The sequence below is a fragment of the Lactuca serriola genome, chromosome 3 (assembly GCF_051521515.1).
Source record: "Lactuca serriola cultivar US96UC23 chromosome 3, Lser_US96UC23_V15, whole genome shotgun sequence".
Classification (NCBI taxonomy): Eukaryota; Viridiplantae; Streptophyta; class Magnoliopsida; order Asterales; family Asteraceae; genus Lactuca; species Lactuca serriola.
In genome coordinates this window covers 194,096,599-194,168,687 of record NC_136410.1, presented here as the reverse complement: position 1 = coordinate 194,168,687, position 72,089 = coordinate 194,096,599, and positions in this window count along the sequence as shown.

The window sequence follows — 72,089 nt, the reverse complement described above, 5'->3', positions numbered from 1 at the left end:
CAAAGCATTTTCTAGGGAAGACATCAAAGTAAAAGGAAAGATAAAATCAGTTCCTAAACTTCAAAATGAGAAATCATCAACTAACCCTAGGATACAAATGCAATCTAACAAGTAAAGCAATACACTAAAATTTAAACAAGATCATACTAAAATCAAGGTGTATACCATTAAAAGGAAAGATCAAACCACTTTGATAAAAAGAACATATTTGGTTGATATTTCTACTACAATTCCTTTTCCTCTGAAAAACTCACCAGGACCCAAGAGACTTTGGGTTCCTAAATCTACTTAAATTTGCAGGTAATCAGTGACGAGCAGTTCGATGATGAATGGTATATCGACAGTGGCTGCTCACGTCACATGACAGGGAGGAAGGAATAGTTGAGGGAGTTTCGGTCCCTGAAAGATGGTGGGTCTGTCAAGTCTGGAAATAATTCCTATGGTAAAATCAAGGGATATGGCATGATAACCAATGGAGAATTCTCGATTCGAAAAGTGGCTTTTGTAGAAGGATTACAACATAACCTCATCAGTTTATCTCAACTAGTCGTAGGAACAGGTCTAAAAGTGTCATTTGATGATGAAGGATCTGAAATAATTGAAAAACAATCCAAGAAGGTTCTCTTGAAATTAGAGCGAAAGGGAGAGATGTATTCATTAAATCTCAAACTGATACGGGGTAAACGAGCAATATGTTTGCTATCAAAGGCAAATACATATGAAAGCTGGTTATGGAATCGAAGATTATTACACCTTAATTTCAAAGACATTAATAAATTGGTGCTTAGTGATCATGTTCAAGGACTCCCTCCTCTCAAGTTCGACAAGGAACATCTATGTGCAACCTATGAGATGGGTAAACAAAGCAGAAAGAGCCATCCTACAAGGATCAATACAAAGATTGTTGAAGCTCTTGAACTATTGCACATTGACTTGTGTGGACCTTCGTCCTTAGAAAGCATCGGTGGTAGTAAGTACATACTTGTCATAGTAGGTGATTTTTCTCATTTCACCTAGGTTTTCTTTCTTAAACAGAAATCTGAAGCAACTCCCAAGTTGAAGACATTTATTAAGCAGGTGGAAGTGCAACTGAAAAAGACTGTGAGAAATGTCCGGAGTGACAATGGGTTGGAGTTCAAGAATAACGACTTTGAGGAGTTTCTAGTTGATAAGGGGATCACTCACAACTTTTCATCCCCGTATACACCACAACAGAATGGTATCATTGAAAGGCAAAACCGCTCCTTATGTGAGGCCGCAAGAACCATGCTTTGTTTTGCTTCACTTCCTTTATACTTTTGGGCTGATGCTGTTGCAACTGCATGTTATACTCAAAACCGATCCTTTCTTAATAAACAATTCTCAATCACTCCTTATGAGATTTTAAATAATTGAAATCCCAATGTCAAATTCTTCCATGTGTTCGGTTCAAGGTGTTTCATCCTCAACTCCAAGGAGAACCGAAACAAATTTGATGTTAAAGCAGATGAGGGCTTATTTCTTGGTTATTCACTCTCCTCAAAAGCTTACAGAGTTTTGAATAAACAATCTAAAAGGATTGAAGAAACATATTATGTCACCTTTGATGAAAATTACATAAAGAAAGTTCGAAGGAACGAAAGTCACTTAGGGGAAATTTTTCCTACATCAGGACAAGTCTCGGTTCCTATATCCAACTTGTTCAAGGAATACATTCGGTTATACAATGAACCGGAGAAAGCGGCACACTCAAAGGCAAAAGTAGAAGATAACAAAATTGATAATCTCCAAAAGATTATTGATGATGCGGTAAAGGAAATGACAAGTGACATTCCCAAATCTACAGGTGATCAATCCTCTACTGACTCTCAAATCAACGACTCAACATTCAAGGGGGAGAATTCATCTGCACCAAGTGCAAACAAGGTATCTTTCGAGGGGGAGAATTCTATACCGTACCCATCTAATAAAGGGACATTTGAGGGGGAGAATCCAACTCTCTCAGAGGAAGCAAACTTCGATGCTACCACTCGTTTCACTTCGCCAGTCGAGGGGGAGAAAGATCAGGAAACCGACGAAGGCGAGAGTGATCAATCAGAATTTGAAGAAGAAGTGAATGCTAAATTGGATCCCACAAATGACCCAAATTATCCTCCATTAGTGAAATGGACCAAGGATCATCCTAAAGAGAAAATTATTGGTGAATATTCTAAGAACGTTCTTACTCGTTCTCAGATAAAAGCAAAACACACTACATTATTCTCGAAAGTTGAGTTATGTATGTTTAACTCGTTCATCTCCAAAATCGAACCGAAAACAATAAATGTTGCACTTGATCATTCTGATTAGGTTCAAGAAATGCAAGATGAGCTCCATGAGTTTGAACGTAACTGAGTTTGGAGATTAATTCCCACACCAAAGGATGCTTCTTTAGTTGGCTTGAAATGGATCTTTAGAAACAAATTGGACAAAGAAGGGAACGTTATTCGAAACAAGGCTCGGTTGGTGGTAAAAGGATATTGCCAAGAGGAAGGGATAGATTATGAGGAAACTTTCACTCTTGTGGCAAGGTTGGAATCAGTTAGAATCTTCTAGCATACGTTGCCCATAAAAACTTTGAAGTCTTCCAAATGGACGTCAAATGTGCTTTCTTAAATGGAGAACTAGAAGAAATAGTGTATGGTGAACAACCTCCCAGATTCATGAACGAGAAATATCCTGATCATTGCTATGTGTTGGATAAAGTAGTTTATGGTTTAAAGCAAGCACCGTGAACCTGGTATGAAACCCTAACTCGTTTTCTTAAAATGACAAAATTTAAGCAAGGTTCGGTTTACCCTACCTTCTTTCAAAAGAAAGAAGGCGAACATCTAATGATAGTTCAAATTTATGTTGATGATATCATCTTTAGCTCTACGAATCCTAGCTTAACAGCTGAATTCAGAAAGTTAATGGAGACTAAATTTGAAATGAGCGCACTGGGTCCAATTAATTTTTTCCTTGGTTTAAATATTAGAAAGGGTCCAGAAGGCATCTTTATCAACCAGGAGGCATACACAAAGAGTCTGTTAACTAAATTTGGCATGACAGGTGACTCTAAAGTAAAGGTTCCTATGGCATTTGGTACTAAGTTAACACCGTCTCTGGAGAAACCTGCTGTTGACATTACGCTTTATCGACAAATGATAGGGTCCCTAATGTATCTAACAGCTAGTAGACCATGCATTATGTTTTCTGTTTGCCATTGTGCTAGGTTTCAAGCTAATCCAAGAGAGCCTCACATGGTGGCTATAAAGAACATCTTCTGTTATCTAAAGCGAACTTCATCTCTCGATCTCTGGTATCCTGCCAAATCAGGATTCTTCATTCAAGCTTTTTCTGATGTTGATCTTGGAGGGTGTGGACTAGACCGAAAGAGCACTACAGGTGGATGCCAATTTCTTGACGAAAAACTTGTTAGCTGGCAGTCTAGAAAGCAAACCTGTGTGTCACTTTCTACAGTAGAAGCCGAATACATAGTTGCAGCTTGTTCTACTTCTCAAGTTATATGGATTCAAAGTCAACTAAGAGATTACGGACTGAACATGAAGAAGATTCCTATATATTGTGATTCAGAAAGTGCAATAAGAATTTGTCACAATCCAGTGCAACATTCCAAAACTAAGCATATTGCACTTAGATATCATTTTATCAAGGATCATGTCGAAGAAGGGAACGTGGAAGTACATTTTGTTTGATCTACTGATCAACTTGCCGACATATTCACTAAGGCATTACCTGAAGCACTCTGTAACAAAATCTTACAAGGCTTGGGTATGATGGAAGCAGATTCGGTACCGAACACTCAAATATCTCAGTAAAATTAGACAAGCGAAATGGAGCGATCGCTCGGTCTATTTCGACTCCTTGACTTTTGGGAACCGATATGAACCGAACGCTCGGTCTATTTCGGCTATAAATTTTTTGGGAACCAAAATGAACCGAATGCTCGGTCTATTTCGGCTTTGAAATTTTTAAGAACCAAAATGAACCGAAGGCTCGGTCTATTTCGCTTCATTCAATTAAGATAAGGTTTCGGTTGTATGCTGTGTAAATTTCTTCTCTTCTCTTAAATATGGTCAATGCTTATCTGCTTTTTGTTTTTATTTTTTTTTCAGAAAACTTTAAAAATCCAAAAATATTTTCTATTTCCGTTTTTATTTTTTTATTTTTTTTTATTTTTTAAGAAAATTCAATCCTTCAAAATATTTTACGTTTTGCTTGTTCTGTTTGTGTGGTGTGTTTGTTTGTTCTTACTTCTATTTAGGTCCCAAGGGTACAAGAACCACAGAATTTGGAGTTATGACAGGTACAATCATTTCTGTACAAACTAGTTAAGGGTCCCTAGAAGCATGCTGCTGCATGTTGACCAAAGCCTCTACAACTTTGAGCAGGCCTTGTTGATTCGATCTATACCTATCATTTCTTTCCCATCAGGCTGTTAAAATTAACTCGGTCTAGAGCTACCTTACTCTTCTCATATGAGTTAAGAGTTTTTCTGCTTGGTCCTGTTTTTCTTTAGCAGAAGGTACTTTCGGTTCTTTCACCACCTCCTTTATATTCTCCATCTACTTTCGGCTCATGAATGTAACCCTTGAGACTCTCGGTTCTTATCACTGAGGTTTATGGTTACCAAAAGTCTGTGTTTATGATCTTATTTATGTATACCACATGTTGAGTGAAACTCAAAATTCAACTCCAATAATGAATTGATGGTGAATTATTAAATTTAAGAACTTACTGGTTACCCAATGAAATCCTTTTTATTTTTGCGTGGTCATTATGAAATTGTCTAAAACCAAGGCATTTCTTCCCAAAAAGATCCTGTTTATTTTTTTTGGATTTCTACTACTTCATTTGTCACTCCAACTTACATCCCACCTACTTGTTCAATAGCCTACATTGGTCTCACAAGTACTTCCTCCAACGTTTCGTCTTATGTTAAGACTCAATGTTTGGTTGAAGATAAGCTACCCATAGCCTAACAATTAAAAGAAGCCTTTCAATGTTTCTCTACAAACACTTGATCGTATTTTTTGGGAATCCACACAAGCACTTCAAGTCTATTTTGCCCTTGAAGGAAGCGATTCTTGCCTAGAATCGCCTGCTTTCTGTCTTTTCTTAAGACATCACGCACATCTCATACACAATTGCTTTATTTCTTTATCGTTTGTCACTCTATTGCACGAAAATTTTATTTTCCACAACTCTAGTTGTTGTTGGTTCGAGCTTGGGTTTAAACAGGGGAATTCATGTTTCTTGAAGTCACAATGAAGTTGAAAAGACGATTAAGGATAAGAATTTGGCGCATGAATTTGAACGGTCCCTATCCGCACGCATGCTGACGTATTTCTAGGAGTACCCAACCTGTCACATAGCACTTTTTCAGGAGACGTTTTAGTGATCACGTCATTATCGTCACAATTTTTTTCTCTCTCCTAGCAACGGTATATAAAGGGTTTCGACGATTCTTTGTCTGTTACCAGTCACAAAGTTTCTCTACTATAGCGGCGATTTGAACTGTTCATCTTCCTTCTTTGATCAACAATGGCGACTTCCTCTGTATAAGATCAGACTGCTTTTTTGGCATTTCTTTCCATTAAGCCAAATCAAAACATGATCATTGAACTCAATTTGTTCCTCTATGATTCCTATATGCTACAAGTTGTGGAGTGTTTGAAGTATTCTCCGTTGGTTCATGCCCTAACTGTGACAATAGTCAATTTCGGGTCAGGTCAAAGTCAAACTAAGTCAACGAGTAAAACCGTCCGAATCAATTAAACCTTGTATATTAGGGTTTATGTTATGTAATTACTGTTCAACTCACTATTTTAATGAGAAAGCATCATTTGGAAACTCGTGTGTTTAATTTTCCTTAGCGTTGATACTGCTAAACCATGAACCAAATCGATAAAACACTATTTCACACTCATTGGGAGTGTGTAATACACTAAAACATGGCTTCACGGGTTTACAGACCTTGCGTTGTGAAGTCGGATACTTAAAAAGGTCATAAATGGAACCACTCTTAAATCTCTTTCACTTTTTCTCTCCATATTAGAAATCTCTCCCAAATCTCTCTCCATATGAGGAATCTCTTCAAAATTGTAAAGTCTCTCCCAAATCTCTCTCCATATGAGGAATCTCTTCAAAATTGTAAAGTCTCTCCCAAATCTCTCTCCATATGAGGAATCTCTCCAAGATTGTAAAATCTCTCCCAAATCTCTCTCCATATGAGGAATCTCTCCAAGATTGTAAAATCTCTCCCAAACCTCTCTCCATATGTGGAATCTCTCCAAGATTGTAAAATCTCTCCTAAATCTCTCTAATATGAGGAATCTGTCCAAGATTGTGAAATCTCTCCAAAATCTCTTCCGAAACCTCTCTTGAAATTTTTATAATCAATTGGGGCATCCCGATACTTGGCTTGATGAGGAACCACTCAAAGAAGGGAAATATCTTGGAAAATGACCCTTTAGGACCGAAGCCTTTCCATAGGGGCCAAGTCCTCCTTGGATCGAGGTACTAAGAAGCCAAACCGGAGTCCACTTGGCTAACCAGTCAGCGAACCGCAGCAAGCGAGCCGCGGTCAGCGAACCGCAGCCAGCGAGCCGCAGCCACCGACCGCAACAGACTTCGCTCCGGATCCTCCTGACGAACCCAACCGCAGAGCCACTTGGACCGTAGCCCCTTCCTCTTCGGATCCGCATCAGCAGCCGATGTCACTCCGGATTTTGAACTGCTGATGACCAAGCCCTCGCCTGACTTCGAATTTCTTCATTTTTCACCCGGTTTTCGATCATTACTCCGTTTTAAACCCGTTTTTAATTATTTTAACGGGGGACTTTCACCCAAACTCATATTATGACATATGAGTTTTAAGGAAATATTTATTTAGGAATAAAATCTATTAAGTGAGATCATGAGGTGGAGTGTGAATCTTACCATAATATTTGACACAAACAACCACCCCATACCCATTCCCATGACCAGCCATTGTACTCCCCACCATACCTGGTCATTCAAGAGTACTTTCCCCACCATTTGACCAGCCCCACTCATGGTCAAAGGCTAAAGACTTTTACCTCTCCTCACCTTTCTCTCATTTCTCTCATTTCCACACAAAGAACAAACACCTTTTCTCTCAAACTTTCTCCTTCAAATTCGAGATTCAAGGCTGATCATCAAGTTCTGTTACACCCTTCGTAAGTATAATTCATCCTCCTTGTGATAATCACACTTCCCTTTACTCATATCATAGATTGCTTACACAAATTCCATCACTTTGGTGTTAGATTCTCGAAAATCTCTAGGCATCTTCAAGTGTTCTTGAGTTGAACACTTCTCACCTCCAATACTCATCTACTGAAACCACTCAAGGTGAGTTCATACCCCCTTTATTTTCATGTTTTCTTAAGATTTGAAGGGGGGGATACAAGTTAAAACAACAAGAACACAAATAAACTCTTCCAACAGCTTTCATCAGAAAAGTCGAACTCCATTCACGGACATTTTTGGACAACTTAAACATTTTATTTTTCAAAACTGTTTTAGGTGCGAATAGCACGCGTTCTTAGCTTTAAAATGACTACTTGTACATCTCCATACGATTTGTCTACAATTTATGGTGATTTTTACAAAACTGCCTATCATTGTAGCTACGAATCCGGACCAGTCTGTGAATATGAGCATTTTTACATAAGTTAGAGGCATCCAAAAATCATAATAAAATTTACGGATTTAGTTTTTGACTTTATATGATTTTTTTTATGAATTTTCTAAATCAGTGCTGAAAGGCTAAAACTAAATAACAGCCTATAACTTTTATAACACTTTGTATTATGCGGAGCAAAGTGTATAACGATAAGTTCTAAATACTGAATGCATTTCCTTGTTACTTTATCATTGTAAACTGAAAATTTGTCATTCATGATAAGATTTCATCATTTATTTCGAATACATATAATAAACTACAACAAGCATAGTTTATGGGATTTTACCGCATGACAAATGCTTTACTCTAGAAACAAATGGGTTTTCATACACGGCCTAATAAGCTATAAAAGTAATAGTTGAAGGATTTCATATCACTAATTAATTCATAAAAGGTTATTTTACTCCCTCTACGAGAAAAGGGTTTAATAACAAATCATTTGTAAACTAGTTAACTTAGGTTGTGAGACAATCTCTACCCATACGTTCGAGTACGGGATTCAAATTCCTGTAAGTTATAACCAGAATCTCTTGTAGGGAGAGCATAATAATTGTGTATAGATCTATATTGGGGTTGACATCCCACACCTCGCTGCTAGCTACAGCCGGACCGGCAGGTCTGCGGGTGACAAGAGTCATACGATCAGGGCGTCTGAAAGACGTTGTGCAGGTTACCTCTAGTCATAGTATGGTTATAGCAGCTCACATAAATAGTTAATAATATCTCAAGTTTACATGGAAAATTTCTACTTTAAAAAGGGGGTTTTACTTCTAAATTAACGAGTTTATGTCGATTTAAACTTGCATGAATCACTATAAGTATGACGAATCACTTGTACACTTTGGTCTTTGGGTTTTAAGACTACATATACATATTAAAGAAAACACTAGATTTTCTGGAGACTTACTCTATCGCTTTTACAAGGACACGGTTTATTTCTCAAACAAAACTCTTATGAACTCACCAACCTTTGTGTTCACACTTTTTCAAACAATTTGTATTCTCAGGAAATCAATAAACAGGAAATCAAGTGCATTTTGAGGATGGGACGTTAAGGCGTCAAACATTTCATATTTTGTCAACATATTGTAATTGATTTTGAAACATGTAATTCATACAATGATGTAACTCTTTCAATTATATATATGTTCGTTGTGTTTACTTTCATCACTATTGCCATTGTTGTTATGATACTATACATGAACTCCTCCACCCCCGGACGTTTCCGCCATCCTTCGTTTGGGGGTGAGACACTAACTCAATATGAAGTTGTTCCTATGTCTCTCTTGTCCCAAGTTTACTCTACTGTAACCTTCGACAAGAACAAAGAGCGCATCTTCTTTCAAATCCACTCCAAAAAGGCCTCTATTTCCAAAGGGAGGTTTTGTTCTTTACTACATCTTGCGGTGGATTCCTCTGTTATCTCACCTGATTTCATCACAACTGCACAACTATTCTCAATGCTTTATGAAATGGGTTATACAGATGTACTGACCACCATTACAAAGGTCATGAAGTCGTGTCTTTTGTCTCAATGGAACAGGCTTCTTACTCTTTTGATTAAAAGCTTGGCAGAGCGTAGTGCTGGATCTGATGGCACCAGTAAATGATTTCTGACAATACTCTATGGTCTTTACAACAGTTTAAATCTTGATTATGGGTCTATAATTTGGTCTCAGGTTGTGCAGAGCCTCAATACTTCCACTCGTCATTCCGAGATTTCATGTGGATGGTTTTGGACCATTATCACGAGGACAGCTATTGATACTTTGGAAATTCCGGTGATGAAGGATGTCCTTATTGTTGGAATAGTGTCTAAGGCTGCAACTATATTAGGAAAGTATTTGACCCGATTGAGCATGGTCCTTTTGGGTTGCCTTCACCATAGCAACTTGACATGATGATTTGTATTGAGAGAAAAAATATTATTAATATATTATGAGAATAATGTAAGGAATAATAATATTATTATTTCATTAATATAAGTCATAAATTAATTAGGAATTAATTTGGTGACTTAAAGAGATTAATTAAATAGAAGGGCATAAACTGTCAATTGTACGATAGTTGTACTTTGGGCTATAATCTCTTAAGGATAAGGGTTGGACGAATTTAGGGTTTAGAAGAGCCTAGAATTCGTCCAAGGGCTTATCATAAAGGGATTGGATTGCTTAGGGCTTAAGTTATCCAATTAGGGTTTAAGGGTGAAACCCTAGGAGCCTCACTAGTATAAATAGACCCTAAGGGCTAAGGAAAATCGGCACTCTTGTCTCTAAAGAAACCCTGGCCGATTTCTTCCTCCTCTCACCTCTCTCTATAATCATCCTCCTGCTAGTTGGTGTTTGTAAGCCATTAGAGGAGTGACACTTGTGACTCTAAAGCTCCAAGGACAAGAAGATTCAAGCAAGTGATTCAAGGTAATCATCTAAATCTGATTTCTTATGTTATTATACTAGAATTATCATTAGAAGTCTTGGATTCAATACATGTTCAATTAGAGAAACCTAGATCTGAGCATTAGGGTTTGTATGTGCACATAGGAATGTTCATATGGCTAAAACCCATTAGTGGTATCAGAGCCATGATTGGTTTCTATTGAATTGATGCATTGGTTGCTTGTTTGTTGCTTGCAAATTCGAATTTTCTCATTCTGCCTGATGAACTCGACAAGTTCCATAGTGGACTCGGTGAGTAGGCCTCAGCTCGGTGAGTCCATTGTGGTACTCGGCGAGTTCGAGCGTCAGAAAAAGCTAATTTCGGGATTTCTTGCTGTTTATCTTTTGGGAACTTACCTTAACCTTAATAGGTCAATATAAATCTGATTTTAATATATATTTGAGTATATTCTTGATCTAATTGAAGATATTTATCAATTAATTGAATATTAATTTCCTTATGTGATAATTGATTAATTATTTAATTAAATTGGTAAATTGTTTTGCAAGAAATAATTAAATAAATCAAATATGGATAATTATGTGATTAAATGTTAAGTTAGATTATTTGTTATTTGATTCCCCATGTTTTGAAAAGTTTAAAACTTTTCCTCACGTTTTGAAATTTATGTTTTGTGATTAAAAGTTTAATTTAGACAATTTAAATTTCAAACCCTAGAATTTTACAAGTTTAAAATTCAACCCTATACAAATATAATATTACAAGATTAATATATATATATATATATATATATATATATGTATGTATGTATAATTAAAATGCTAGTCTTACCGTTAGTAGGCCTCATTCACGAAGGCAGTCTATAAGGTGGGTATAAGGTTGCGGCCTATAAAATGGCGCTTAATAGGTGTACACTCACAACCACCGCTTGCTTGATCGGTGGAGGGTCGTTAGCCGAACGGGTAGGATAGGGCAACCTCATCTCCTCATTAAAAGTATAATATGAAATACAAAGTAACTACATGTTTTTCAAAAATTCCCAATCCTAGTTACTTTAGGAAAAGTGAATTGATGCAATCCCATGAAATTACACTTTGAAACCTTGTTAAGAAGTTAGTGGAGCGTGTGTGGTTTACCGGCACACTAATTGGTTCTAAGCATAGGTGGCAAAGGGTGATGCATTGTTTATCATAGTTCGATGGAGCTTGTGTGGTTTATCGGCACATCGAATAGGTGATTGTTATAATGAAGGCATCGTGTGAATTTGCATGGTAATTCACACCCACTTTGTGATCCTCGGTATCCCAGTCACAAACGAGAGGGGCATATCGAGATTTAAACATGTCATTGAAAAGTTCAATGAATCTCATCGAAACCTAGGAATTCTCAATACATTTAGAACTTGAAGTTATGTTTTCATGGTGGAGAATTAGTGAATCGTCATTCACTTACCTTCAAAATTGTTTGCATGTTAGATTACAACATCCCTTTTCTAATATGTAAATATTGTTGTTGGATCCTAGCCCTATTTTTTCTTATTGGGTGATAATTAGGGATTCAAATTCTAATCTATCTCTGTCCTTTCTATTTGTAGATGTCGAACGCAAACAACACTGCTGCTAGCTCGTTCACATTGATGAGCCTTTGCCAAAAGGTGACTTTCGATCGGACGAACTGTAGCGAATGGATAAGATACATTCGAACGATCGCTCGCTACGAGGATAAGGAGTATGTCCTCGATGAGAAGCTCGAGAAGATCAACCCAGAAATCGCTACTCCAGCTTAAATGACTGCTTTTGAGACTCATGAACGTGATGCGAAAAAGGTTCATTGCATCATGATAGCCACAATGAACGCCAAATTCCAAAAGTCCTACGAGGACATGTATCCGTACGAAATGCACCAAGACTTTTTGGAGAGATACCACCAAAACTCGAGGCAGGAACGTTACGAGATCTTCACTAACATGATCTCCGCTAAAATGGTTCATGGAGAATCTCTAACCGTGCACCTGCAAAAGATGCAAAGGTATGTCGATTGTCTTCGCAAGTTGAATGTTGACTTTGGGGAAGACTTGGCTATTGACATGGTGCTTCACTCCTTGCCTCCGTGTTACAATCAATTTAGAATGACCTACCACATGAACAAAGAAGAGGTCACCCTAAGTAAGCTCCAAGGTCTCCCAATCCACTAGTTGCTCCTGTTTTGGCAATTGGGCAAGGTAGGGGTAAGAAGAGGAAGGCTCCGTCTAAGAGCTACCGCAAGGGAAAGTCCCGAGACGGTTCCTCTTCTAGTAGGACCAACGTTGATCCTGCTAAGCCTAACCCTAACCCAAAGGAGGCAGAGTGCTACCATTGCCACAAAATAGGGCATTGGAAGAGAAGCTGCCCAGAATACCTGCAAGCCATCAGGCAAGGAAAGATCAAGCCGTCTTTCGCAGGTATATACACAATTAAATCTAATGATTCATCTCATGCTATTTCTTGGGTACTAGATACCGGGTGTGGTTACCACATTTGTTCTGAATTGCAGGGACTAAGAAGAAATAGGGATGTGGAGCATGGAAGAATAAATCTAATCATGGGGAACAGAAGATCGTCGCCTGTGACCAAGATTGGAGTGTATTCTCTAGTGCTTAGGAATGGTTTATGTTTAGATTTGAACAATTGTTGCTATTCGCCAGAAATGGCAAGAAACATCATTTCATTTCATGGTTTTTTTAGACAAGCATTTAGATTTTCTTTTAATAATGAGAATGGTTCTATTTATTCTTTTCTAAATGGTGTCTTATAGCAATACCATGTAATGGAATTTATGAAACTGTTATGATTGTAGATAACCTAGGAAATGATGTTTTATGCATGGATTCTTCCAATAGTATGGATAGAGCATCCTTGTGGCATTGTCGTCTTGGACATGTCAACAAGAAACGCATAGCCCAACTCCAAAAGGATGGAGTGTTGGAGTCATTCGACCTAAGGGAAGATGACACGTGCGAGTCTTGTTTACTTGGAAAGATGACTAAGTCAACCTTCACAAGTACATGTGAAAGGCGTGAGGGTCTATTGGACCTAATACATACCGATGTATGCGGACCGTTTAGATCAACCACAAAGGATGGGAACCGCTTCTACGTGACTTTTACCGATGACTATAGTAGATATGGGTATATCTATTTGATCAAGCAAAAGTCAGAAACTTTTGAAAAGTTCAAAGAGTTCAAGAATGAAATGGAGAATCAATTGGGCAGGAAAATCAAGATGCTTCGATCCGATCGAGGAGGAGAGTACCTAAGTCTTGAATTCCACGATTATCTCAAGGAGTGTCAAATAGTTTCACAATTGACGCCACCTACGACACCACAATTGAATGGTGTGGCCAAAAGGCGTAATCGAACCTTATTGGATATGGTTCACTCTATGATGAGTCGTGCTTTACTACCTATCTCTTTTTGGGGGTATGCCTTAGAGACTTCCGCCCATATCCTTTACCGAGTCCCTACTAAAAAGGTTGCCAAAACACCTCACGAGATGTGGACAGGGAAAGCTCCCTCGTTGGCACATATCAAGGTTTGGGGTTGCGAGGCTTTCGTAAGACGAGATACTCACGACAAGCTCGAACCTCGAAGTGAGCGATGTATTTTCATCGGCTACCCACAGAAATCCTTTGGATATCTCTTCTATAGATCGAAGGACAATGTAGTCTTTGTTGCGATGAGAGGAGTTTTCCGAGAGCGAGAACTCATAAGCCAAGGAGACAGTGGAAGGCAAATCAAGCTTGAAGAGATTCAAGAGTCGATTGATGAAGGAACCTCTACCGCTGGCGCTCAACCCGAGGAGGAAACTCCGGTTGAATCGATTGACGTGTCATTACCTCTTAGACGTTCCGAAAGATTTAGTGTTCAACCCCATTTTTATGGTTTTCATATTACTACCGAAGGGGACACGTATATTAGTGATGCTACACTAATAAATCTAGATGAACCTAATAGCTATAAGGAAGCCATGGCAGGCCCGGAGTCTGCAAAATGGAAAGAGGCAATGGACAGCGAGATCCAATCCATGTATGACAACCAAGTTTGGAATTTGGTTGATAATGTGCCCGAACGTAAGACCGTTGGGTGCAAATGGATCTTCAAGAAGAAGACCGACATGGATGAAAACGTACACACATATAAGGCGCAGTTGGTTGCGAAGGGCTTTACTCAAACTCTCGGAGTTGACTATGATGAGACCTTCTCACCAGTTGCAAAGATAAAATCTATTAGAGTGATGCTAGCAATTGCCGCATTTCATGATTATGATATTTGGCAAATGGATGTCAAGACCGCTTTCCTTAATGGGAAGTTGGCTGAGGATGTTTACATGGCTCAGCCAGAGGGTTTTGTTGATCCGAAGCATCTGAATAGAGTGTGTAAGCTTGAGAAGTCCATTTATGGACTTAAGCAAGCATCTCGCAGATGGAATCTTTGCTTCGATGAGAAAGTCAAAGAGTTTGGATTTGTACGAAGCGAAGATGAATCATGTGTATATGTCAAAGCCAGTGGGAGTATAGTAAGCTTCCTCATTTTGTATGTCGACGACATACTAGTCATAGGAAACGACGTCCTGACTCTGCAGGAGGTTAAGTCCTGGCTCGGGAAGTGCTTCGCTATGAAGGACCTCGGAGACGCTTCCTATATTCTCGGAATAAGGATAGTAAGAGAACGAAGTAAGAGACTAATAGGACTTAGTCAGAACACTTACTTAGATAAAGTACTAAAACGTTTTAGTATGGAAAACTCGAAGAAGGGAGAATTACCGATACAAAGTAATGCCAAGTTGAGTAAGACTCAAAGTCAAAGTAACAAAGCTGAAATAGCAGAAATGATCCGAGTTCCTTACGCTTCCGCAGTTGGTTCAATCATGTACACTATGACTTGTACTCGCCCTGATGTAGCCTTTGCTTTGAGCATGGTTAGTAGATATCAAGGGAACCCTGGCAGAGCCCATTGGATTGCGGTCAAGAATATCCTTAAGTACCTTCGGAGGACGAATGAATGGTTTTTAGTCCTCGGAGGGAGTGATGACTTGAAGGTGCGAGGGTACAGTGACGTCGGCTTTCAGACCGACAGGGACAACTATCGTTCACAGTCGGGCTGGGTCTTTACCCTGAATGGAGGAGCAGTGACTTGGAAAAGTTCCAAGCAAGAAACTGTAGCTGATTCAACATGCGAATCAGAGTCCATTACAGCAAGCAAAGCGTCAAAGGAGGCAATATGGTTGAAGAACTTCATCGATGATCTTGGAGTTGTACCTGCCATAAAGAAGCCCATGGAGATATTATGTCATTATGAAGGAGCGGTTTCCTTGACCAAGGAACCGAGGGATCATGGTAGATCTAGACATATCGACAGAAAATATCACTTTTTTAGACATCGAGTAGAAGAAGGACAACTCGTGGTTAAGAGGATATCATCAGAAGATAACCCAGCAGATCCACTTACGAAGGGACTGAGCAGGGTTAAGAACTTGCAGCATGCTAGGAGTATTGGGCTGAAGGATGATATTAGCATAGATTAGATAGTATTGGAAACGTGTAATAGATAAATGGAATTAACATTTGATGATTAAATAAAGGAGTATTATTTACGAGTAATGTTATTGTCTTATGTTAATTGTTAAACTATTGTTTCACTTTGCATGTTTTGACTTCCAGAATAATTGAGTTTATTAAGAATAATCGAATTATTCAAATTGTCCACAATCGTTCATATGTTGGAAGTAGATATGAATGAAGATTGTCGTGAATTGGTGCGTAGATTGTCTAAATGGTATTAGACATAGCAAAGGGTTGCTGCCACATTCATGAGTGCTTATGAACTGGTTTTGGGCATTGGAACAAACCCGTGCTTGCTGGAATCACCTTATGGAATGTCATAAAAAGGGTGATCGCAAGACGATAATATCATATGGTCTTAAAACCTAGATATATGGTTTGTTATTGGTTAATTGGTTGTACATTGATAATGCGAAACCACATCAGTAACTTGATGTTATAAAACGCATTGTTGTGTATACTTGATAAATTAATAAGTAAATGCATATAAGTCGAAGTTTATCTGTTACTTTTATCCTAAGAGTGTAAAAGCGATATCTTGGCTGCTCGATGATTTGATTTGACTTATGTGTCGGGCCCGGTCAGAACTGAATTGATGTGTTCGATTAAGTTCTATGTCGAATAAATCTGAGATCAAGAAACCAATTGCTGGACAAATTGGTTCCATAGAATTGTCAGCATGATATCTCAACAGAGGACTATACGATCCCTTATCTAAAGGACAAGATTGATAAGATCAGAGTTTGACAGCGTCTTTGAGAGCTACGATTGCTAATCGGATTATACTTGTATATAGTTACTAGACTTATCCAAGTGGGAGACTGTTGGAATAGTGTCTAAGGCTGCAACTTTATTAGGAAAGTATTTGACCCGATTGAGCATGGTCCTTTTGTGTTGCCTTCACCATAGCAACTTGACAGAATGATTTGTAATGAGAGAAGAAATATTATTAATATATTATGAGAATAATGTAAGGAATAATAATATTATTATTTGATTACTATAAGTCATAAATTAATTAGGAATTAATTTGGTGACTTAAAGAGATTAATTAAATAGAAGGGCATAAACTGTCAATTGTATGATAGTTGTACTTTGGGCTATAATCTCTTAAGGATAAGGGTTGGACGAATTTAGGGTTTAGAAGAGCCTAGAATTCGTCTAAGGGCTTATCATAAAGGGATTGGATTGCTTAGGGCTTAAGTTATCCAATTAGGGTTTAAGGGTGAAACCTTAGGAGCCTCACTAGTATAAATAGACCCTAAGGGCTAAGGAAAATCGGCACTCTTGTCTTTAAAGAAATCCTGGCCGATTTCTTCCTCCTCTCTCCTCTCTCTATAATCATCCTCTTGCTAGGTGGTGTTTGTAAGCCATTAGAGGAGTGACACTTGTGACTCTAAAGCTCCAAGGACAAGAAGATTAAAGCAAGTGATTCAAGGTAATCATCTAAATCTGATTTCTTATGTTATTATACTAGAATTGTCATTAGAAGTCTTGGATTCAATGCATGTTCAATTAGAGAAACCTAGATCCGAGCATTAGGGTTTGTATGTGCACATACGAATGTTCATATGGCTAAAACCCATCACTTATCGCTTCCATTGCTACGTTTCATACAAAGAAGATCATCATCTCTGATCCTACAAAGTTTCATCACAAGGGATCCATTCCTGACTCCATGTTTCGTTGTGTCTTAGCAGAAAGTAAGGTTATGGCAGAATACAGAAAGCTTCCTCCAAAAGAACCACGAGTCCTTACTCCGGAACAGCAGGCTGCTCTAGATGCAATTGACAAGCCAAGCAACTGAGGAAAAAGGGTAAAGAAAGAAACAACTGAGAAGGATGAATCTAAGCCTTCCAAATCAAAGAAGCGAAAGTCGGAGAAAGAGAGCTCTTCTAAGCCGAAGAAGGTTAAAAGAATGGCAAGAAAATCCAAGAGTCCGACTCCCGCAGACTCAGGTCACGACGATGATGAAGTAGAGGAATCTCGTCAGGAATCTCCAAGAGGTAATACTCTACCCAAATCTCCCACTCCAACCGAATCTCCTTCTCATAAACTTCCAACCCCACCTCCATCACCGAAATTGAAAGTTACAGTTTCGGTTGATCTTACATCAACCTCTATTTCAACACCACCAGTTACTTCTGTTTCCATTTCTACAACCACTTTCACCACTACTATATTACAAACAGCACATGTGTCTTCTACAGCAGTTTCTTCTACACCTATTTCTACAATACCTTTACCTCCTATCATTACCCAAACCACCACCACTACACTTCCTGAACAGACAGTAGACGTCAACGTATCTGATATAGGGGCAACTACTGTTACCCAATCTCCTATCATCACTAAACCACTTTCACCAACCAACTCAACCGGTTCCGGTGCTACTTTAGGTGGAGACAATGATGAGTATGACTCTACATTCTTTAGTCCATATCGGCTTCAATTTGATGAAGACAATGATGCTCCTATCAACCGCCAACAGTTGTAGAGTATTCATGAAAAGCTGGATCGGTTACTTGAAGATAACAAAGCTTATGGTGGGGTGGTTCTTAAAGCTTTTGTGGAGACTGTCATAGAGCAATATACAAAGGCTATGGATGAATCAACTGATGCCATCAAAGAATCCGCTTCTACTTGCAGAAAAGCCTCTGCCGATGTTGCTGCAGTTATTCAAACTACGCAGATCTTTTTGGATTCTTTAAAAGGGTATGCTGATACGAATGCTGCCAAAGTACGTGAATCAGTCGAATCTCTTTCACAGTCTCTACATGAAGAACAAAAGAAGTTTGTTGATGTTTGTTCCTCCATCCAAGCCGAAAATACTTCTCTTATAAGTTCAGTTTCCTCTTGGCCTGACTAACTTCATGCCAATATTGCCAAAGAGAGTGCTTTGAGAGAAGAAATTGCTCGCCAAGCCTCTACCATTGAAGTTCAAAAAGTTCACCTTGCTCAAGCAGAGAAGGAGATTACCTTGTTAAAAACCGAGAGAGCTGTCTTCCGAAGCTGTGCAAGTGATGTCAAGGTGTAACAGCCCGGATTCCCAGGTATTATTCATTTATTTATTTTTGTTAATTTGTGAGGAGACTCGGCGAGTTGGAGCCTAGACTCGCCGAGTATGATCGCAGATTTAGACGCGGGTTCGCGTCCGGACTCGGCGAGTCCAAGAGTGGACTCGGCGAGTCCACGCCGTTTAATGGAACCCTAATTTCCTAGCCCTGATCCCTATTTAAAGGACCTTATAACCCATCATTGCGACTACCTTCGACCTTGAGAGCACCAGAGCATCTGAGAGTCCTTGTGAGTGAGAAAAGAGACCATTATCCACCATCCTTGTGTGTGTTAGCAAGAAGGAAAGAGGAAGGCCAAGCTAGGAGAGTTGGGGAGCTTGGATCTACTTCCATTTCGGCAGAGGAACCTATTTGAGGTAATATTCAGAGCTTATTCTCGTGTTTTTGTTGATATGGTCAAATCTAGGGTTTCTTCATACATTGTTTACCTTGTAATTGGAGTGTGAGAGGTCCCATGGGGAATTGGTACCTAGATCTGGACCTTAGTAGGTCCAGAGAGTCCCAAATGCTCTGCTTTATGCCTTTCCTTTTGAGTTATGGACTTAGGTTACCATTTTAGATGTCATTTCACCAAAAGAAGCCTTGTAGGCGTAGCATGATAGCCAAGATTTTAACTTTACGTGATAAATGTGCTTGGAAGGACTGGATCTATGAGTTACTGGAACGGATCTGACCTGAGGAGTGAGTTTGAGTTCATGCATGGCTTAGACACGCCGAGTCCAAAGAACAGACTCGGCGAGTAGCATGAAGATTGTCCATAACCACTCAGCGAGTGGTCTTACCGAGTTAAGGGTTGACTCAGTGAGTTAGGGAGAGCTAGAGAGGGTTGATAGGTGGACTGAGTCAAGCTGGAACTCGCCGAGTTATTCTTGAGACTCGGTGAGTTGAATCGTGGTGGCCCCGCGAATCATGCCAGGTGGAACTCGTCGAGTCAGGGAAGTACTCGACGTGTCAAGAGAGGATCCTAGGGAGTCAGTGAAAACGTATAGACTCGCCGAGTCGCTCTAGTGCACTCGCCGAGTCCGGTCAAAGTTGACAGTTGAACGTTGACCGTTGACCAGAGTTGACTAGTGTTGACTTGATAAGGGTAGTTAACCTTAGTTGTGAAAGTATTAATTAGAGATATATGGTGTTATAGGAGGATTATAGCTCGGAGGATCGAGCGCGAGTGATTTCCGAGATTTGCGAGTTATCGAGATACGCGAGGTGAGTCTTCTGACTATACTGTACCTTGAGTAGGTAATCAGAGTTATGTGACAGAGTATTTGTATGCTATATGTATGTTATATGTTGTACTTCATTATTTCTATGTGATTTATGTTGTGCATGTTTATAGAGTTGGAACCGGAAGGTTCCCAGAGTTAGAACCAGAGGGTTCACAGAGTAGGGTCTACGGGCCCACAGAGTTATAGTCTCGAGTGGCTAATATGTGTTATGTGTGGTATTTTAGGGAACTCGCTAAGATTTGTGCTTACAGTATTGGTGTTATTTGTTTCAGGTACTAGTGATGACCGTGGGAAGGCGCCGACTTGATCAGTACACACACATAGGATATTTATGTTATGTGATCTTGGGATTCTTTGTATGACATGGATTGGAGTTTCAAACATTGATGTTTTATGAAAATTAAATGAGTATGTTTTTATATTATGCAAAAAATTATTTTGAAATTCACGGTGTTACAAGTTGGTATCAGAGCCTTGGTTTGAGGGATTCGAGTACACCTTCGGGCGTATTTGAACTCAAACTGAGGATTTCAGAAGTATTTTCAAAAAGAAGAAAAGATTTTTGGAAGAATGAAGAGCAGAGTTGTGTGTACGATCAGTCCGCGCCCGAACGGTGATTTCCCTATTAGGACTAAAGTGGCCTGATTTGTGATGCCTTAGCCTAGGGAGAGGTGAGCTGCTATGAGATGCTTGAGAGTGAGTAGGTAGCAGCGAGGGGCTTATGAGAGATTTGTTAGAGAGTGGATTGTGCATGATAGAGTACTTGGAATTTGGGATCCGAAGAGGAGGACTTGGGGTGTATTCTGATACGGTGCGGACAGTAGTATTGGGCCCATACTACTGAAAGCACCGGAGCGGTCTACAGCCCAAGTAGGAATCTTTGGAATACCAAGGATCAAGGAGGGATGAGTTGTCGAGTGTGAGTATGCTCGAATGGATTCTAATTTATCGTATGTTGTGTTTCAGAGGTAGATCATGGTGAGGACACGTCTGATGCCTGAGAGTAGTGAGACTAGTGATGAGGAGATCCGTCGGATCATCCATGAGGAGGTGGCTGCGGCCATCAGGGTGGAGATACCAGAGATGTTCGGGTCTATTAAGACCACGTTGATTGAGACCTTCGACGAGCGTTATGCCGCTCTTTCTGAGGCTGCTATTGCAGCGGCTACCGCAGCTATTGCTGCCGCGAGGCCACAGGGTGGTGATGCGTTGCTGTTCCGAGAGTTCAGCAACACAAAACGACCAGAGTTTGATGGGACCCAGGACCCGGTGGCGGCTATGAGATGGATTTCTGACATAGAGGGGTGTTTCTTCACTTCCTCAACTCCTGAGCATTTGAAGGTTCGGTTCACGCTGAACCAGCTTCGCTTGGGAGCGAAGGACTGGTGGAAGTTTGTGACGGCGCACTTTAAGCCTGTTGAGCTTACAGCAGTGACCTGGGAGAGGTTCACTGCCATGTTCCGAGATGAGTACGTTCCCCAGGTGGAGAGGGAGCGTTTGGCCCAGGAGTTTCTGACCCTCAAGCAGGGTACTGAGTCTGTTACGGTGATTACCAGGATGTTCCATGAGAGGGCGATGTTCTGCCCTGAGCACGTGTTCATGGAGCAGGCACGTATGAGCAGATATTTGAGTATCTTGAGGCGAGACATTTGGGAGTTCGCGGCGAACTCCTCATACTGGACATTTGCCGAGCTTCAGGCAAATGCCCGGAAGAGGGAGATTGAGCTAGAGACTCATGTCAGGGAGGAGGTGAAGTCTCAGGGGAGGGATCGGCGACCGGCGCAGTCTCAGCCGGCAGCCAAGCGGGCCAAGCCCGCTGATCCCAAACCAGGGAGCCAGAAGGGTCGCACTTGTGGGAAGTGTGTCAAGGGTCATGATGGAGTCTGTAGAGCGGGATCTTGCTACAAGTGTGGCAAGGAGGGGCACATGGCCAAGGACTGCCCCAAGGGGTTTGCGGTGTGTTTTCACTGCAACCAGACCGGACACCAGAAGGCAGAGTGTCCGCAATTGGGAGGATCATCTCAGGGAGCACCTTAGGGATCTGCCCCTGCCGCCATCAGAGCTACCGAGAGTTGGCCAGTGAAGGCCGAGGTGCCGAGAGCACGAGGGAGAGCTTTTCAGTTGACCGCGGATGAGGTCCGCGCAGCACCCGATGTCGTGGCTGGTATGTATTATTTCGTGTATTTATTTTGATGTTGAGATATTATGCTTATATTATGTTATGCGTAGGTACTTTTCTTGTGAATTCTGTACCTGCCTTGGTGTTATTTGACTCGGGTGCGAGTCGGTCTTTTGTATCTTTGGCTTTTAGTCAGCATATCAGTGTTAGTCGTGAGGCGTTGAGTCGGCCTCTGAGAGTTTCCATAGCTGACGAGAGGGTGATATATGCCATAGAGGTTCTCTGAGGGTGCGTAGTCGAGATTTTCGGTGTTGAGTTCCCGATTGATCTGGTTCCTATTGTGATGGGTGATGTCTGTGTCATTGTGGGCATGGACTGGTTGAGCAGATTCGGTGCTGTTATCGACTGCGAGTGACAGTTGGTGACCATACGAGACCCTAGTGGGGGAGTTCTTACGGTGTACGGCGAGGGTACACGGTCTGGATCAGCGTTTCGTTCGGCCGCTAAGGCAAGGCAGTGTCTACAGCAGGGCTGTAAGGGTTTTGTGGCGTATGTGATGGATACGCGGGTGGATTCCGAGAGACCGAGGTCTGTTGAGGAGGTTCCGATAGTGTGTGAGTTCCCTGATGTATTTCCTGAGGAGTTGCCGGGTGTGCCTCCTGTAAGGCAAGTGGAGTTCAGTATCGATTTGGTTCCGGGGGCCACGCCTATCGCTAAGGTGCCTTATCGCCTTGCATCTCCAGAGATGCAAGAGTTATCCTCGCAGCTTCAGGAGCTGCTGGGGAAGGGGTTTATTCAGACGAGCAGCTCGCCGTGGGGAGCGCCTATCCTGTTCATCAAGAAGAAGGATGGTTCACACCGGATGTGCATTGATTACCGGGAGTTGAACAAGCTGACGGTCAAGAACCGTTACCCGTTGCTGAGGATCGACGATTTGTTCGATCAGTTACAGGGAGCATCTTGGTTCTCCAAGATCGATTTGAGGTCTGGATATCATCGGGTGAGGGTGCGGGATGAGGACGTCCAGAAGACAACGTTCAGGACGCATTATGGGCATTACGAGTTTGTGGTGATGCCTTTTGGGCTCACCAATGCCCCGGCAGTGTTCATGGATCTCATGAACCGAGTGTGTAGGCCGATGCTGGATCGGTCGGTGATTGTATTTATCGACAACATTTTGGTATATTCGAGATCTAGAGAGCAGCATGAGGAGCATTTGAGAGAGGTTCTCGGAGTTCTGAGATCGGAGAGGCTTTATGCCAAATTATCCAAGTGTGATTTCTGGTTGCGGGAGGTCCAGTTCTTAGGACATCTCGTTAACCAGAAAGGGATATTGGTCGACCCAGCCAAAGTTGAGGTGGTGATGAGTTGGGAGGTGCCGAGGTCACCCTCCGAGATCAGGAGTTTCCTAGGGTTGGCAGGGTATTATCGGAGATTTATCAAGGATTTCTCTAAAATCACAGTGCCACTCACCAGGTTGACCCGGAAGGGTGTTGCTTTTTCATGGGGCCCCGAGCAGCAGGCCTCCTTTGAGACACTTCGCCAAAGGTTCTGCGAAGCCCTGGTGTTAGCCCTCCCGGAAGGGATGAAGGACTTTTTGGTATACTGTGATGCATCGATTTTGGGGTTGAGGGCGGTGCTGATGCAGAGAGGGCATGTGATAGCATATGCATCGAGGCAGCTGAAGCCTCATGAGATGAGATATCCCACCCATGATCTAGAGTTGGGGGCAGTGGTGTTCGCCCTCAAGATTTGGCGTCACTACCTGTATGGGGTTCGGTGTACGATATACTCGGACCATAAGAGTTTGAAATATTTGATGGATCAGCCCAACCTAAATATGCGACAGAGAAGGTGGTTGGATGTGGTCAAGGTTTATGACTGTGAGATCCTGTACCACCCGGGCAAGGCTAATGTTGTAGCCGATGCACTGAGTCGAAGGGCGGAGAGCACCCCGCTGCGGGATGTATGTTTGAGATTGACCGTGGTAGCTCCAGTGTTGGACGCCATTCGCGGGGCACAGGCTGAGGCTGTGCAACCTGAGATGCAGAAGAAAGAGCAGGTTGTTGGTTTGGTTTCAGAGTTCGTTACCGATGCTCGGGGGGTTATGACATTTCAGGGGCGTATCTGGGTGCCGTACATGGCAGGAACGCGTACAATTTTGATGGAAGAGGCTCATCGGTCGAAATTTTCGATCCATCCTGGGGCCACTAAGATGTATTTGGACCTGAGGAAGGAGTATTGGTGGCCCTGTATGAAGAGGGATGTTGCGTGGTTTGTAGAGAGGTGCTTGACCTATCGTAGGATTAAGGCCGAGCACCAGAGGCCGTATGGTAAGTTGCAACCGTTGGAGGTTCCTGAATGGAAGTGGGAACATATCACCATGGATTTTATCACCAAATTGCCAAGGACTGACAGGGGAGTTGATGCAATTTGGGTGATTGTGGACAGGTTGACAAAGAGCGCTCACTTTCTTGCTATCAGCGAGAGTTCTTCAGCAGAGAAATTGGCAGAGGTGTACGTGAGGGAAGTGGTATCTCGGCATGGGGTGCCGATCTCGATTGTTTCAGACCGAGATGTGCGTTTCACTTCTAGATTCTGGAAGAAGTTTCATGAGGAGTTGGGTACTAGGCTGCATTTTAGTACCGCATATCATCCCCAGACAGACGGTCAGAGTGAGCGGACGATTAAGACGCTCGAGGACATGCTACGGGCATGTGTGTTGGATTTCGGGGGTAGATGGGATGCGTACTTGCCCTTGGCAGAGTTTTCCTACAACAACAGCCATCATTCGAGCATTGGTATGCCGCCCTTTGAGCTGTTGTATGGGAGGACGTGTCGGACCCCCATTTGTTGGTGAGAGGTTGGACAGCTGTGATGGGCAGTACAGAGATCGTGCTTCAGACGAAAGAGCAGATCCGGCAGGTCAGACAGAGGTTGTTGACCGCTCAGAGTCGTCAGAAGATCTATGCAGACAGACGCTGGTCCGAGCTTGAGTTTCAGGTCGGCAACCTTGTACTCTTGAAGGTCTCTCCTTGGAAAGGACTGATTCGATTCAGGAAGAGGGGCAAGTTGGGGCCCCGATATATTGGTCCTTTCCGAGTGATCACGAGGGTAGGCCGGGTAGCCTATCGTTTGGATTTGCCAGCAGAGTTGGTGCAGATTCACGACACTTTTCATGTGTTGCAGCTGAGGAAGTGTATAGCCGATGAGTCGGCAGTGGTTCCATTAGATGATATTCAGGTGGATGCGAGCCTGAATTATGTTGAGAGACCAGTGGCAATCAGAGATCGGAAAATCAAGGTTCTGAGGAACAAGGAGGTACCCCTGGTTTTGGTTCAGTGGCAGCATCGGAAGGGGTCCGAGATGACTTGGGAACCGGAGTGTGAGATGCATGAGCAGCATCCAGAGTTATTTGCAGAGCGAGACTTCGAGGGCGAAGTCTAGTTCTAGTGAGGGAGAATTGTAACAGCCCGGATTCCCAGGTATTATTCATTTATTTATTTTTGGTAATTTGTGAGGAGACTCGGCGAGTTAGAGCCTAGACTCGCCGAGTATGACCGTGGATTTAGACGCGGGTTCGCGTCCGGACTCGGAGAGTCCATGCTGTTTAATGAAACCCTAATTTCCCGGCCCTGAGCCCTATTTAAAGGACCTTATAACCCATCATTGCGGCTACCTTCGACCTTGAGAGCACCAGAGCATCTGAGAGTCCTTGTGAGTGAGAAAAGAGACCATTATCCACCATCCTTGTGTGTGTTAGCAAGAAGGAAAGAGGAAGGCCAAGCTAGGAGAGTTAGGGAGCTTGGATCTACTTCCATTTCGGCAGAGGAAGCTATTTGAGGTAATATTCAGAGCTTATTCTCGTGTTTTTATTGATATGGTCAAATCTAGGGTTTCTTCATACATTGTTTACCTTGTAATTGGAGTGTGAGAGGTCCCATGGGGAATTGGTACCTAGATCTGGACCTTAGTAGGTCCAGAGAGTCCCAAATGCTCTGCTTTATGCCTTTCCTTTTGAGTTATGGACTTAGGTTACCATTTTAGATGTCATTTCACCAAAAGAAGCCTTGTAGGCGTAGCATGATAGCCAAGATTGTAACTTTACGTGATAAATGTGCTTGGAAGGACTGGATCTATGATTTACTGGAACAGATCTGACCTGAGGAGTGAGTTTGAGTTCATGCATGGCTTAGACTCGCCGAGTCCAAAGAACAGACTCGGCGAGTAGCATAAAGATTGTCCATAACCATTCAGCGAGTGGTCTTACCGAGTTAAGGGTTGACTCAATGAGTCAGGGAGAGTCAGAGAGGGTTGACAGGTGGACTGAGTCAAGCTGGAACTTGTCGAGTTGTTCTTGAGACTCGGCGAGTTTAGTCGTGGTGGCCCCGCGAATCATGCCAGGTGGAACTCGTCAAGTCAGGGAAGTACTCGACGTGTCAAGAGAGGATCCTAGGGAGTCAGTGAACACATATAGACTCACCGAGTCGCTCTAGTGCACTCGCCGGGTCCGGTCAAAGTTGACAGTTGACCGTTAACCAGAGTTGACCAGTGTTGACTTGATAGGGGTAGTCAACCTTAGTTGTGAAAGTATTAATTAGAGATATATGGTGTTATAGGAGGATTATAGCTCGAAGGATCGAGCGCGAGTGATTTCCGGGATTTGCGAGTTATCGAGATACGCGAGGCGAGTCGTCTCACTATACTTTACCTTGAGTAGGTAATCAGAGTTATGTGATAGAGTATTTGTATGCTATATGTATGTTATGTGTTGTACTGCATTATTTCTATGTGATTTATGTTGTGCATGTTTATAGAGTTGGAACCGGAAGGTTCCCAGAGTTAGAACCAGAGGGTTCCCAGAGTAGGGTCTACGGGCCCATAGAGTTATAGCCTCGAGTGGCTAATATGTGTTATGTGTGGTATTTTGGGGAACTCACTAAGCTTTGTGCTTACAGTGTTGGTGTTATTTGTTTCAGGTACTAGTGATGACCGTGGGAAGGCGCCGGCTTGATCAGTACACACACATGGGATATTTATGTTATGTGATCTTGGGATTCTTTGTATGACATAGATTGGGGTTTCAAACATTGATGTTTTATGAAAATTAAATGAATATGTTTTTATATTATGCGAAAAATTATTTTTAAATTCACGGTGTTACACAAGGACATGTTGACCAATCTCCTTGGTGCTCATGATCCCATTCTTACTCTCTCCATCATAAATCATCTTGTTGGCAAACTACTTCCTGCCCTTACAATACTTCATGAGATGAAAGGTGTTTTGGAGCCTTTCATTACTCCAAAACAAGGGGGAGAGGGTGACCAACAGAAAGTGATTGTAACAACTGAAACTCTTAAACCAAATATCCCAGTCACAAAAGAACTGAAGGTTAATGTAGCTTCAGGTTCTGGTCCAACAGATAAGCAAAAAAAGATTTTCAATGACATTGATAGTGATGCAGAACAAACTATTGCTGAAGCCCTCAAACAAAAGAAGAGAGATAAAGATTTGGATGACAATCTGAAAATAACAAAGGAGGCAGAAGAAACAGAGAGGCGTAACAAAGAAGAAGAAGATGTCTTAAAGTGTAAGAAGGCTCTGTTTCCTGAGTGGACTAGAGAGGTACTAATAAGTCAAGCAATAGAATCACCAAGTGTTTATTGGTTAGAACCGATTGCTTCTTTCGACTGTGATAATTCAAAGGAGTCACAGTTTGATATGCCGAATACGAGGAAGGCATTTACATTCCATTGTTTTGAGTCAACTGTTGAGGTTCCTTTTCCTAGTCCAAAGGTTGACCGAGAACTTATCGACTTTTACCTAAAGTATGGCCAACCTCAATACTTGACATGGAGTGCACAGAAAATTATAACTGTCAAGGTATTGAAACCAACACCTGCTGGAAGGTTTGTGAACGTGCATTTCAAGATTACTCGAGGGTCTGCAAATTCGGCTTCGATGATTTCTTTAGCAAATCTACCCAATCTTAATCCTCATGATTGGATATTGCTATATAACATTATGCTCTCTGATCCGAAGGAGTATGAGCCGATTCTAGAGCACTTAAAGAGAATGTTGGCCTCCTACATCTATGAAGTTGCAACGACGAATCAGGATATAGAAAAAGTGATGAACAAGAACCGACGGTCAAGCTTACTCAAAAACCAGGGGATGTGAACAATTAGAAGATAGGGCAAATTCATTCAACACATCTGACTGTGATGTTTACAAAAGGTGAAGCTCATAGGTTTTTGTTTGCTCTGGTAGATAAGCACCTATTTTCTACTGACTGCTTGAAGCACATTATCAACATGATACATCGGTGCAAGCAGAACTCGGATGCTGACAAGAAAAATTTCACTGATATGCTTCAGTGGTATATTACCTTTCAGTACCATCTTTTAGCTATCATCCCGAGGATATTCAAGATGGTGAAGAATTCTTCGATTGTTAAACAGAGTTAAAGTATCGATCCCAAAGACGCAAAGGGGGAGATTGTTGGGGCTTATTATGTTGCGTCTTGGGCTTTTTGTATTATATCCGGATTGGGTCTGTCCATCCGTGTTTTCTCATAGGGTTAGACTATATATAGGCATGCACGTGTGCATTATATTTTAACAACTTTTATTACGTTTGATAATGGTAACCCTAAAACACCTCTACAGCCGAAGTTATTAGTCGAGCTCTTCTAAGGTGTTGAAGCATTAATCATTCAACATATTCAAGCCATATTTGTGTTTATTTTTACATTCTTATTCGTTTGCATGCATAGAATCAATCTATCCTGAAAGAACTACATTCTAACAGTTAACGTGGTCTCCATTTTGTTTAAATGTTAAGTCAAGATGAACTGATCATAACTAGGAGGAAAAGAATTAAGGACCATGTCTATGGCCAACTCCTCATCAAAAGACACATTGAGCTTTTCCAACCGCTCCACATATCTCTACATTCTTATCACATGGGTGCACACAGACTCTCCCTCCTTTAACTTGCATGCCATTAATGATTTTACGACCTCATACCTTTCTTGTCATGCTTTCTTGTGAAACTTTTTAGCAAGGTCCAAACACATCTCGTATGGACAATAGTCCTTGTAGGAATTTTATAGCTCAGGTACCATGGTTGCAACCATTATGCAAGCAACCTTTGTTGTGTCACCATAGTGGTGTTTGTAAGCAACAAGATCTTTAGGATTAGCAGTTGACTCTTTGATTTCAATTAGAGGTTTTTTCGACAACATATACTTTGCTCTCGTATCAAAGAGCCATTTTGAGATTCCGCGTCCAGTCCATGTAGTTTTGACCAACTAGATTCTCTTTTGATAAGATCGATAGAAGAGTGAATTTTGAGTTGTTTATGTTAGAGGATGTAGCAGCATGATCATCATTTGAGGTATGCATCTATATTAAGAGAGAAATTTTTAGTTAGTTGACACAAATCCTTATTATTTTGACCTAAAATAAATATTTAAGGCTAGGATCCAAAATACAATTCACAATCAAGAAGAGGGATGTCGTAGTCTTATTGCAAATTTATAAGGTAGGTAAAACAATTTACCAATTTCAATCTAATATGAAATTCCTAGATCTTTTGAGATTCATTGAATCTTATCAATGACATGTTTAATATCAGATTATGCTTTTCTATTTGTGACTGAGTGTGAACAGTCATGCGAACCTGCTTGACAGCCTCGATGAATTTTATCATCTCAAATTGATGTGTTGGTAAACCACACACACTCCATCAAAAATAATAATTTTTGATTTGTACCATCATTCAGATTTATAGTCCCAAATTAGTGTGTCGATTAACCACACACGCTCCATTAACAACTTTATAAAGAATGGTGTGCATTTTCATGGATTAGCATACTTTTTACATTTTTCCTGAAGTAACTAGCCTATGATTTTAAAGAATGTTCTAGTACTTTTATAGCATTATAATTTTAATGAAATTATGTTCTATTAAACCTGTTCGACTAACAAACCTCCATCACACAGGAGAGCAGTGGATGAAAAGGACACCCATTCAACGATCATTTTATAGGTCGTTTCCTTATACCCTCTTTTATAGCATGGTTTCGTGGCCTACTATTGATTTGACTGACTTTTCTTATACATATACTAATTATCTTATAATACATATATAAGGGTGTATTTTAAATATTTCAAAATAAAAGGTTTAAAATTAATAAGTGTAATGCACTTATTACTAACCACTCATGGCCTTATTGCCCGACTCCTAGTGAAATATTGTATGGAGAATGTAGGTTAAACAAAAACTTAATGATGAGGCTCTCTCACATGTTACAAACACACGTTTTCTTGGCAACAATAATATTCAATGTTCATAAAAAATGGTGTAAACTTGCCATTCTACATGCATTTAACAGAGGATGACTAAGGGTAACATACATAAACACCGATCGTGATGGACTTTGAAACCATGAAAATCATTAGGCGTGTTCAACACGGAGCGTTTGGGAGCTTCTAGCTTCTAGCTTCTAGTGTTCAATAAAAATGCTTCGTTTTGAACAGAAATACTCGTTTGACACTATAAGTTTATAGCGTTTAGTTTAAACAAACTGCTCCAATTCCAAAAGCTACTTCATATAACATTTAACAAAACGCTACTTGCTACCCGCAACCAACTAATTTTCCGAACACATTATTAGTTTCTCAAAACTTTGACCAAATATGTAATGTAGTCTACAAGGAAAGTTTTATAATTACTTTCTATAAGAAAAAACTTGAAAAGGTTATTTTGGAAATTGCTAGGCATTTTTGTAAATTCAATGAAATGTAGTTAATTTGTTAACGATCATATTCCATTACGAGCAATCACTTTCTACAAGAAAAAAACTAAAATGTTATTTTGAGAATTGCTAGGTTCTTTTTTGTGAATTCATTAGAAATGAATTGAGCAAACAATTGGGATTAGGGACTAAAAGTGTTAAAGTAGGAAAAAAATATGGCACAACTCTAAAAATAAGAAGTTCACTGTTCATAAGTCCAATGGAAATTAATTATATATATAATTATCTGAATTAATCAAATATTTTATTAAACATTTAAAAATAATTATTTAATCAGTTAATTAATTAATCATTTAAACCATTAATTGATTTAATATTTATCTTTTAATTAATCATTTTAATCAAATTAATTATTAGATACATAATGATAATATTAATTAATCGTATAATTAATCATTATCTTGTCTAAGGATATCTCCTAACATTGCGGGTTTTATTTAATCATATATTATAAGCAAAAATCAGATTTAGCAGATATTAAAATAGATAATTACCAAATAACAACCACATAATTCACGTCATGACAGATACACTGTCACGTCGTAAACACAGATTTTGAAAAAACTTTTAGTTCAATTCACAAATGTGTGATTAATGTAAGAGACACCAAGTAGCTCTGATACCACTGAAGTTTTTCTTAGATTATAATAAAATACTCAATGTGAAAAATAACTTAACAATTAAGAGTGGGCAAATGCAACCTAAAAGAATCTATGTCGTTCACATTACGGAAGCATACTTTGAATTAACAAAACTAGCATAAACCCTATAAATTTCAAAAACTAGAAACTAGGGTTACATACCTCTAACTTGTTATGGCAAAATATTTTACTTGATTCCTTCCTTCGTTGAGTTGAGAAGCTAGCACCAAAGGTTTAGTGTCTCTAATGGTTTGTACCCAAACCCTAGCAACAAGAACACAAGAGGAGAGAGAGGAGTAGAGGCAGCTTTCGGTTATCCTTCTATTAGAGAGCTTGGACAAAAATAGGGCACCCAAGAGGTCCTATTTATACCTGATAGGATAACCCTGGAAACCCTAATCATGAATAAAATAATACTATTTTAATTTCGGATGGTTACCCAATTTCCTTATCTTTAAAAGGAATATTCCAGATGCCTTTGGCATCTCCCAAAACCATCCACCCTTCGTAGAAGGTTTTGGAATTCCTTCTTGTTCAACTATTGAACAATTACATTTCATTCATTAATTAATCCGATTAGTCCAAAAAAATAATTCCAATTAATTTCTGATTAATTCTTAATTAAACAATATTATTTCAAATTAATACATTAACCATATAATATATTAACAAATCATTTATTGCTATTTATTAATCATATAATAAATCAATAAATCAACATCTATTTCCAAATGTCATCCTTTTCGGTTACTAGTTCTGAGGGCAACCCAAAAAAGATTTTGCTTCTAATTACAAGTAATACCAATTTATTTATGATCTTAGACACCTTAATCTAATACCAACAACTCTTGTTACGACGAGATGGCCTCTTCATGCTTCTCATCCCACAATCTCCTACCTAGTGTTTATAGATTTGTTAGCGTTTCTTCATTTTTAGGTTGGATTTATCAGATTTGTTAGGGAAGTCAAATCAAATTGGATTATATGGGATGGAGACCAAATATGTTTGGGTTTGAATGAGATATAAAGAAACGTTTGTTTGTGAAAAGGGAGTAGGGTGGGTGTGGTAGACTAATAGGGTTTTTTATTTAATTTAAAATTAAATATAGTAAATAAAAATTAATAAAAAAATCATATCATGGGTAAAATGGTAATTTTGGATCAATTATGAAACAAATGAAACTACAGAGACTAACCATGCACGATTTAGAAACCACAACGGCCATGCTCGTTTAAAAAATTAGCAAGGACTGAAGTTGTGACTTTTGGTAAACCACATTGACCATTTATGTAATTTTGTCTATAATTAATATTATATTTAAATTAATAAATTAAATATATTAGGTTGGAAGTTGAAAAGTTAGGATGCTTAAATACATATGTAAGGAAAAATGTTTTATTTATAAAATATTATGAGAAAATTACAAAAATGGTCCATGTGGTATGACATAATAGGCACCTATTGTCCAACTTTAATAAAATGGACGAACTTAGTTCTTGTGTTATTTGGATATTACAAACTTGGTCCCTCCATCAAACGACATCACTCACTTGTCGTTTAATGCGCATCACGTGCATAACATGTGAGAGTCTTTTCGTCCTTTTATGTGCTACCCTTACATACCACATGGACCATTTTTGTAATTTTCTCAGTTGATAATAGGTAACTTCTTCTGTTTTTCTTGCTGACTCTTCCACTTAGGGTTCATTTTTTGTGATTAGTTAAATGTGATTTCTTTGATTTGTGTGTCCTTTGTTCTACCCTTAATTCTCTAATCGATTGAATATGGGTTCTTAAATTTATGTTAAACACTTTCAATTCATGCGTTGAAGGATTATGTTATGCCTTAACTGGCCAACTATATTATGTTATGCAAAATATAAAGGGTGAAGTTGTACATCACAATTTGATTATCATACATAAATTAGTTGTTGTAGAACTATATTGTTATCAGAATGATTTCCTATTATTAGAAAACGAAGAAGTCTAGTTTAAAATTCATGAATTACAAATAATCTTTTAAGTTTTATTACATCTTTAACAATGGAGATATAAGACCATTAGAGACATAATGATGTTCTTTCATTCATCTTACTGTGCAAACAATGATGAAGTACGAAAATTTCTAACAAATTTAAGCACTATCAGGTCTTTCGGTTCTGGATCTACAGATCGCACTACGTCTGGATCCGATTTAAATTCCCAAACTTCCCTTTAACCAATAAAAAAAATTTGAAAGACCATGTATCCAAGTTTCTCAAAAAGATCAAGTATTCTCAGAGAGTTTAAATTTTCTGAGCTCAAATCTTCCATAAAGAAACCATTTCTTCAAAGCTTGGAGAAGTTAGGTTCTATTTGTTGTATACCGGTACCATTAAGAATCTTTGAGATCCAACTAAAGATCTCTTTTTGGCTGTGAAGCAACTTAGTAGAAGAGGATTCTAGGTAAATTAATCCGTTTTCTACTCATCTAATCAAGTTCTTCATGCCATTCCCGGTCAGCCTATTTTTTTGAAAATACCCTCATGTGCTACATAAAAGGAGTAAAAATATCGTCATATGCTATGCACGTGATGGGAATTAAATGGAAAGTGACTGACACCGTCTAACGGAGGGACCAAGTTTGTAATATCCAAATAACGCTAGGATCAAACCATTTTATTGAAGTTGGACTATAGGTGCCTATTATTTCATACCGTATGGACCTTTGTTGTAATTTTCTCAAATATAATAGAAAATGTATAATATATTAGAGTTTCTCACATGTGGTAGAGACGACTGGACAATGATGGAAAGAAGTGTGATAATAAAGATATTGAACGAACGGTGAGAAAAACATAATATAATTGTGTTTTAATGAATTTATGAGGATATTTTTTTAATAAGACATTGAATAAGGAAATTCATTTATTTTAGAGAACTTGTTGGATTAATCAAACCCCTAAAACATGAATTATTAGAGAATCTAGTTGTGTTCAATTACATGTGAGTTTCCATCAATAACACCATGAGATCAAATTTATAAATCTAACTCCTCCCAACTCTACCTGAATTCAAAACCCAAACATGACCTAAGATTTTGTATTGTTATCTCCACATGTTTATCCTACATGTAATAATGTGATAATTCACAAGTGAGGTTTCTCGTTTAAGTTGAGGTGTCATCTTTTCTTTCTATAAGAGCATCCATAATGTATAATTTCATGGAAGAGTTGAATGAGGTTAAATGTGTAGTTGATCGTTTAATAAATTAAATTCAATCATAGTGGTATGTCACATTAGCGTTCAAATTGATATAGAGTTCAATGGGAAAATGTAACATTTTCAAGTTTAAAATAAGTATTCCTTTGAACTTTTGTAGAGTTCAATGTATTATAAGGGAAAGAATTCTAGAGTTAAATGAAACGTTAAATAATGATGTGGTAATCAATTAAACTCTATAAATTTCAATGTATTGTGGATGCACTAAGATAGTGGACATATCTCCTCCATTTAAAATGTTGTTTTGGTCCACTCCCTTAGAAAAATCACATTTGCTACATAAAAAATATGATACTTCCAAAACATCTTCTCCAATTTTTGCCTCCAATATAGATCAACCTCTAAAACATCTTCAATCACCAAGTGTAAACCAGTAACAATAAAAATAAAGAAAAAGAGACAGTAAGTCACCATGTCTCAAACCACACTTAATTGGGAGTTCATTACTAGGACTCCCATTTGTCAACATTAAAGATCTAGAATTTTCCAAACAAGATTTATTCTAATTAATCCAATTTTGTGAAAATCTCATGAAACCTATGATCTAATATAAATACTTCCAAGAATGCAAGTCATAAGCTTTTCAAAATCCACCTTGAAAATCATCAACTTTTTCTTCTTCTTTTTGTACCATTCTATTACTTCATTCACCAATTAATAAAATACCATCTAGAATCTATGTACATTTAAAAAAACACATACGGTTAAGAGCTCACAAATATAATCCACAACTTTATCTAATCTCAAATCAAGAAGTTTGGTAACTATCTTATATTGTACCCTAATTAGAGAAAAAGGCTGAAAATCTTTAACGTTGACCGAATTGGGTACTTTATAAAAGAAGAGCTACAACCGATTAGGATCTTACTAGTGTTAAAAAATTGCTCGAAAAAAGCAAAAACATACAATTTTAATTAATCCCAATACCTTTTTACAAAGGAAAAAAATATAGCCATCATGTCGTGGAGCCTTTTCACTACCACGCTTCGATTGGATTAATTAAAAGTAGAATGACTAAAAGTGTCAATGTGCAAAAGTTGAAAATTTGACTAATTTTAGATCCTACCTAGGAGAGGGGAAAATTATAGAGAAGGGATAGTTCTATGGAGTTTTATGGAGGTTTTCTCGAGGTTCTAGGAAGCTTACGATTGCTTGGGGGGAAAAAAGGGGTTATAGTTATCCAAATGGAAACCTGCCTTTTATACACCTCCTCAAGCCCTATAAATACCCCAAGGTCTTAGGATTTTTGGAATCACTCTTCTAAGAACCCTTAGATCCAAAAATCATACCTTCTACTTCTCTCTCTCTTCAATAACCTCCATCTACTAAGGATTGGGTGTGAGCCATCAGAGGCACTAGATTTCTAGTGATGGCTTTCTAAAGTTCTACAAAGAAGGATTATTAGTTTTTTTACATTAATAAACTAAAATGTATGTTTTTTATTATCCTTACTCCTAAATCGAAAATAGCAATGTATTTTAGGGTTCTTGCATTCAAATTGTTGTTTGCATATCATAGTGAGAACATAGATCCTTTAGGATGTATGTGAACTTAGGGTTTATGTTTTTCCACCAAAAATATAATTTTTGTAACATATAAAACCCACCAGTGGTATTAGAGCGGTGTTCTCTGTGATCATGCACAAAGTTGAATTAGATCAAATACCCTTCTTTTTGGTGATTTTCGATTTGGGAAAGGGTTTTAGAAACCCTAACCCTCTTCTTGATTTTTGAAATTTATTGGGTTTTAGTAAGGTTTCCTTATTTTATAATTATTAGTTTTAAATGCCTTAAAATTGGATAATTATTATTTAGTAAAACCCAAACCCTAATTTTGAAATTAGAGGTATTGGATTAGGATTAAAATTTATTTGAATAATTGTTTAATGGTAAATAAATTGTTTAATCCATATTGGTTTAATTTAAATTGAATTAATTTTTATTAATTTTTAATTCTTAATTAAACCTAGTATTTTAGAAATGATTTTAAAATACACCTTTTATATATATAAATTAAATGTTAATATACTATATGTAAAAGAAAAGTCATTCAAATCAATAATAAATCTCATTCACGAAACCATGTTATAAAGAGGGTATAAGGAAGCAGCCTAAAAAATGGACATTGAATGGGTTTCCACTCTCACCCACCTCTCTCCTATGTGGTGGAGGTGTTATTACCCAATTGGGTTTGATAGAACATAACCTCATTAATAAGTATAATGATATAAAGTAACTAAACTATTTTTAAAATCCCACCCTAAGTTACTTTAGCAAAACTGTGAATTTGTATGCTAATCTATGAAATTACACATTATGCTTTATATGTCATTAGTGGAGTGTGTGTGGTTAACCAACACACTAATAGGGACTATAAAGAGTAATAATGGGCATCTCGAGAATTATCATTGTTGATGGAGCATGTGTGGTTAACCAACACATCAACTAGAGATGATGAATGACATTGAGGTTACCAAGCACATTTGCATTGTTATTCACATCTTGTTTGTGATCCTCGGTGTCCCAGTCACAAATAGAAAGAGCATAATCTAAGATTAAACATGTCATTGATAGATTCAATGAATCTTAAAAGATCTAGGAATTTCATGTTGATTGAAATTGGTAAATTGTTTTTACCTAACTTTATAAAACTTTCAATTAGATTACAACATCTTTCATCTAAATTATGAACTGCATAGTTGGGTCCTAGCCTCAAATATTTATTATGGGTTAAATATTTAGGATTATTTTATCATTTAATTAAAACTACCTTCTTTTTTCTGTATATGTCTACTCCTGTGATGCTTCTGCTCCATCATCGTCTACCCACCACTCGAGTTTCTCCCTACTCTTTATCGTGTCCAAGGTGACATTTGATAGCGCCAAATACAATGACTGGATGCGTAATATCAAGATGGTTCTTCAATTTGAGGGAAAAGAGTATGTACTTGAGGATAAAATATTGAAATTGATGAAGCCACTGCTACTCCAGAACAACTAGCCTCCTAGAAGAAACACTACAATGATTCAACAAAAGTTGCTTATATCTGTTGGATTAATGTCTAAGTCCATAACTATAATTGGTAAGACTTGACCCGACCCGGCATGGTCCATTTGGGTTGCATGGCATCATGCACTTGGATAGACTAAAATAAGAGAAATAACACTTAAGGTTTATTAATATCTTATAAGTTCTAATATATTAATAAGATTATTTAATTAGTATTGATCAATAATTGATTTAGAATTAATTATGTGATCAAAAGAAGACTAATTAAATATTTGGGTTGATTGTGTAAATCATCCATACTTATATAGTGGGCTAATGCTCCATGGATTATCAAGTTGGGCTCAAACCCATTGGATGCTCCATGGTGTATTTGAACCCATGGATCCAAGGAAATGGAAAGCCATGACAATTAGGGTTTACCCTAATTGTAACAACTATATAAGCATCTTATTGATGTGAGAATCGGCCACGAGATATGCATGGAGGGCAAGCCGATTCTTGAAGTGTTCTAATTTCTCTCTAAGTTATTCCAAGTGCTTATGGTGTTGTGTGAACCATTTGAGGTGTCACACTTGGGGCACTAGGCACTCAAGCTTCATGAAGACAAGCACCAACAAAAGGTATGTTATTCTAACTTGTGTTATTCAAAGTTTTGTATGCTAGAATAGAACAATACCTTGGAAAGTTGATATTTGCATGTATAATAGAGAAAACATAGATCCAATGTATTTAGGGTTGCATGTACACTTAGGAGTGTTAGATTGCTCAAAACCCAACAGTGGTATCAGAGCCTAGGCTTGTTTTCTTGTTGTACTTGCTTAAACTGCTTAAAAATCGACTTTTGGTGCTGTCTGCCCAGCAGACTCGCCGAGTCCATGAAGGGACTCGACGAGTCCAAGGCAAAATGCATCCAACTCGCCGAGTTTGTTCATGCACTCGACGATTTGGACCCCCAGACATCATATTTTCGAGTTTTGGTGCTGAAATTGGTCTAGAATCATTACCTTTGACTGTTTTGGGCTTATACAACTTGTTTTGAATGTGGTAATGATTATGTTAAACCAATTTCAATGCTATAATAAAAGTTTCAAGTTTATATGTGTTCATGTTATTCTTGAAAAATCATGCTTATGAGTTTTGCTAGATCATAGGAATTGTGTGCAAATTATTTGTTGATATAATTCATGATCTTGTTGAAAATTGTATGGAGTTCATAACTTGTCCTCAAGTTATGAATTTTCAAGAATTTTATGTTTCCTTGATTTATGAGTTAGTTTAGATTGATAATGAAATAATTATGTTTTAGTTGTTTTCAATCCATATTAGTCTAAAAGAAGTTCATAAAATATGTTTTTGTAACTTGTCTTCAAGTTATGTGAAAAGTCATATTTATGAATCTTAAAAACTCATAAAAGTTTTGTAGGTTACATAAAATGTAAGAGTTTTTTCCATTAAATAGTTTAATGACTCCATAACTTTTCCTCAAGTTATGGATGTTGAAGAGACACTTCTTTAAAGTGTTTTTAAAGAATAAGGGGTTACATTAAAATGAAGAGTCTTCATTTTAATGAACCATTAAACTCATAAGTTATGATTTAAAGAGTCTTGAAATAGTTTCAAAACTTGCCCTCAAGTTTTGGAATTTGAAAAGTTACTCCTCATGTATACTTTAATTCCAACTTGAACATTGAAATTTTAAAAAGTTTAAAATTCAACCCTTATACTATTATTATAATTTTAATTATATTGATATGTATAAGAGGAAGTCAATCTTACCGTTAGTAGGCCTCATTCACGAAGCCGGTTTATAAGGGGGGTATAAGGTTACTGCCTATAAAATGGCAGTTTAATGGGTGTCCACTCTCACCCACCGCTTCCTTGACTAGTGGAGGTTCGTTAGCCGAACGGGTAGGAATGGACTATAATTCTCCCTTCATTAAAAGTATAATGAAAAATACTAAGTAACTAAACACTTATAAATTCCCAATCTTAGTTACTTAGGAAAATGTGAAAAGGTGCTAGCCCATAAAATTACACTTTGTACCTTACCAAGTCGTTAGTGGAGCGTGTGTGGTTAACCGGCACACTAACATGGACTAGTAAGAGTGGCAAAGGGTAACTTGACTTTATTATAGATCGGTGGAGCGTGTGTGGTTAACCGGCACATCGATTAGGTAATATTCTTAAGGATACCAAGTCAATTTGTATGGTTATTCACACCTTGTTTGTGATCATCGGCATCCCAGTCACAAATTTGAGAGGGCACAATCGAGATTCAAACATGCCATTGAAAAGTTCAATGTATCTCAAAAGATCTAGGAGTTTCAAAACTAATAAAACCTAATAATAAAATATTTCGTTTTCATTGTGGAAATTGGTAAATCGTCATTTACCTACCTTCAACTATTTTATAATTTGGATTACGGAATAGGTTGTTGGGTCCTAGCCTTAATATTTCATATTGGGTGTTATATTAAGGAATTTAAATCAACTAACTTGAATTTCTCCCATTATAGATGTCTAGTTTAGACAGCTATGGTCTTCCCAAATCTTTAGGAACAAACTTCCTAATGAAGATGATATCCCAAATGGCAATCAAGGTGAAAGATCAATCCCTTTGTTGGGAATTTGTGGGACTAGAAATCATACTTCACTTCATCCACCTCCTCCAATAAATCTCCATAACCCACAAGTTTTAAGACTTGATAAGTTCTAAGTCACTCAATCCCTATTGGCAAGCAAAGTCTATATGTGCTTAGATCTTGGGGATTAAGCCACATATTGACAAGTCGGGAGAGTCGAGTGTCAAAGTCTCGAGGTATCTGGCTGCTGACTTGGTTCTTCAGTCACTCCCTGATGACAAGTCGCGACAAGACCCTTAATGATCTTACATGATTGCTTGATGATGCTAAATCAGCAATGATTTGGAGCATTCGTAAAGCAAATTGGATTGGAAGATCTACTTTCCAAACCTATTTGGACATTGAAAATGGTGACATTAGAGGTCCAGGAAAAACTTTCTCTTCCCAATGGAAAGGGATCGGCCATAGTCAAATCGGTTGACCAAATGGTAAAGAGAAAGGTTAAGTCTGTGATAGTCCCATGTACCATTTCCAAGGAAACCATATGCTTCTGTTGCCAAAGGAAAGACATTGGTTCCGAAGCTGCTAAGTTTACCTAAAACATCTTAAGGATGGTAAGGTCAATAGGTTTGACTCTACTTCAAGTAAAGTCCATTGTCTAACTCTATTAAGTTTCTATTCTGAAATTCTTATTGCATAATGTGACGAGGTCACATGTTGATGTTTTAAGAATCAAAGAAAAGGTGAAGAAACTTAAAGGAAGTATATGCTGATTCTGATCGCGAAGATGGATTTCGATCGCATGGTTCGGTGATCAGAATTTTGAGTTGTTACTTAAGAGTTATGATATATTGCTTAGGAATAGATAACAACAAGTTTTCCATATGGATTGTAAGGATAAATTTTTCCCGCAAAGTTTTTATTTAAAAGAAAAATGGTTTTGATTTTATTTATTTTACGTATCCTTACAATGACATTTGTGAAAAATTGTTGATTATATGTTTCCATTGATAAGCAATATGGGTAAATGGATTTGATTCTTTGATTAGTGGAAGTGTCATAATTTATCAAATAAGGAAAAATTCTCATCACCCGAGTTTCAGTTGGATAGAAACTTGGAATCATGCAACTTGTATTGTATGATCATGAGAATTTTTTATATATTTGGGAAATTAAGTCTAATTCCTTGTTCACATGTATATATGAATCAAGTGAAAGACAAAGGGATCAGATACACTTGGGTGTGCGCTGATCAGGTCCACCACAAAGTTGATAAGATTATTCATTATGATTTACTAAAGTTTAGTAAATGTGGTTATACTTACAAGTTTATGTATAGTTCTGGATCATTGGAGAAGTTTCAATGATAGACATAATGAGTAAGAAGAATCAAATAAGGCAGAAAGATAAAATTTTCTCTAATCTGAAGAGATGGGAGAGTACTTGAGTATCTTGTTTTATGATTATCTTAGGATTATGAAACCATGTCACAATTGATCCTCTAAGGACACCTTAGTTCATTTTGTTTGGCTAAGGAGAGGAATCGTGAATTGTTGAAATGGTTAGATCAAAAGATAAATTATACTTCGTTCCAAAATTAAATCTTAGAGTCATACTCCAAGATTAAGCCTTGAGTGACATAATCTTAAGGAAGGTTTAAAACACTTGTTAAATGTAGAGTAAAATGTGTTCTTACTCTTGTACATTTGAAATTGGTAAGTTGTGATGTTTTGGATAAAACAAAGACCAACTAAGATCAATTGTGAGAAGTGTTTAACTTGATAAGAATCTGCACTAACTCTTCAATATTCGTTTTTTGTCAAGGAATGGTTTTGACAAACAGAATCTTATATGTCAAGGGGTCAGTGGGAGTCTTAAAAGGATCTTAAGATAGATTTAAGAACTAATCAAGAGTTTTGTTAATCACTAGACCACGACTTGAGGTTTGTAACCTGTCGTGTTGACATATTCTATGCCCATTCCAGTTAAAAGTTGGTTTTGCATTGGAGTTCTGAGAGTTCTCAACTAGTTGCATAACAACTTGGAAGCAATGGCAGGCCCTTGTGCTACCAGGTGGCAAGAAATTAAGACTGCACAAGTTCAGTCCATATGAATTTGGATTTGTCATTAACCTTGTCATGTGATTATGGTTATGTCAAACTCACATGGATAGGAACACATACACCATCAAAACCTAAGTGTCATAAGGTTTCTCTTCGATTCATGAAAATGATAGTGAGGAAACTCTTTCACTAAGTAGATTTAAGTGGATAGCAAGTGTGAAGTTTGCATTCTCATGTCGTTAGTGGAGCGTGTGTGGTTAACCGGCACACTAACTAATGAGAATGGCAAAGGTTTAGACTCACATGTGAGCTATCTAAGGAAAGTTTTAGACTCCAGGTGTATGATTTGACAAAGTCTTATCAAGGCAATCTAGTATCAGAAATCTGACTGATTTCTAGGTACATGTAAAAGCTAGTGGGAGCATAAAGTGTTATGCTAGTTAGATAATAATCATTATGCAATGGGAGCATGATCATTATGTTGCAAGTTAGCAATGTTAATTATAGAAAACAAAAGTTTCAACTCGCTTTGAAAAAGTTGTTTTACTATAATTAAGGGAGAGAAATTTATACTTCATTCGAGATTTTAATCAACTTTAGTCAAGAATATATATGAATGTTATGTTGGAATGGTTCAACATAAGGAATTTCTATATATGTTGCTTTCTCAAAATTCGATTATGATTACGGCATCCCTCTTCATAGTTCGAATTATGAGAACATGGCAAATAAAAATTTTATAGCATGAATCGTATCCCATATGCTTCTGATATAGGATCGATTGCATATGTTATAATATCCATCCATTCTAAATTTTCCTAATGCTTAGGGCGTTAAGAAGGGAAAAGGGATTAGAACTGGATATGACTAAGATGATTAAGCAATTGTCGAGAACAATTTGGGGTTTTCCAAAGTTTGGTTACTCATGGACAATTGGAAGTATAGAGTAAGGATCGTATTGACATATTTTGGAAAGAGGCAACTCTTGTTCAAAAGTGATGGTCAAGATGGGAATATGGAAATGTTTCCATAGGTGGAAGTTATTATTTGAATCTGTGTAAGATTAAAGAACTTAATGCAAAGAAAGATGTTCAAAGGAATGTACTTTGAATTTGAGACTTCATCTCCATGGAATTGCTTTCCATTGGAATACTTTGTAATGTTTGTTGCCAACTCTTTGTGACTTGTGTGAATATCATTACAAGAGGATCATTGCATAGATTACGGTAAATGACAAGAACTTGGTATTATTACATTTACAATAAGGATTGGGATTGCGAAATGAAAATCATTGAGGTCATGTTCAATTGATATACATTTCACAAAGTGATGACCATATGTAAACATAGTGTGCATACTTGGAGTATGGCATAGCTATTGTTTAGAGAAACATAGTATGCATGCTTGGAGCATGGCATCACTACTGTTTCAATTCAAGTATTAAGTTGATTAATCGAAACATGAATAATGAGTGATCAATATGGTGCTTAGATAAAAGGTGTTTTATTTACGCTCAAAGTTTTGAGGCCATATAGGACTAGTATTATTTTGTGTTTCACTTTGCATGTTTTGACTTCCAAAATAACTAGGTCATTCTCCCGAATGACCAAGTTATTCAAACCATCCACAGTCGTTCATATGTTGGAAGTAGATATGAATCAAGACTGTCGTGAATTTGGCTTGTATGATTTGTCTAAAGTGCTTTAGACAATGCAATAGTTGCTACAACATTCATGAGTACTCATAAGGGCTGAGTATTGGATTCAACCCACGCTCATTTGGATTCACTTCATGGATTTTATCACGAGTGAATCATGAGACGATAATATCTTATATTCTTCAAACCTAGAGATATGAGTTGTTGACTATGAGTTGGTTATACATTGATTGCACGTAAACGCATTGGTAACTCGATGTTATAAAACGTGCCTTTGTGTATGATTCAACAAATAGTTAGTACAAGCATATGAGTCAAAGTTTATCCATTCCTTTTACCTTCGGGATAAAAGCGATATTTGTGGGCCCCTTGATGATTTAGTGATGACAAAAGTAAGTGCTCGACCTGGCCTGGACTGATTTGATTTGTTCAATTAGTCAGTCGTCATAAATCAGAAATCGGGAAACAACAAATGGACAGAGAGAATGATTATAATCCATTTCTCAGTCCATATGATATCTAGAATGGAGGAATATATGATCACTTATCTAATGGAAAATTCATTGACAGAGGTCAGAGTTCATCGACAAGGTCAGAGATCGACAGAAGCTTTTGAGAGCTACGATTGCTAGTCGGGTTCTGAAGTCATACTTGCAATAACAGTTTTAGACTTATCCAAGTGGGAGACTGTTGGATTAATGTCTAAGTCCATAACTATAATTGGTAAGACTTGACCCGACCCGGCATGGTCCATTTGGGTTGCATGGCATCATGCACTTAGATAGACTAAAATAAGAGAAATAACACTTAAGGTTTATTAATATATTATAAGTTCTAATATATTAATAAGATTATTTAATTAGTATTGATCAATAATTGATTTAGAATTAATTATGTGATCAAAAGAAGAATAATTAAATATATGGGTTGATTGTGTAAATCATCCGTACTTATATAGTGGGCTAATGCTCCATGGATTATCAAGTTGGGCTCAAACCCATTGGATGCTCCATGGTGTATTTGAACCCATGGATCCAAGGAAATGGAAAGCCATGACAATTAGGGTTTACCCTAATTGTAACAACTATATAAGCATCTTATTGATGTGAGAATCGGCCACGAGATATGCATGGAGGGCAAGCCGATTCTTGAAGTGTTCTAATTTCTCTCTAAGTTATTCCAAGTGCTTATGGTGTTGTGTGAACCATTTGAGGTGTCACACTTGGGGCACTAGGCACTCAAGCTTCATGAAGACAAGCACCAACAAAAGGTATGTTATTCTAACTTGTGTTATTCAAAGTTTTGTATGCTAGAATAGAACAATACCTTGGAAAGTTGATATTTGCATGTATAATAGAGAAAACATAGATCCAATGTATTTAGGGTTGCATGTACACTTAGGAGTGTTAGATTGCTCAAAACCCAACAGTGGTATCAGAGCCTAGGCTTGTTTTCTTGTTGTACTTGCTTAAACTGCTTAAAAATCGACTTTTGGTGCTGTCTGCCCAGCAGACTCGCCGAGTCCATGAAGGGACTCGACGAGTCCAAGGCAAAATGCATCCAACTCGCCGAGTTTGTTCATGCACTCGACGATTTGGACCCCCAGACATCATATTTTCGAGTTTTGGTGCTGAAATTGGTCTAGAATCATTACCTTTGACTGTTTTGGGCTTATACAACTTGTTTTGAATGTGGTAATGATTATGTTAAACCAATTTCAATGCTATAATAAAAGTTTCAAGTTTATATGTGTTCATGTTATTCTTGAAAAATCATGCTTATGAGTTTTGCTAGATCATAGGAATTGTGTGCAAATTATTTGTTGATATAATTCATGATCTTGTTGAAAATTGTATGGAGTTCATAACTTGTCCTCAAGTTATGAATTTTCAAGAATTTTATGTTTCCTTGATTTATGAGTTAGTTTAGATTGATAATGAAATAATTATGTTTTAGTTGTTTTCAATCCATATTAGTCTAAAAGAAGTTCATAAAATATGTTTTTGTAACTTGTCTTCAAGTTATGTGAAAAGTCATATTTATGAATCTTAAAAACTCATAAAAGTTTTGTAGGTTACATAAAATGTAAGAGTTTTTTCCATTAAATAGTTTAATGACTCCATAACTTTTCCTCAAGTTATGGATGTTGAAGAGACACTTCTTTAAAGTGTTTTTAAAGAATAAGGGGTTACATTAAAATGAAGAGTCTTCATTTTAATGAACCATTAAACTCATAAGTTATGATTTAAAGAGTCTTGAAATAGTTTCAAAACTTGCCCTCAAGTTTTGGAATTTGAAAAGTTACTCCTCATGTATACTTTAATTCCAACTTGAACATTGAAATTTTAAAAAGTTTAAAATTCAACCCTTATACTATTATTATAATTTTAATTATATTGATATGTATAAGAGGAAGTCAATCTTACCGTTAGTAGGCCTCATTCACGAAGCCGGTCTATAAGGGGGGTATAAGGTTACTGCCTATAAAATGGCAGTTTAATGGGTGTCCACTCTCACCCACCGCTTCCTTGACTAGTGGAGGTTCGTTAGCCGAACGGGTAGGAATGGACTATAATTCTCCCTTCATTAAAAGTATAATGAAAAATACTAAGTAACTAAACACTTATAAATTCCCAATCTTAGTTACTTAGGAAAATGTGAAAAGGTGCTAGCCCATAAAATTACACTTTGTACCTTACCAAGTCGTTAGTGGAGCGTGTGTGGTTAACCGGCACACTAACATGGACTAGTAAGAGTGGCAAAGGGTAACTTGACTTTATTATAGATCGGTGGAGCGTGTGTGGTTAACCGGCACATCGATTAGGTAATATTCTTAAGGATACCAAGTCAATTTGTATGGTTATTCACACCTTGTTTGTGATCATCGGCATCCCAGTCACAAATTTGAGAGGGCACAATCGAGATTCAAACATGCCATTGAAAAGTTCAATGTATCTCAAAAGATCTAGGAGTTTCAAAACTAATAAAACCTAATAATAAAATATTTCGTTTTCATTGTGGAAATTGGTAAATCGTCATTTACCTACCTTCAACTATTTTATAATTTGGATTACGGAATAGGTTGTTGGGTCCTAGCCTTAATATTTCATATTGGGTGTTATATTAAGGAATTTAAATCAACTAACTTGAATTTCTCCCATTATAGATGTCTAGTTTAGACAGTTATGGTCTTCCCAAATCTTTAGGAACAAACTTCCTAATGAAGATGATATCCCAAATGGCAATCAAGGTGAAAGATCAATCCCTTTGTTGGGAATTTGTGGGACTAGAAATCATACTTCACTTCATCCACCTCCTCCAATAAATCTCCATAACCCACAAGTTTTAAGACTTGATAAGTTCTAAGTCACTCAATCCTTATTGGCAAGAAAAGTCTATATGTGCTTAGATCTTGGGGATTAAGCCACATATTGACAAGTCGGGAGAGTCGAGTGTCAAAGTCTCGAGGTATCTGGCTGCTGACTTGGTTCTTCAGTCACTCCCTGATGACAAGTCGCGACAAGACCCTTAATGATCTTACATGATTGCTTGATGATGCTAAATCAGCAATGATTTGGAGCATTCGTAAAGCAAATTGGATTGGAAGATCTACTTTCCAAACCTATTTGGACATTGAAAATGGTGACATTAGAGGTCCAGGAAAAACTTTCTCTTCCCAATGGAAAGGGATCGGCCATAGTCAAATCGGTTGACCAAATGGTAAAGAGAAAGGTTAAGTCTGTGATAGTCCCATGTACCATTTCCAAGGAAACCATATGCTTCTGTTGCCAAAGGAAAGACATTGGTTCCGAAGCTGCTAAGTTTACCTGAAACATCTTAAGGATGGTAAGGTCAATAGGTTTGACTCTACTTCAAGTAAAGTCCATTGTCTAACTCTATTAAGTTTCTATTCTGAAATTCTTATTGCATAATGTGACGAGGTCACATGTTGATGTTTTAAGAATCAAAGAAAAGGTGAAGAAACTTAAAGGAAGTATATGCTGATTCTGATCGCGAAGATGGATTTCGATCGCATGGTTCGGTGATCAGAATTTTGAGTTGTTACTTAAGAGTTATGATATATTGCTTAGGAATAGATAACAACAAGTTTTCCATATGGATTGTAAGGATAGATTTTTCCCGCAAAGTTTTTAAATAAAAGAAAAATGGTTTTGATTTTATTTATTTTACGTATCCTTACAATGACATTTGTGAAAAATTGTTGATTATATGTTTCCATTGATAAGCAATATGGGTAAATGGATTTGATTCTTTGATTAGTGGAAGTGTCATAATTTATCAAATAAGGAAAAATTCTCATCACCCGAGTTTCAGTTGGATAGAAACTTGGAATCATGCAACTTGTATTGTATGATCATGAGAATTTTTTATATATTTGGGAAATTAAGTCTAATTCCTTGTTCACATGTATATATGAATCAAGTGAAAGACAAAGGGATCAGATACACTTGGGTGTGCGCTGATCAGGTCCACCACAAAGTTGATAAGATTATTCATTATGATTTACTAAAGTTTAGTAAATGTGGTTATACTTACAAGTTTATGTATAGTTCTGGATCATTGGAGAAGTTTCAATGATAGACATAATGAGTAAGAAGAATCAAATAAGGCAGAAAGATAAAATTTTCTCTAATCTGAAGAGATGGGAGAGTACTTGAGTATCTTGTTTTATGATTATCTTAGGATTATGAAACCATGTCACAATTGATCCTCTAAGGACACCTTAGTTCATTTTGTTTGGCTAAGGAGAGGAATCGTGAATTGTTGAAATGGTTAGATCAAAAGATAAATTATACTTCGTTCCAAAATTAAATCTTAGAGTCATACTCCAAGATTAAGCCTTGAGTGACATAATCTTAAGGAAGGTTTAAAACACTTGTTAAATGTAGAGTAAAATGTGTTCTTACTCTTGTACATTTGAAATTGGTAAGTTGTGATGTTTTGGATAAAACAAAGACCAACTAAGATCAATTGTGAGAAGTGTTTAACTTGATAAGAATCTGCACTAACTCTTCAATATTCGTTTTTTGTCAAGGAATGGTTTTGACAAACAGAATCTTATATGTCAAGGGGTCAGTGGGAGTCTTAAAAGGATCTTAAGATAGATTTAAGAACTAATCAAGAGTTTTGTTAATCACTAGACCACGACTTGAGGTTTGTAACCTGTCGTGTTGACATATTCTATGCCCATTCCAGTTAAAAGTTGGTTTTGCATTGGAGTTCTGAGAGTTCTCAACTAGTTGCATAACAACTTGGAAGCAATGGCAGGCCCTTGTGCTACCAGGTGGCAAGAAATTAAGACTGCACAAGTTCAGTCCATATGAATTTGGATTTGTCATTAACCTTGTCATGTGATTATGGTTATGTCAAACTCACATGGATAGGAACACATACACCATCAAAACCTAAGTGTCATAAGGTTTCTCTTCGATTCATGAAAATGATAGTGAGGAAACTCTTTCACTAAGTAGATTTAAGTGGATAGCAAGTGTGAAGTTTGCATTCTCATGTCGTTAGTGGAGCGTGTGTGGTTAACCGGCACACTAACTAATGAGAATGGCAAAGGTTTAGACTCACATGTGAGCTATCTAAGGAAAGTTTTAGACTCCAGGTGTATGATTTGACAAAGTCTTATCAAGGCAATCTAGTATCAGAAATCTGACTGATTTCTAGGTACATGTAAAAGCTAGTGGGAGCATAAAGTGTTATGCTAGTTAGATAATAATCATTATGCAATGGGAGCATGATCATTATGTTGCAAGTTAGCAATGTTAATTATAGAAAACAAAAGTTTCAACTCGCTTTGAAAAAGTTGTTTTACTATAATTAAGGGAGAGAAATTTATACTTCATTCGAGATTTTAATCAACTTTAGTCAAGAATATATATGAATGTTATGTTGGAATGGTTCAACATAAGGAATTTCTATATATGTTGCTTTCTCAAAATTCGATTATGATTACGGCATCCCTCTTCATAGTTCGAATTATGAGAACATGGCAAATAAAAATTTTATAGCATGAATCGTATCCCATATGCTTCTGATATAGGATCGATTGCATATGTTATAATATCCATCCATTCTAAATTTTCCTAATGCTTAGGGCGTTAAGAAGGGAAAAGGGATTAGAACTGGATATGACTAAGATGATTAAGCAATTGTCGAGAACAATTTGGGGTTTTCCAAAGTTTGGTTACTCATGGACAATTGGAAGTATAGAGTAAGGATCGTATTGACATATTTTGGAAAGAGGCAACTCTTGTTCAAAAGTGATGGTCAAGATGGGAATATGGAAATGTTTCCATAGGTGGAAGTTATTATTTGAATCTGTGTAAGATTAAAGAACTTAATGCAAAGAAAGATGTTCAAAGGAATGTACTTTGAATTTGAGACTTCATCTCCATGGAATTGCTTTCCATTGGAATACTTTGTAATGTTTGTTGCCAACTCTTTGTGACTTGTGTGAATATCATTACAAGAGGATCATTGCATAGATTACGGTAAATGACAAGAACTTGGTATTATTACATTTACAATAAGGATTGGGATTGCGAAATGAAAATCATTGAGGTCATGTTCAATTGATATACATTTCACAAAGTGATGACCATATGTAAACATAGTGTGCATACTTGGAGTATGGCATAGCTATTGTTTAGAGAAACATAGTATGCATGCTTGGAGCATGGCATCACTACTGTTTCAATTCAAGTATTAAGTTGATTAATCGAAACATGAATAATGAGTGATCAATATGGTGCTTAGATAAAAGGTGTTTTATTTACGCTCAAAGTTTTGAGGCCATATAGGACTAGTATTATTTTGTGTTTCACTTTGCATGTTTTGACTTCCAGAATAACTAGGTCATTCTCCCGAATGACCAAGTTATTCAAACCATCCACAGTCGTTCATATGTTGGAAGTAGATATGAATCAAGACTGTCGTGAATTTGGCTTGTATGATTTGTCTAAAGTGCTTTAGACAATGCAATAGTTGCTACAACATTCATGAGTACTCATAAGGGCTGAGTATTGGATTCAACCCACGCTCATTTGGATTCACTTCATGGATTTTATCACGAGTGAATCATGAGACGATAATATCTTATATTCTTCAAACCTAGAGATATGAGTTGTTGACTATGAGTTGGTTATACATTGATTGCACGTAAACGCATTGGTAACTCGATGTTATAAAACGTGCCTTTGTGTATGATTCAACAAATAGTTAGTACAAGCATATGAGTCAAAGTTTATCCATTCCTTTTACCTTCGGGATAAAAGCGATATTTGTGGGCCCCTTGATGATTTAGTGATGACAAAAGTAAGTGCTCGACCTGGCCTGGACTGATTTGATTTGTTCAATTAGTCAGTCGTCATAAATCAGAAATCGGGAAACAACAAATGGACAGAGAGAATGATTATAATCCATTTCTCAGTCCATATGATATCTAGAATGGAGGAATATATGATCACTTATCTAATGGAAAATTCATTGACAGAGGTCAGAGTTCATCGACAAGGTCAGAGATCGACAGAAGCTTTTGAGAGCTACGATTGCTAGTCGGGTTCTGAAGTCATACTTGCAATAACAGTTTTAGACTTATCCAAGTGGGAGACTGTTGGATTAATGTCTAAGTCCATAACTATAATTGGTAAGACTTGACCCGACCCGGCATGGTCCATTTGGGTTGCATGGCATCATGCACTTAGATAGACTAAAATAAGAGAAATAACACTTAAGGTTTATTAATATATTATAAGTTCTAATATATTAATAAGATTATTTAATTAGTATTGATCAATAATTGATTTAGAATTAATTATGTGATCAAAAGAAGAATAATTAAATATATGGGTTGATTGTGTAAATCATCCGTACTTATATAGTGGGCTAATGCTCCATGGATTATCAAGTTGGGCTCAAACCCATTGGATGCTCCATGGTGTATTTGAACCCATGGATCCAAGGAAATGGAAAGCCATGACAATTAGGGTTTACCCTAATTGTAACAACTATATAAGCATCTTATTGATGTGAGAATCGGCCACGAGATATGCATGGAGGGCAAGCCGATTCTTGAAGTGTTCTAATTTCTCTCTAAGTTATTCCAAGTGCTTATGGTGTTGTGTGAACCATTTGAGGTGTCACACTTGGGGCACTAGGCACTCAAGCTTCATGAAGACAAGCACCAACAAAAGGTATGTTATTCTAACTTGTGTTATTCAAAGTTTTGTATGCTAGAATAGAACAATACCTTGGAAAGTTGATATTTGCATGTATAATAGAGAAAACATAGATCCAATGTATTTAGGGTTGCATGTACACTTAGGAGTGTTAGATTGCTCAAAACCCAACAGTGGTATCAGAGCCTAGGCTTGTTTTCTTGTTGTACTTGCTTAAACTGCTTAAAAATCGACTTTTGGTGCTGTCTGCCCAGCAGACTCGCCGAGTCCATGAAGGGACTCGACGAGTCCAAGGCAAAATGCATCCAACTCGCCGAGTTTGTTCATGCACTCGACGATTTGGACCCCCAGACATCATATTTTCGAGTTTTGGTGCTGAAATTGGTCTAGAATCATTACCTTTGACTGTTTTGGGCTTATACAACTTGTTTTGAATGTGGTAATGATTATGTTAAACCAATTTCAATGCTATAATAAAAGTTTCAAGTTTATATGTGTTCATGTTATTCTTGAAAAATCATGCTTATGAGTTTTGCTAGATCATAGGAATTGTGTGCAAATTATTTGTTGATATAATTCATGATCTTGTTGAAAATTGTATGGAGTTCATAACTTGTCCTCAAGTTATGAATTTTCAAGAATTTTATGTTTCCTTGATTTATGAGTTAGTTTAGATTGATAATGAAATAATTATGTTTTAGTTGTTTTCAATCCATATTAGTCTAAAAGAAGTTCATAAAATATGTTTTTGTAACTTGTCTTCAAGTTATGTGAAAAGTCATATTTATGAATCTTAAAAACTCATAAAAGTTTTGTAGGTTACATAAAATGTAAGAGTTTTTTCCATTAAATAGTTTAATGACTCCATAACTTTTCCTCAAGTTATGGATGTTGAAGAGACACTTCTTTAAAGTGTTTTTAAAGAATAAGGGGTTACATTAAAATGAAGAGTCTTCATTTTAATGAACCATTAAACTCATAAGTTATGATTTAAAGAGTCTTGAAATAGTTTCAAAACTTGCCCTCAAGTTTTGGAATTTGAAAAGTTACTCCTCATGTATACTTTAATTCCAACTTGAACATTGAAATTTTAAAAAGTTTAAAATTCAACCCTTATACTATTATTATAATTTTAATTATATTGATATGTATAAGAGGAAGTCAATCTTACCGTTAGTAGGCCTCATTCACGAAGCCGGTCTATAAGGGGGGTATAAGGTTACTGCCTATAAAATGGCAGTTTAATGGGTGTCCACTCTCACCCACCGCTTCCTTGACTAGTGGAGGTTCGTTAGCCGAACGGGTAGGAATGGACTATAATTCTCCCTTCATTAAAAGTATAATGAAAAATACTAAGTAACTAAACACTTATAAATTCCCAATCTTAGTTACTTAGGAAAATGTGAAAAGGTGCTAGCCCATAAAATTACACTTTGTACCTTACCAAGTCGTTAGTGGAGCGTGTGTGGTTAACTGGCACACTAACATGGACTAGTAAGAGTGGCAAAGGGTAACTTGACTTTATTATAGATCGGTGGAGCGTGTGTGGTTAACCGGCACATCGATTAGGTAATATTCTTAAGGATACCAAGTCAATTTGTATGGTTATTCACACCTTGTTTGTGATCATCGGCATCCCAGTCACAAATTTGAGAGGGCACAATCGAGATTCAAACATGCCATTGAAAAGTTCAATGTATCTCAAAAGATCTAGGAGTTTCAAAACTAATAAAACCTAATAATAAAATATTTCGTTTTCATTGTGGAAATTGGTAAATCGTCATTTACCTACCTTCAACTATTTTATAATTTGGATTACGGAATAGGTTGTTGGGTCCTAGCCTTAATATTTCATATTGGGTGTTATATTAAGGAATTTAAATCAACTAACTTGAATTTCTCCCATTATAGATGTCTAGTTTAGACAGCTATGGTCTTCCCAAATCTTTAGGAACAAACTTCCTAATGAAGATGATATCCCAAATGGCAATCAAGGTGAAAGATCAATCCCTTTGTTTGGAATTTGTGGGACTAGAAATCATACTTCACTTCATCCACCTCCTCCAATAAATCTCCATAACCCACAAGTTTTAAGACTTGATAAGTTCTAAGTCACTCAATCCTTATTGGCAAGCAAAGTCTATATGTGCTTAGATCTTGGGGATTAAGCCACATATTGACAAGTCGGGAGAGTCGAGTGTCAAAGTCTCGAGGTATCTGGCTGCTGACTTGGTTCTTCAGTCACTCCCTGATGACAAGTCGCGACAAGACCCTTAATGATCTTACATGATTGCTTGATGATGCTAAATCAGCAATGATTTGGAGCATTCGTAAAGCAAATTGGATTGGAAGATCTACTTTCCAAACCTATTTGGACATTGAAAATGGTGACATTAGAGGTCCAGGAAAAACTTTCTCTTCCCAATGGAAAGGGATCGGCCATAGTCAAATCGGTTGACCAAATGGTAAAGAGAAAGGTTAAGTCTGTGATAGTCCCATGTACCATTTCCAAGGAAACCATATGCTTCTGTTGCCAAAGGAAAGACATTGGTTCCGAAGCTGCTAAGTTTACCTGAAACATCTTAAGGATGGTAAGGTCAATAGGTTTGACTCTACTTCAAGTAAAGTCCATTGTCTAACTCTATTAAGTTTCTATTCTGAAATTCTTATTGCATAATGTGACGAGGTCACATGTTGATGTTTTAAGAATCAAAGAAAAGGTGAAGAAACTTAAAGGAAGTATATGCTGATTCTGATCGCGAAGATGGATTTCGATCGCATGGTTCGGTGATCAGAATTTTGAGTTGTTACTTAAGAGTTATGATATATTGCTTAGGAATAGATAACAACAAGTTTTCCATATGGATTGTAAGGATAGATTTTTCCCGCAAAGTTTTTAAATAAAAGAAAAATGGTTTTGATTTTATTTATTTTACGTATCCTTACAATGACATTTGTGAAAAATTGTTGATTATATGTTTCCATTGATAAGCAATATGGGTAAATGGATTTGATTCTTTGATTAGTGGAAGTGTCATAATTTATCAAATAAGGAAAAATTCTCATCACCCGAGTTTCAGTTGGATAGAAACTTGGAATCATGCAACTTGTATTGTATGATGATGAGAATTTTTTATATATTTGGGAAATTAAGTCTAATTCCTTGTTCACATGTATATATGAATCAAGTGAAAGACAAAGGGATCAGATACACTTGGGTGTGCGCTGATCAGGTCCACCACAAAGTTGATAAGATTATTCATTATGATTTACTAAAGTTTAGTAAATGTGGTTATACTTACAAGTTTATGTATAGTTCTGGATCATTGGAGAAGTTTCAATGATAGACATAATGAGTAAGAAGAATCAAATAAGGCAGAAAGATAAAATTTTCTCTAATCTGAAGAGATGGGAGAGTACTTGAGTATCTTGTTTTATGATTATCTTAGGATTATGAAACCATGTCACAATTGATCCTCTAAGGACACCTTAGTTCATTTTGTTTGGCTAAGGAGAGGAATCGTGAATTGTTGAAATGGTTAGATCAAAAGATAAATTATACTTCGTTCCAAAATTAAATCTTAGAGTCATACTCCAAGATTAAGCCTTGAGTGACATAATCTTAAGGAAGGTTTAAAACACTTGTTAAATGTAGAGTAAAATGTGTTCTTACTCTTGTACATTTGAAATTGGTAAGTTGTGATGTTTTGGATAAAACAAAGACCAACTAAGATCAATTGTGAGAAGTGTTTAACTTGATAAGAATCTGCACTAACTCTTCAATATTCGTTTTTTGTCAAGGAATGGTTTTGACAAACAGAATCTTATATGTCAAGGGGTCAGTGGGAGTCTTAAAAGGATCTTAAGATAGATTTAAGAACTAATCAAGAGTTTTGTTAATCACTAGACCACGACTTGAGGTTTGTAACCTGTCGTGTTGACATATTCTATGCCCATTCCAGTTAAAAGTTGGTTTTGCATTGGAGTTCTGAGAGTTCTCAACTAGTTGCATAACAACTTGGAAGCAATGGCAGGCCCTTGTGCTACCAGGTGGCAAGAAATTAAGACTGCACAAGTTCAGTCCATATGAATTTGGATTTGTCATTAACCTTGTCATGTGATTATGGTTATGTCAAACTCACATGGATAGGAACACATACACCATCAAAACCTAAGTGTCATAAGGTTTCTCTTCGATTCATGAAAATGATAGTGAGGAAACTCTTTCACTAAGTAGATTTAAGTGGATAGCAAGTGTGAAGTTTGCATTCTCATGTCGTTAGTGGAGCGTGTGTGGTTAACCGGCACACTAACTAATGAGAATGGCAAAGGTTTAGACTCACATGTGAGCTATCTAAGGAAAGTTTTAGACTCCAGGTGTATGATTTGACAAAGTCTTATCAAGGCAATCTAGTATCAGAAATCTGACTGATTTCTAGGTACATGTAAAAGCTAGTGGGAGCATAAAGTGTTATGCTAGTTAGATAATAATCATTATGCAATGGGAGCATGATCATTATGTTGCAAGTTAGCAATGTTAATTATAGAAAACAAAAGTTTCAACTCGCTTTGAAAAAGTTGTTTTACTATAATTAAGGGAGAGAAATTTATACTTCATTCGAGATTTTAATCAACTTTAGTCAAGAATATATATGAATGTTATGTTGGAATGGTTCAACATAAGGAATTTCTATATATGTTGCTTTCTCAAAATTCGATTATGATTACGGCATCCCTCTTCATAGTTCGAATTATGAGAACATGGCAAATAAAAATTTTATAGCATGAATCGTATCCCATATGCTTCTGATATAGGATCGATTGCATATGTTATAATATCCATCCATTCTAAATTTTCCTAATGCTTAGGGCGTTAAGAAGGGAAAAGGGATTAGAACTGGATATGACTAAGATGATTAAGCAATTGTCGAGAACAATTTGGGGTTTTCCAAAGTTTGGTTACTCATGGACAATTGGAAGTATAGAGTAAGGATCGTATTGACATATTTTGGAAAGAGGCAACTCTTGTTCAAAAGTGATGGTCAAGATGGGAATATGGAAATGTTTCCATAGGTGGAAGTTATTATTTGAATCTGTGTAAGATTAAAGAACTTAATGCAAAGAAAGATGTTCAAAGGAATGTACTTTGAATTTGAGACTTCATCTCCATGGAATTGCTTTCCATTGGAATACTTTGTAATGTTTGTTGCCAACTCTTTGTGACTTGTGTGAATATCATTACAAGAGGATCATTGCATAGATTACGGTAAATGACAAGAACTTGGTATTATTACATTTACAATAAGGATTGGGATTGCGAAATGAAAATCATTGAGGTCATGTTCAATTGATATACATTTCACAAAGTGATGACCATATGTAAACATAGTGTGCATACTTGGAGTATGGCATAGCTATTGTTTAGAGAAACATAGTATGCATGCTTGGAGCATGGCATCACTACTGTTTCAATTCAAGTATTAAGTTGATTAATCGAAACATGAATAATGAGTGATCAATATGGTGCTTAGATAAAAGGTGTTTTATTTACGCTCAAAGTTTTGAGGCCATATAGGACTAGTATTATTTTGTGTTTCACTTTGCATGTTTTGACTTCCAGAATAACTAGGTCATTCTCCCGAATGACCAAGTTATTCAAACCATCCACAGTCGTTCATATGTTGGAAGTAGATATGAATCAAGACTGTCGTGAATTTGGCTTGTATGATTTGTCTAAAGTGCTTTAGACAATGCAATAGTTGCTACAACATTCATGAGTACTCATAAGGGCTGAGTATTGGATTCAACCCACGCTCATTTGGATTCACTTCATGGATTTTATCACGAGTGAATCATGAGACGATAATATCTTATATTCTTCAAACCTAGAGATATGAGTTGTTGACTATGAGTTGGTTATACATTGATTGCACGTAAACGCATTGGTAACTCGATGTTATAAAACGTGCCTTTGTGTATGATTCAACAAATAGTTAGTACAAGCATATGAGTCAAAGTTTATCCATTCCTTTTACCTTCGGGATAAAAGCGATATTTGTGGGCCCCTTGATGATTTAGTGATGACAAAAGTAAGTGCTCGACCTGGCCTGGACTGATTTGATTTGTTCAATTAGTCAGTCGTCATAAATCAGAAATCGGGAAACAACAAATGGACAGAGAGAATGATTATAATCCATTTCTCAGTCCATATGATATCTAGAATGGAGGAATATATGATCACTTATCTAATGGAAAATTCATTGACAGAGGTCAGAGTTCATCGACAAGGTCAGAGATCGACAGAAGCTTTTGAGAGCTACGATTGCTAGTCGGGTTCTGAAGTCATACTTGCAATAACAGTTTTAGACTTATCCAAGTGGGAGACTGTTGGATTAATGTCTAAGTCCATAACTATAATTGGTAAGACTTGACCCGACCCGGCATGGTCCATTTGGGTTGCATGGCATCATGCACTTAGATAGACTAAAATAAGAGAAATAACACTTAAGGTTTATTAATATATTATAAGTTCTAATATATTAATAAGATTATTTAATTAGTATTGATCAATAATTGATTTAGAATTAATTATGTGATCAAAAGAAGAATAATTAAATATATGGGTTGATTGTGTAAATCATCCGTACTTATATAGTGGGCTAATGCTCCATGGATTATCAAGTTGGGCTCAAACCCATTGGATGCTCCATGGTGTATTTGAACCCATGGATCCAAGGAAATGGAAAGCCATGACAATTAGGGTTTACCCTAATTGTAACAACTATATAAGCATCTTATTGATGTGAGAATCGGCCACGAGATATGCATGGAGGGCAAGCCGATTCTTGAAGTGTTCTAATTTCTCTCTAAGTTATTCCAAGTGCTTATGGTGTTGTGTGAACCATTTGAGGTGTCACACTTGGGGCACTAGGCACTCAAGCTTCATGAAGACAAGCACCAACAAAAGGTATGTTATTCTAACTTGTGTTATTCAAAGTTTTGTATGCTAGAATAGAACAATACCTTGGAAAGTTGATATTTGCATGTATAATAGAGAAAACATAGATCCAATGTATTTAGGGTTGCATGTACACTTAGGAGTGTTAGATTGCTCAAAACCCAACAGTGGTATCAGAGCCTAGGCTTGTTTTCTTGTTGTACTTGCTTAAACTGCTTAAAAATCGACTTTTGGTGCTGTCTGCCCAGCAGACTCGCCGAGTCCATGAAGGGACTCGACGAGTCCAAGGCAAAATGCATCCAACTCGCCGAGTTTGTTCATGCACTCGACGATTTGGACCCCCAGACATCATATTTTCGAGTTTTGGTGCTGAAATTGGTCTAGAATCATTACCTTTGACTGTTTTGGGCTTATACAACTTGTTTTGAATGTGGTAATGATTATGTTAAACCAATTTCAATGCTATAATAAAAGTTTCAAGTTTATATGTGTTCATGTTATTCTTGAAAAATCATGCTTATGAGTTTTGCTAGATCATAGGAATTGTGTGCAAATTATTTGTTGATATAATTCATGATCTTGTTGAAAATTGTATGGAGTTCATAACTTGTCCTCAAGTTATGAATTTTCAAGAATTTTATGTTTCCTTGATTTATGAGTTAGTTTAGATTGATAATGAAATAATTATGTTTTAGTTGTTTTCAATCCATATTAGTCTAAAAGAAGTTCATAAAATATGTTTTTGTAACTTGTCTTCAAGTTATGTGAAAAGTCATATTTATGAATCTTAAAAACTCATAAAAGTTTTGTAGGTTACATAAAATGTAAGAGTTTTTTCCATTAAATAGTTTAATGACTCCATAACTTTTCCTCAAGTTATGGATGTTGAAGAGACACTTCTTTAAAGTGTTTTTAAAGAATAAGGGGTTACATTAAAATGAAGAGTCTTCATTTTAATGAACCATTAAACTCATAAGTTATGATTTAAAGAGTCTTGAAATAGTTTCAAAACTTGCCCTCAAGTTTTGGAATTTGAAAAGTTACTCCTCATGTATACTTTAATTCCAACTTGAACATTGAAATTTTAAAAAGTTTAAAATTCAACCCTTATACTATTATTATAATTTTAATTATATTGATATGTATAAGAGGAAGTCAATCTTACCGTTAGTAGGCCTCATTCACGAAGCCGGTCTATAAGGGGGGTATAAGGTTACTGCCTATAAAATGGCAGTTTAATGGGTGTCCACTCTCACCCACCGCTTCCTTGACTAGTGGAGGTTCGTTAGCCGAACGGGTAGGAATGGACTATAATTCTCCCTTCATTAAAAGTATAATGAAAAATACTAAGTAACTAAACACTTATAAATTCCCAATCTTAGTTACTTAGGAAAATGTGAAAAGGTGCTAGCCCATAAAATTACACTTTGTACCTTACCAAGTCGTTAGTGGAGCGTGTGTGGTTAACTGGCACACTAACATGGACTAGTAAGAGTGGCAAAGGGTAACTTGACTTTATTATAGATCGGTGGAGCGTGTGTGGTTAACCGGCACATCGATTAGGTAATATTCTTAAGGATACCAAGTCAATTTGTATGGTTATTCACACCTTGTTTGTGATCATCGGCATCCCAGTCACAAATTTGAGAGGGCACAATCGAGATTCAAACATGCCATTGAAAAGTTCAATGTATCTCAAAAGATCTAGGAGTTTCAAAACTAATAAAACCTAATAATAAAATATTTCGTTTTCATTGTGGAAATTGGTAAATCGTCATTTACCTACCTTAAACTATTTTATAATTTGGATTACGGAATAGGTTGTTGGGTCCTAGCCTTAATATTTCATATTGGGTGTTATATTAAGGAATTTAAATCAACTAACTTGAATTTCTCCCATTATAGATGTCTAGTTTAGACAGCTATGGTCTTCCCAAATCTTTAGGAACAAACTTCCTAATGAAGATGATATCCCAAATGGCAATCAAGGTGAAAGATCAATCCCTTTGTTGGGAATTTGTGGGACTAGAAATCATACTTCACTTCATCCACCTCCTCCAATAAATCTCCATAACCCACAAGTTTTAAGACTTGATAAGTTCTAAGTCACTCAATCCTTATTGGCAAGCAAAGTCTATATGTGCTTAGATCTTGGGGATTAAGCCACATATTGACAAGTCGGGAGAGTCGAGTGTCAAAGTCTCGAGGTATCTGGCTGCTGACTTGGTTCTTCAGTCACTCCCTGATGACAAGTCGCGACAAGACCCTTAATGATCTTACATGATTGCTTGATGATGCTAAATCAGCAATGATTTGGAGCATTCGTAAAGCAAATTGGATTGGAAGATCTACTTTCCAAACCTATTTGGACATTGAAAATGGTGACATTAGAGGTCCAGGAAAAACTTTCTCTTCCCAATGGAAAGGGATCGGCCATAGTCAAATCGGTTGACCAAATGGTAAAGAGAAAGGTTAAGTCTGTGATAGTCCCATGTACCATTTCCAAGGAAACCATATGCTTCTGTTGCCAAAGGAAAGACATTGGTTCCGAAGCTGCTAAGTTTACCTGAAACATCTTAAGGATGGTAAGGTCAATAGGTTTGACTCTACTTCAAGTAAAGTCCATTGTCTAACTCTATTAAGTTTCTATTCTGAAATTCTTATTGCATAATGTGACGAGGTCACATGTTGATGTTTTAAGAATCAAAGAAAAGGTGAAGAAACTTAAAGGAAGTATATGCTGATTCTGATCGCGAAGATGGATTTCGATCGCATGGTTCGGTGATCAGAATTTTGAGTTGTTACTTAAGAGTTATGATATATTGCTTAGGAATAGATAACAACAAGTTTTCCATATGGATTGTAAGGATAGATTTTTCCTGCAAAGTTTTTAAATAAAAGAAAAATGGTTTTGATTTTATTTATTTTACGTATCCTTACAATGACATTTGTGAAAAATTGTTGATTATATGTTTCCATTGATAAGCAATATGGGTAAATGGATTTGATTCTTTGATTAGTGGAAGTGTCATAATTTATCAAATAAGGAAAAATTCTCATCACCCGAGTTTCAGTTGGATAGAAACTTGGAATCATGCAACTTGTATTGTATGATGATGAGAATTTTTTATATATTTGGGAAATTAAGTCTAATTCCTTGTTCACATGTATATATGAATCAAGTGAAAGACAAAGGGATCAGATACACTTGGGTGTGCGCTGATCAGGTCCACCACAAAGTTGATAAGATTATTCATTATGATTTACTAAAGTTTAGTAAATGTGGTTATACTTACAAGTTTATGTATAGTTCTGGATCATTGGAGAAGTTTCAATGATAGACATAATGAGTAAGAAGAATCAAATAAGGCAGAAAGATAAAATTTTCTCTAATCTGAAGAGATGGGAGAGTACTTGAGTATCTTGTTTTATGATTATCTTAGGATTATGAAACCATGTCACAATTGATCCTCTAAGGACACCTTAGTTCATTTTGTTTGGCTAAGGAGAGGAATCGTGAATTGTTGAAATGGTTAGATCAAAAGATAAATTATACTTCGTTCCAAAATTAAATCTTAGAGTCATACTCCAAGATTAAGCCTTGAGTGACATAATCTTAAGGAAGGTTTAAAACACTTGTTAAATGTAGAGTAAAATGTGTTCTTACTCTTGTACATTTGAAATTGGTAAGTTGTGATGTTTTGGATAAAACAAAGACCAACTAAGATCAATTGTGAGAAGTGTTTAACTTGATAAGAATCTGCACTAACTCTTCAATATTCGTTTTTTGTCAAGGAATGGTTTTGACAAACAGAATCTTATATGTCAAGGGGTCAGTGGGAGTCTTAAAAGGATCTTAAGATAGATTTAAGAACTAATCAAGAGTTTTGTTAATCACTAGACCACGACTTGAGGTTTGTAACCTGTCGTGTTGACATATTCTATGCCCATTCCAGTTAAAAGTTGGTTTTGCATTGGAGTTCTGAGAGTTCTCAACTAGTTGCATAACAACTTGGAAGCAATGGCAGGCCCTTGTGCTACCAGGTGGCAAGAAATTAAGACTGCACAAGTTCAGTCCATATGAATTTGGATTTGTCATTAACCTTGTCATGTGATTATGGTTATGTCAAACTCACATGGATAGGAACACATACACCATCAAAACCTAAGTGTCATAAGGTTTCTCTTCGATTCATGAAAATGATAGTGAGGAAACTCTTTCACTAAGTAGATTTAAGTGGATAGCAAGTGTGAAGTTTGCATTCTCATGTCGTTAGTGGAGCGTGTGTGGTTAACCGGCACACTAACTAATGAGAATGGCAAAGGTTTAGACTCACATGTGAGCTATCTAAGGAAAGTTTTAGACTCCAGGTGTATGATTTGACAAAGTCTTATCAAGGCAATCTAGTATCAGAAATCTGACTGATTTCTAGGTACATGTAAAAGCTAGTGGGAGCATAAAGTGTTATGCTAGTTAGATAATAATCATTATGCAATGGGAGCATGATCATTATGTTGCAAGTTAGCAATGTTAATTATAGAAAACAAAAGTTTCAACTCGCTTTGAAAAAGTTGTTTTACTATAATTAAGGGAGAGAAATTTATACTTCATTCGAGATTTTAATCAACTTTAGTCAAGAATATATATGAATGTTATGTTGGAATGGTTCAACATAAGGAATTTCTATATATGTTGCTTTCTCAAAATTCGATTATGATTACGGCATCCCTCTTCATAGTTCGAATTATGAGAACATGGCAAATAAAAATTTTATAGCATGAATCGTATCCCATATGCTTCTGATATAGGATCGATTGCATATGTTATAATATCCATCCATTCTAAATTTTCCTAATGCTTAGGGCGTTAAGAAGGGAAAAGGGATTAGAACTGGATATGACTAAGATGATTAAGCAATTGTCGAGAACAATTTGGGGTTTTCCAAAGTTTGGTTACTCATGGACAATTGGAAGTATAGAGTAAGGATCGTATTGACATATTTTGGAAAGAGGCAACTCTTGTTCAAAAGTGATGGTCAAGATGGGAATATGGAAATGTTTCCATAGGTGGAAGTTATTATTTGAATCTGTGTAAGATTAAAGAACTTAATGCAAAGAAAGATGTTCAAAGGAATGTACTTTGAATTTGAGACTTCATCTCCATGGAATTGCTTTCCATTGGAATACTTTGTAATGTTTGTTGCCAACTCTTTGTGACTTGTGTGAATATCATTACAAGAGGATCATTGCATAGATTACGGTAAATGACAAGAACTTGGTATTATTACATTTACAATAAGGATTGGGATTGCGAAATGAAAATCATTGAGGTCATGTTCAATTGATATACATTTCACAAAGTGATGACCATATGTAAACATAGTGTGCATACTTGGAGTATGGCATAGCTATTGTTTAGAGAAACATAGTATGCATGCTTGGAGCATGGCATCACTACTGTTTCAATTCAAGTATTAAGTTGATTAATCGAAACATGAATAATGAGTGATCAATATGGTGCTTAGATAAAAGGTGTTTTATTTACGCTCAAAGTTTTGAGGCCATATAGGACTAGTATTATTTTGTGTTTCACTTTGCATGTTTTGACTTCCAGAATAACTAGGTCATTCTCCCGAATGACCAAGTTATTCAAACCATCCACAGTCGTTCATATGTTGGAAGTAGATATGAATCAAGACTGTCGTGAATTTGGCTTGTATGATTTGTCTAAAGTGCTTTAGACAATGCAATAGTTGCTACAACATTCATGAGTACTCATAAGGGCTGAGTATTGGATTCAACCCACGCTCATTTGGATTCACTTCATGGATTTTATCACGAGTGAATCATGAGACGATAAGATCTTATATTCTTCAAACCTAGAGATATGAGTTGTTGACTATGAGTTGGTTATACATTGATTGCACGTAAACGCATTGGTAACTCGATGTTATAAAACGTGCCTTTGTGTATGATTCAACAAATAGTTAGTACAAGCATATGAGTCAAAGTTTATCCATTCCTTTTACCTTCGGGATAAAAGCGATATTTGTGGGCCCCTTGATGATTTAGTGATGACAAAAGTAAGTGCTCGACCTGGCCTGGACTGATTTGATTTGTTCAATTAGTCAGTCGTCATAAATCAGAAATCGGGAAACAACAAATGGACAGAGAGAATGATTATAATCCATTTCTCAGTCCATATGATATCTAGAATGGAGGAATATATGATCACTTATCTAATGGAAAATTCATTGACAGAGGTCAGAGTTCATCGACAAGGTCAGAGATCGACAGAAGCTTTTGAGAGCTACGATTGCTAGTCGGGTTCTGAAGTCATACTTGCAATAATAGTTTTAGACTTATCCAAGTGGGAGACTGTTGGATTAATGTCTAAGTCCATAACTATAATTGGTAAGACTTGACCCGACCCGGCATGGTCCATTTGGGTTGCATGGCATCATGCACTTAGATAGACTAAAATAAGAGAAATAACACTTAAGGTTTATTAATATATTATAAGTTCTAATATATTAATAAGATTATTTAATTAGTATTGATCAATAATTGATTTAGAATTAATTATGTGATCAAAAGAAGACTAATTAAATATATGGGTTGATTGTGTAAATCATCCGTACTTATATAGTGGGCTAATGCTCCATGGATTATCAAGTTGGGCTCAAACCCATTAGATGCTCCATGGTGTATTTGAACCCATGGATCCAAGGAAATGGAAAGCCATGACAATTAGGGTTTACCCTAATTGTAACAACTATATAAGCATCTTATTGATGTGAGAATCGGCCACGAGATATGCATGGAGGGCAAGCCGATTCTTGAAGTGTTCTAATTTCTCTCTAAGTTATTCCAAGTGCTTATGGTGTTGTGTGAACCATTTGAGGTGTCACACTTGGGGCACTAGGCACTCAAGCTTCATGAAGACAAGCACCAACAAAAGGTATGTTATTCTAACTTGTGTTATTCAAAGTTTTGTATGCTAGAATAGAACAATACCTTGGAAAGTTGATATTTGCATGTATAATAGAGAAAACATAGATCCAAGGTATTTAGGGTTGCATGTACACTTAGGAGTGTTAGATTGCTCAAAACCCAACAATATCATGGTCACCAATATGCTCCCTGAATTGTAGAGGTTATATGAGGCATATTTGACCTATAAGATGAACAATGACCTTGTGGAAAAGTACCACAAGAGAGCTCATCAAGAGAAATTTGAAGTGGTCAAACTCCTCATGGCTTGCAAGATGAAAGAGGAAGAGTTTGTGTGAAACCATGTGCAGAGAATGCAAAGGTACATGGAACGCCTTGTTAGGCTCAATGTGCAGTTCGATGAAAAGTTGGCCACTGACATTGTCTTGAACTCTTTCACAAGTTGTTATGATCAGTTCATTTTAGCCTATCATTTGAACACCACATAAACCACATTATGCCAACTCCATAACTTGCTACAGACTGTCAATTCAGGAAAGAAGGGAAAGAACCCGACCCCTTCATCTAGTGCTTCCGTTCTCGTCGTTGGGCAAAGAAAAAGGAAGAAGAGGAAGGCTCCTCCAAAACTAACTGGAAAGAGAAGGCCCAAGTTGGGTCATCTAGTAATGGCCCAAAAGCGAGGCCCAATACAAACCTTCCAGCTTTTAGTGACCCCAAAGAGGCTACTTGTTACTATTGCAATGATAATGGCCATTGGAAGAGGACCTGCCCCAAATACTTGCAAGACATCAAGGATGGAAAGGTGAAGCGAACGTCAGCAGGTATATGAATTATTCAATGTAATAAATCACCATATAATCGTTCTTGGGTCCTTGATACTGTTGGAATAGTGTCTAAGGCTGCAACTATATTAGGCAAGTATTTGACCCGATTGTGCATGGTCCTTTTGGGTTGCTTTCACCATAGCAACTTGACAGGATGATTTATTATGAGAGAATAAATATTATTAATATATTATGAGAATAATATAAGGAATAATAATATTGTTACTTGATTAATATAAGTCATAAATTAATTAGTATTAATTTGGTGACTTAAAGAGATTAATTAAATAAGAGGGTATAAACTGTCAATTGTATGATAGTTACACTTTAGACTGTAAATCCTTAAGGGATAATAGATGGACGGATTCTAGGGCTTAGGATAGCTCAAAATCGTCCAAGGCTTATCTAAGGTAAGGATTTGGATTGCTTTAAGGAAAGATTATCCAACTAGGGTTTAAAGGTGAAACCCTAAGGAGTATACAAGTATAAATAGATCCCTTGAGCAAGGGAAATCGGCATCTCTTATAAAGAAAGAAAACCCTGGCTGAATTTCTTCCCTCTCCTCTCTCTTAAATCATCCTCCTTGCTAGTTGGTGTTTGTAAGCCATTAGAGGAGTGACAATTGTGACTCTAGAGCTCCAAGACAACAAGATCAAACCAGAGATTCAAAGGTAAACTTCTAGATCTAATTTTGTATTGTTCTTATATCTAATTAGTTATTAGAAGTCTTGGATTCAAAGCATCTTTAATTAGAAAACCTAGATCCAAGCATTAGGGTTTTGCATGCGCACATAGGAAAGTTCTTATGGCTAAAACCCATTAGTGGTATCAGAGCCTAGATTGGTTTCTATTAAATTGATGTTTGTTTGTTTGAAACTTGTTTGCAAAATTCGAATTTTGTGTTTCTGTGTCATGAACTCGACGAGTCCCATGGTGGACTCGACGAGTTGGCCTGACTCGACGAGTCCAGTTGGGAACTCGACGAGTTCGAGCGTCAGGAAAGGCCAGATTCGGGATTTTTTCATATTTATCTTATGGAAACTTGCCTTTATCATATTAGATCAACCTTAATCCGATTTTCTGATATATATGACTATAATCTTGATCTAATTAAAGATATTTATCAACTAATAAAATATTTAATTTCCTTATGTGATAATTAATTAATTATTTTGATTAAATTGCTAATTATCTTGCAAAAAATCTTGAATAAATCAAATATGGATAATTATGGAATTAATTGTTAATTAAAATTATTTTTTATTTGATCCTCCATGTTTTAAATGTTTAAAACTTGTCCTCAAGTTTTGAAATTTATGTTTTGTGATTAAAAGTTTTAATTTAGACAATTTAAATTTCAAACCCTAGATTTTTAAAAGTTTAAAATACAACCCTATACTAATATAATATTACAAGATTAATATATATATATATATATATATATATATATATATATATATATATGTATGTATGTATAACTAAAATGCTAGTCTTATCGTTAGTAGACCTTATTCACGAAGCCGATCTATAAGGTGGGTATAAGGTTGCGGCCTATAAAATGGCGCTTAATGGGTGTACACTCACACCCACCGCTTGCTTGATCGGTGGAGGGTCGTTAGCCGAACGGGTAGGATAGGGCAACCTCATCCTCTCATTAAAAGTATAATATGAAATTCAAAGTAACTACACATTTTTTAAAAATTTCCCAATCTTAGTTACTTTAGGAAAAGTGAATTGACGCAATCCCATGAAATTACACTTTGCACCCTTGCTAAGAAGTTAGTGGAGCGTGTGTGGTTTACCGGCACACTAATTGGTTCTAAGCGAAGGTGGCAAAGGGTGATTCATTGTTTATCATAGTTCGATGGAGCGTGTGTGGTTTACCGGCACATCGAATAGGTGATCGTTAAAATGAAGGCACCATGTGAATTTGCATGGTAATTCACACCCGCTTTGTGATCCTCGGTATCCCAGTCACAAAAAAGAGGGGCATATCGAGATTTAAACATGCCATTGAATAGTTTCAATGAATCTCATCCGAACCTAGGAATTCTCAATACATTTAGGACTTAAAGTTATGTTTTTATGGTGGAGAATTAGTGAATCGTCATTCACTTACCTTCATATTATTTGCATGTTAGATTACGGCATCCCTTTTCTAATATGTAAATATTGTTGTTGGATCCTAGCCCTAATTTTTCTTATTGGGTAATAATTAGGGATTCATATTCTAATCTATCTTTGTCCTTTCTATTTGTAGATGTCGAACGCAAACAACGTTGCTGCTAGTTCTTTAACATTGATGAGCCTTTGTCAAAAGGTCACTTTCAATGGGAAGAACTTTAGCGAATGGATAAGATACATTCGCACCATTGCTCGCTATGAGGATAAGGAGTATGTCCTCGATGAGAAGCTCGAGAAAATCAACCCTGAAATCGCTGCTCCGGCTGAAATGACCGCTTTTGAAACTCATGAGCGCGATGCAACGAAGGTACATTGCATCATGATAGCCACCATGAACTCCAAATTCCAAAAGTCCTATGAGGACATGTACCCGTACGAGATGCATCAAGACTTATTGGAGAGATACCACCAAAACGCGAGACAAGAGCGTTATGAGATTTTCACTAACATGATTTCCACTAAGATGGGTCCTGGAGAGTCTCTTACCGTGCACCTGCAAAAGATGCAAAGGTATGTCGACCGTCTTCGTAAGTTGAATGTTTACTTTGGGGAAGACTTGGCGATCGACATGGTGCTTCACTCTTTGCCTCCAAGCTACAATCAATTTAGGATGACATACCACATGAACAAAGAGGAGGTCACCCTAAGCAAACTCCAAGGTCTCTTGAGGGTCGCTGAGAGCAACTTCAAGGACAAGTCTGTTACACCAACTCCCAATCCACCCACTACTCCTGTCTTGGCTATTGGACAAGGAAAGGGAAAGAAGAGGAAGGCTTCGTCTAAGAGCTATCTCAAGGTTAAAGCCCGAGATGGTGCCTCTTCTAGTGGGACCAAAGTTGATCCTGCTAAGCCCTGCCCTAACCCGAAGGAGGCAGAGTGCCACCACTGACACAAGATAGGACATTGGAAGAGAAGCTGCCTAGAGTACCTGCAAGCCATCAAGGAAGGAAAGATCAAGCCGTCTTTCGTAGGTATATACACAATCAAATCTAACGATTCATCTCATGCTATTTCTTGGGTTCTTGATACCGGTTGTGGTTACCACATTTGTTCTAATGTGCAAGGACTAAGAAGAAATAGGGATGTGGAGGCTGGAAGAATAAATCTAATCATGGGGAACAGAAGATCGTCGCCTGTGACCAAGATTGGAGTGTATTCTTTAGTGCTTAGGAATGGTTTAAGTTTAGATTTGAACAATTGTTCCTATTCGCCAGAAATGGCTAGAAACATCATTTCATTTCATGGTTTCTTTAGACAAGGTTTTAGATTTTCTTTTAATAATGAGAATGGTTCTATTTTGGCTTATCTAAATGGTGTCTTTTATTTTGAAGCTATACCATGTAATGGAATTTATGAAACTGTTATGATTGTAGATAACCTAGGAAATGATGTTTTATGCATGGATTCTTCCAATAGTATGGATAGAGCATCCTTGTGGCATTGTCGTCTTGGACATGTCAACAAGAAACGCATAGCCCAACTCCAAAAGGATGGAGTGTTGGAGTCATTCAACCTAAGGGAAGATGACACGTGCGAGTCTTGTTTACTTGGAAAGATGACTAAGTCAACCTTCACAAGTACATGTGAAAGGGGTGAGGGTCTATTGGACCTAATACATACCGATGTATGTGGACCGTTTAGATCAACCACAAAGGATGGGAACCGCTTCTACGTGACTTTTACCGATGACTATAGTAGATATGGGTATATCTATTTGATCAAGCAAAAGTCAGAAACTTTTGAAAAGTTCAAAGAGTTCAAGAATGAAATGGAGAATCAATTGGGAAGGAAAATCAAGATGCTTCGATCCGATCGAGGAGGAGAGTACCTAAGTCTTGAATTCCACGATTATCTCAAGGAGTGTCGAATAGTTTCACAATTGACGCCACCTACGACACCACAATTGAATGGTGTGGCCAAAAGGCATAATCGAACCTTATTGGATATGGTTCGCTCTATGATGAGTCGTGCTTCACTACCTATCTCTTTTTGGGGGTATGCCTTAGAGACTTCCGCCCATATCCTTAACCGAGTCCCTACTAAAAAGGTTGCCAAAACACCTCACGAGATGTGGACAGGGAAAGCTCCCTCGTTGGCACATATCAAGGTTTGGGGTGGCGAGGCTTTCGTAAGATGAGATACTCACGACAAGCTCGAACCTCGAAGTGAGTGATGTATTTTCATCGGCTAACCGCAGAAATCCTTTGGATATCTCTTCTATAGACCGAAGGACAATGTTGTCTTTGTTGCAAGGAGAGGAGTTTTCCGAGAGCAAGAACTCATACGCCAAGGAGACAGTGCGAGGCAAATCGAGCTTGAAGAGATTCAAGAGTCGATAGATGAAGGAACCTCTACCGCTGGCGCTCAACCCGAGGAGGAAACTCCGGTTGAATCGATTAACGTGTCATTACCTCTTAGACGTTCCGAAAGATTTAGAGTTCAACCCCATTTTTATGGTTTTCATATTACTACCGAAGGGGACACGTATATTAGTGATGCTACACTAATAAATCTAGATGAACCTAATAGCTATAAGGAAGCCATGGCAGGCCCGGAGTCTGCAAAATGGAAAGAGGCAATGGACAGCGAGATCCAATCCATGTATGACAACCAAGTTTGGAATTTGGTTGATAATGTGCCCGGACGTAAGACCGTTGGGTGCAAATGGATCTTCAAGAAGAAGACCAACATGGATGAAAACGTACACACATATAAGGCACGATTGGTCGCGAAGGGCTTTACTCAAACTCTCGGAGTTGACTATGATGATACCTT